This window comes from Takifugu rubripes, chromosome 3 (assembly GCF_901000725.2).
Source record: "Takifugu rubripes chromosome 3, fTakRub1.2, whole genome shotgun sequence".
Lineage (NCBI taxonomy): Eukaryota > Metazoa > Chordata > Actinopteri > Tetraodontiformes > Tetraodontidae > Takifugu > Takifugu rubripes.
The window spans coordinates 3432216-3496718 of NC_042287.1; the positions used below are offsets into that span (position 1 = coordinate 3432216).

Sequence of the window (64503 nt, forward strand, 5' to 3'; positions counted from 1 at the left end):
TGACAGGCCGCGCTGACTCATTTCTCCTCTCAGTTGGCGCTCTTAATTCTGCAGGAAGGCCTCTGAAAGCTGGGGCGTCAGACCCCGTGTCTGTCCTGTTCTCTGTCAGCCTGGAAGTTGCGAGCCGCCCCCTTCGTTGGTGACTGCATGTGCGCGGCGAGGGAGGGACCCTGATACATGAATCTGAGTGAAATGGAGTACTGCGCCTCCCCGGGAGGGCTGTAGATCATAACTGTGATGATAGCGGCGTTTTGATGATCGCGCGGCGAAAACAGGAAGGGCATTGAAAAGGGTCTATAAAGGGTTCATTCAATCGGGCGGGAATCATCCACGGCTCCCCAGATACACCTGCTGCCGCCGAGTGGACTGGTTCCGGACCACAGAGCGCTGGAGAGGGGAGAGAGAACCGAATCCCGATAGCTCGTGTGCGAAGCCAAGCTCCGGCCTGATGTGCGAACAGTAATTCAGGCCGAGCAACCTCTGGAACCTCTGGAACCACTGAATATCTGCACTCACTGGCATGATGAGGGCGATACAGAAACCATGAGCAGGGTCCCTTACGGCCCTGCACAAACCCCACAACACAGGCGCAACACCATCAAACTCCCAGCGACTCCACCTCCGCCACTCAAGTTGCTTTTTTGCGAATCTTTGACGAGGTAAGAGGGAAAACAAAGAATGCGCAAGGAGCAATCTCATTTTCCTTTAGCTGCGGGGCTTCTGTAATAATCTGCACTAGCTGAATGTGAGATTTCGGAACAATCAAAAACAAGCAAATTTCACATTAGATAAGAAAAAAATAGACATCCACAGCAATCATGGAGCGTCAGTTGCTACAATTTACGATCAATGCAGGGTGTTATTTTTGGTTTATCCATTAAAGTACATTGTCTGTTAAATTACAGCTAGCTACACAGCTTCTGAAGGTATAACGTGGAATCTCCTGTTATGGATATGGATTTTAGAGAGGACCCGAGACCAGAACACGGTGGTAAGAGGCTCCAAATGAGTTTTATTACGGGGAGGGGGCAACACAAAGACAAACAGTCCTCCTGGACTGCGGGTAGCACAGGAGTAGGATCCGCACTTCATGGGGTCCAACGGAGAGTCCTCAGACCAGAAGCAGTCCTCCAGGACTGCAGAGAACCCAGGAACCGGGCTCGGCATGGAGACCTTGAGCGTCCCGGGAAACAAACAGGACAGCAACAAAGACAACAAGACACTCTGGCCCCGATGGGCAGGCGCTCCCTCCTTAAGTAGGCCGCCAGGTGGCAATTGCCCACAGGTGTGCCTGCCCACAGTGCCAGCTCTAGGCAACGAAGCTCCCTAACGCCCCCTGGAGGAAAAAAACAGACACCACCCTGGACCCCAACATCTCCAATGCATCCGATTGTCTCATGTGTTCCCAGCTCTCGGGATCATTAAAATTCCGAGTCATTGCGGATAACTGAAAGATTACAAATCGGAGAGCAAGAAAAGCAACGTGAGCTTCAGTCAGAGTTGCCCAGGCGTGCTAAAAGCTGCACACGAGGCTCAGTGTGAGCGATGTAGCCTAGCGGAGTGGGTATTTCTGCTTCTTTGGGGATTTAACTTCTTTGGGAAGTTAAAAAGGTTTATACTAGTAATAGAGTGCAATTAAAATTTGTTGATGATGGTTATAAAAAAAGAGTTGTGTACATATTGAGTGTTTAGCAAATCTTTTTGATGGTCTCTGCAAAAACATGTCTTTCTGAAATGGAGCACGGAACAAAGTCGACTTTATTGCTTTGTAAAATGATGCTAACTTAAGCTAAAAGCATTGTACAGCTAATCTGAACAGGAACGTGTGGTTAAACAGCAAGGAGAGACAGCTTCATATTTAGCGCCAAATTCCCTCTTTTAGAGGGAATTTAATTGGGGATTGTGGCCCAATGAATATTAATAAATACATCCACATACAAAGTAAGGCAAAGTGTCAAATTATATCTGGAGTGATTTTCAGTGACCTTCTTTATTAGTTATAGCCTTATTAGCAAGAAAAATGGTGTGAATGTTAAATAAAAACATCAAGGAGGTCCTTTTATAGGTGCTTTTACAGAGCTATTTAAAGGTATTTGGGGACAGAGGTGTGACACTGTCTTTGGCTTACGGCTGTGCCTATTATGGTTTTTGGCAATAGCCACCCTGAGGATTAGCCGGTGTGTTGTTAGCCCGCGGTTAGCTGTAATAACCCATCATTTTGGGCCCTGCAGCTGAGACTCCTGCTCCCTTCGTCTACTTTCAGATTACATCGTTCTGATATAATGAGCGACAAGACAACAGCAGAGGACAAAGCTGCGTTCAAAGCAAGTGAGGGGCGAGGAGTCAGCAAAAAGCCCCGGGCATTGTTCAGGACCATATAGGACCGGGTCTGCCCATTTATCTATCTGCTGTAGGGTGCAGCATCATGACTGTGCAGAATTAAAGCTACACAGTAGCAGTTTACTAATACAAGTTTAAGGCTGGAAGTATGTTTAAACCTGGTTCCCTAGCCAGCTGTCCCGAACATCCATTATCCATTAATGTTGAAAAAAAAAAGGTTTCTAAATTTAAATTAATCAAGGAACCTGTCCTCCGCACTTTGTCCAGTTCCGTAGCAAACAAATGAGCAACAATCCAAAAAGCTTCTAGCCCAATAATCTTCCTCGCAGCGCAGAGCCACAGTCTGTGACACCCTCGCTTGCGTGCACCGCGGCGGAGGCCACGTCGTTTATTATTACAAAGTAAATATGCACACTCCAACCTTCCGACGCAATTTATTCATTAACACTGGCGACACAAGCGCATCGCTCATAGTTGGTATAAATAAACTGTCTCGGGAGTTTTGTTTGGGAACACTAGAGTAGAAAAATAGAGAACACACACACGCTCGCACGCACGAGACACACAGGACAGGTGCTGAGTCAAGCATGGGAAAAACACAGTTCTACAGCAGCTACATCCACATCATTTAACAAACCATTGACGGGATGCTGAATGTTATTATTCATCTGATGCACTTTTTGTTTGCACCACTTCGGTGTCTTAAAGTTTGGACAGAGGCGTCCTGCGGCCGACAGGAAGGCTCCCATGCATCGGTCTGCAATTGATATTTGTATTATTATTTCATTAAAATGAGAAGCCATGCAGACAGCAGACATCATCCTGGTCTCCGTAGTATAATCAGATACGTCTGAAAGGAGCGGATCTATTTGGCAGTGACTGATAACATTGTCCTGTTCCTCTGACTATATTGGGCTGCGCCGGAGGTGCACCTGCACTTTTTGGCTGCCAAAAGAAGAGAAAAAAGGTCACTGTAACTTTTGCGGCGCTCCCAAGCTAATGTGCGCAGGTGCAGCGAAGAAAATTCCTAGATTTCGCAGGGTTGAGGACACGGCATCAGGGCACAGCCTGAACCTGAGACCAGATCACTCACGGCCTGACGCCAGCCCAACCTGTGGGCTCAGTATAGAGCCGCGGAGTGATGTCATGGAAGGGGTTTGCATCCAGTTTGACCCAAATAATCCACATGATTAATAGTTGGACACCCAGGTTGAGTTTAATCACAGCATACCTGACCTCACTTGGCACCGTGCGCGTGTGTGCGCACGTGTGAGCGTACGTGTGGTTGCCTCGCCTGTATTCACACATGCACAGACACTCTCCCCGTGTCCCTTCTCATCTCTCGAGCCTAAAAGTGAGGTGCTATTCCAGGATTCCAGGAGTGAGGTAGCAATCAACATGGCTGAGATCGTTAGTCCGAGTTTTCCCTGCAGGCCAGAGACAGAAAATAACTTTCCTGTTTTCCCTGGCATCTGCAGATACCGGGGTAAATGAAGACATACAGCCCCCAGGACCGACGGCCCGCTCAAGGTAACCTCTGCTGTCAGCACACATTTACTAATGCAGCCTGTCCAAAAGGGGGGGAATAATACGCCACCGAGGTAATACCCCTGGCTTGATGTTTTAGCGAATAATACTGACGGCCTGGTCCCGTTTTCATTTCCATTTCACAAAGGTGAAATCCGCCTGCAAAGTTTTCCAGAGTTTTTCTGATGACGGAAATCCCAAATCCACGTTTAAGTCACGAATAAATAGGAATGAACACTTGCGCTCAACCTACCTCGCTGGCACGATTTAATCAAAGCCGGAGATCCTCTGATACTCTGATTTTAACGCGATCGTTCACGTTCCCTTGAATATGCAGCAGATGCGACCGACCTTGCGCGGTATGTTTCATGCATTCCGCCTCAGGTAACGTGAATCATCCTTTATTTACATAACAGGTCTATTACTGAGGGAAAGGGACGTAAGGAAGCAATAGCAGCACCGCAGAGAGAAGTGTTGCTTAAATTTGGTTGTTCTCTGCTTGGAGCAGGAAGGAACGTGAAGAGAGGGGAGAAAAGAGCGTGATGAATGACAGTTTCACACCGATCCCTTTTTTATTGGTCTTCGCCCCCATCGCTGATCAGAAGAGTCTGGAACCAGCATAATGAGCTTTGTTATTTACGGACACGCCGAAGAGCGGAAACGTCCTCATTCAACTCGATTTGTCAATATTTGGATGAGGGATTGGGCGCAAGGCGATATACTCGACTCGCAAAATCAAAAAGAAAGCGGCTTTGAATGCTTGAAGACTTCTTATGACACAGGATGGAAAAAAGTCAATAACGTTTGCAAAAGGCACCATTGATCGTCGCGCCTTTTAGAGCCACGTTCAGCAATTAGCTTTTTACAAAGAGCTTTTGAATGGCGTAAAAGTCCTTCGGTGTCTTGCCGATATGATGACGACATTAAAGTGATCAATCCATGCAAACAAATCATTAAGAGTGTATACCTGCATGTAAGAAAAGCGCACTTCTGTGTTAGTTCGATGACATAAAGGCACGTGGACTCTGAGTTTGTTTCAAAACGCCATAGAGAACTACGAATGAAGTCGGACTACCAACCCCAGCTAGCTCAGTTGGGAGTCGATTTATATGGAAGACGTGGCGGCCTATGTAATCTGTACACGCGCTGCATTTTGCTGACTCAGAAACAGGAAGCTCCCGCTGTTGAATTGTTTACAAACAGTTTGATGTGTGTGGAACCTAATGAGCCATAATGGAGTGATTCAGAGACCACCGCCGTGCTGATTCAGACCATGCAATCAGGAGCCAAGCACTGAGCTGTAGACGTGTAGACACCTAGCTGCAGCTGCTACTTGGCTGGCTAACTTCTATGGATTGTTGTGGTGAGATGGCCCAAGCACAACAAAATAAAACACGGCAGTCGCTCGATTGGCGTGCATAATTTATGCGACTGGACTTTCTGTCAACAAAGCAGTTTGCGGTAGCCGTGTTGTAGATGGAGTCACTGGGAGCTAGCGTCCTGTTCGTCGATCCACTCACCTAAAATGCAAAATGCAGCGTTGGATTTATCTAATATCAATAAACGCGAGTTATTGCTCATTGAAGCATTCTGCCGTGGTTATCATCCATTAACTACTATTGTGATGTTTGAATACAACAGATTCAACGTTCCATGCAAAGCTGTGAAAATAGCCACCATCACGGAATCAACTAAATGGCCTTGAGCTCCTCTCTCGGGCACTCCAGGATTTCTCGCTGGTCATTAATTGTCTTGGGACCTTAAGTGCCTGGGATTTTTTTTAAGACCCCCTTAAATCCAAGTTCAAAAACTTGGATCTATTTCTGTTCACAGAGATATGATAAAACTTTAAACATTCTGAGGGTCCATAATTCCTCACTGCAGATGGGCCAAATGTGTCTGACGACAAACTGTGAACATAAGATTACAATTCAGACACAAAATATGAAGAATATTAATAATGTTGGTGACCCTCCATGACCCCATCAGGGAAAAGCGGATGGATGGATGGATGGATGGATGGATGGATGGATAGGTGTGGTGCCTAAACTATTGGCTGTTTTCCTTAAATGTGGTCATTATATTGCTTAATTGATTGATTGATTTTTTTAAAAAGCCTTTATTTTAAAATGATAACCAAGGATGGGAATTGGATGTTTGGATGCATAAGCCAGATCAAATGTTTTAACTTATCTCTGGGTCACGAGCTGTTAAATAACCTTTTGGGTGTTTGTTTTTTTTGTAGTTATTTTTGGAAGACATTTATGCCAAATCCTGTTATTTTTCTGCCCAGTGAAGATGTTTTGGGTTTGCATGCCGGCCTTTATCCACTAGCAGCTAGTGCTGACAGGGATCTATGTAGCGGTGGAGAACATTGGATGGTTCTAGCGATCTGTCTGAGTGTTTTCTTGTTAGGGTCTGTGGCTGTCAGCACGGAGAGAAACGCCATTTAAGATGATGCTCTTTAGTCTGGACTGCGGGGGTTCTCACACTCAGTGTGCGAGCTTGCAGCTCTTTGTGAACCAGGAGGTGAAAAATCAAGCATGCGTGTGAGACCTGATGCATCACTGAAGACTTTGTTGTCCACTGAGAGTATTTGAAACAACAAATTCAAACATTAAAACAATGGCATTGGGATTTATGTTGCTAAGTAGGATAAAGGTAAACTCTCCGTCTCCACTAGTCGAGCTGCACTACTCAAGGTTGGGGTATTTAGCGTTTTTGCACAGAAGCGAGAAGACCCTTTAAAATGCTGGCAGGGCAGGGAAGCTCCAGCCTCTGACCCACGGCAGCATGTTGAGAAGATTGAAAGGATGATGATGGCGTTCAATCAGCACAGCCATGGTGACAGACCGAGACCGAAAAGGAGATCCCGGGCGAGACGCTTCCTCACGCCTCTACCTGATTCCCCTTCAATTTCTTTGTTTTCATAAATGTTCTCTTCCTGTTGCTGTCAACATTCCCTCTTCCTTCCTATCCTCTCACTGTCTCCCATCACGCTCCCTCGCACCCTCCTCTGTCTCCGTCTGACAACAGCGGCGCTCCTCAGGGAGGTAATTAAGAAACGCTCGACAGAGACGCACACAGAGCTGCTGAGAGCGGCTTCCAGTGGTTTCTGCTCTCCCGACCTGCATTACAGCAGGAAACGGCTGCGAGTCAGAGAAGGAGGAGGATGAGAGGATGGGGGTAACAGGAAGAGCTGGGGTATCTTTGGGGGAAGACGTGAGCAGGAAGATGGGGGCTTTAGTGAGAACTTTTCAGCGTGGAAGTAGTTGATACTGTACCTGTCAGAGGCTGGAAGTTCTCTGACTGAGCCTGAAAGGTGACATCGACACCCTGTCTGAGGAATCATGGGTAATAAACCAAACCATGGCACAGTTTTTTTTTACTAAACCTTCCCTAACACATGGCTGTGGAGCAGGACGTCCAGACGTACAATAGATGCCACATACAGAGAACATCAGCAATATCAGAGTTAATCTGTTCATGGAAAAAGGGATCATTGGTAATAGAAAAGAAGTCATGGTGCATCTTCAGATCTCCTGTGGAGCGTGGGCCACTTGACCTTCGGGTCTTGACGGACTATATCTCAAATCAGCCAGACCAGAAGAAAACAGGACAGGCTCTGGCAGTAAAATACGCATATATGTGGCATGAATGTATAGATAATGCGGAGCAAGAGGGAGAGATTTTGGTGCATCATGGGAGAAAGGAGCAGTCTGAGCTTATAGCAGCTCAACTGAGCTCATTCCTGTGTTCACCTTAGTGATAAGCCTCCTCAAAAAGGAATCCGTTAAGGCTGGTTTTAAACACTGACACTGTGTTTGTCTCCAGTTGCAGCCGGTTCAAAAGAACTAAAGGTTGAAGGCTCTGCCCTGGTTCCTCCAGTACTGCGAGGTAGATTTCAAATGTGTTTTATTCCTTTACTTTCAATCATTATGAGTTCTTGCAGGGGTGCAGTGGCTAGTGCCGCGGCCTCACGGCAACTAGGTTCGCATCCCCAGGGGTCCAGAGGCCTATCTGGGTAGAGTTAACATGTTCTCTCTGTGTCTGTGTGGGTTCTGTCTAGGTACCAACATTCCAAAGTCATGTCTTTTGGGGAGAGGTGAATTAGCTAAGTCGGCCTCAGGTGTGAACGGTTGGGACTGTAATTAGTGGTGCTCCTCCAGCCCTCACCAAAAGACACCCCCCACCCACACACCAATAGAAAAAGTAGTAGAAGATGGATGGATGGATGGATGGATGGATGGATGGATGGATGGATGGGTGGATGGATGGATGGATGGATGGACTTGTTGCAGTTAGAACTGTCACCGGTTGTCATTGACCTGGGCTAACTTGCGCTAGCAGTAAATCCATGCCTGCCATTTCCATGGATTTTCCTTCCCCTGTGTGTTTTGTTTGCTTCTGTAAGTTCAGTTGGGCTGTGAGAGCATCAGCGTGGCCATTTAGAATATGGACGCTTTCCAACACGCCACAGATGGATGGATGATCAACCTGAAGTGGAGCGAAACTGGATGGATGGAGCCGATGGGATGGACGACAACATCACATTGATGACGCACCTGTTCCTTCTTTGGGGGAGAATTACTCAATAAATTGGAGAGACACAGGCACATTTCAAAATTTTGTGAATGGAAGTAAATGATGACAAATTAAGCTTAAAGTGGGGCATGTACAAAGGTGTGTTCTAGTGTTGCTCCAAAGACAACACCTGGTGAGAATGAGGCTTCGCTGACATCAGGAGAGGCAAACAGAGGAGAACTGGCCACTCTTACCCTTGATATGCTGCCTAATTGAAACTGATAACACATCCAAAGTGCCAAGACAAAAAAAGAAGGCAGAATTTGAGTCTTCAGCTTCACATGGTGTGGCTGTTTGGCACCATCAGCACTCTGAGGCACTGTTTCCGTCTTTATTAGCACATTAATCACTTCTTGGCATAGCAGTCCAATCAAGGCGTGACTTTAAATATACTTTTAGAAAATTAGCAGCAGCAGCCGACAACGATCAGCTTATGTGACCGTCGGCGTGCGGGGAAAGTGATGTCATCATAGAGAGCAGAGTCACTGAGGGCAGCGTTATTTGGACCCACATTGTCATGGAGATGTGTTTTTTTTAAAAACATATGTTTACAACAATACCACTTCTCACCAACTTATCCCAGCCACTCGAACCATTATTGGTCCTGCTCAAGGCTCCTTCCTGTTGCCATGGTTGAACATTTTTTCACTACTTTTACCACCCAGAAGAAGAAAAAGGCGGAAGACAAAAGAGCTGATGTTTATCATCTTTTCACACCAGAAATACTGGTGTTGATAATGTATTATTGTTGCCTGTCTTTTCCACGGACGACTAATGCGAAGGGTAAAATTAGCTCCGCTAGTTCTTTTTGTCAATTTAAATATGCCAAAGAGAAAAGTGAAAACAACCGTTGTTGGTCATCAACGAACAGAAACCTTGGCATGAAAATGTGCTACTGATTGTCAGAGGAACGCGGGAAAAAAAAAGATGAAAATGGCGGTTGGCCGCATGTTCATTCATTAGGGGCCACATGCGGTCTGCGTGTTTGACATACAGTAGCGTGGTATTAGATTAGAACGTGAATACCGTGCAGTTAATTGAGTGAAATATGAAAGACCTATAGTGTGGTTTGTGTAGGGGATTATGCATTCTGTGTCAGTTCGGAGTAGATCAGAGGGACGTCTGAATGATTCATGGTTCCACGGTCATACATCTGTAATGAGCGACTCCTCGCGCTGATGCAGGCCGGCAGGTTGGCTGCTGGAGAAACGGGACGGCTCTCCAGGATCTCAGTTGGTGAGCAGTAAAAAGGAATCCTCAGTAAAAGGAAAGCTGCCTTCGGCCACCATATGGAGCGAGATGACATCTCTCATGCAGCTGAGACTTACCGCAGCTGCCTCTTAGCTGTCCTGAATAATCCACAACTTTCAGTTTTCCATTTAAGTCCTTAGAAAAGGGGGAACGATCCGTACAGACTGCAAAAACTCCTGGTGTTTTTGGTGAAATGGCACCCTGGAGGAGGACGAGGAGGTGTGAGCTGAGGAAGTGTGATGCAGGTACATTTTAAATGGAGCATTAAAAGCTCGCGGGACACAGTTTTGCTTCCTTCCTTAAAAACTATGTTTAAAAAGAGCAAATCCAAGTCCCCCCTCAGAGACCCTGTTGTTGTTCACAACAGCAGACATTTATGTGGAAAAGAATGCGCCCGGAGCCATTTTACTATAAATAAGCTACTGGAGCGAAAGCCCCAAATCATTAAGTTATTTAATAGTTCATTGACTTTCTACAGTTGGCTGATAATTAAACAACATTCAATCGACGTGACGAGGCAGCGAAGGTGGATGACATTAAGTAGATTAGATGGTCTTAACCCCGGTAAACTGATAGGATCAACTGATTGGCAATTAATGTTCTCGCCAGATGCCACCGCAATAATTGCTAAAATGACTTTGAACGCTCCATCTTCCCAATAAACGCCGATCAACGGTCATTAGCACCTTACCGGTGCGCAAATGAAAAGTCTATGTCGCTGCTCATAGGGCGTCTTTACAGCTTGGGAAACGTCGATCAATCAATCAATACAGAATCCCAGGGCCTGACATCAAAAAAGCAATAGTGGCAAGAAAAAACTCCCCTTTAACAGGAAGAAACCTTGAGCAGGACCAGGCTCATGGTGGAGGACCCTCCTGCTGATGGGAGGGGTGGGTACAGAGGGAGGAGGAGAGGAGAGGAGAGGAGAGGAGAGGAGAGGAGAGGAGAGGAGAGGAGAGGAGAGGAGAGGAGAGGCATAGGAAGCATGTTTACAGCCTGTGCCGCTCCGCTAGAACTTTAAACTCTGGATGAGCATCAAGGAGGATCTGAATTCCAGTGTCAGTTCAAAAAGGCCGCACCAAGAGTCAGTACAGCAGTGAAAAGCAAGTGAAAGAAACAATGCAGTCCTTACAAGGCAGTAACCTCAGCCAGACCCCGGGGGGGTAAAGTTTGGACTGTACCAATAGAACTAACAGAAATGAGGCCCAAAAATATATTCAGTGACGTAACGTGAACACAAACCTAAACTTATGACTTTAAATACTTGTCTGGTTATTTCAAATTTGACTTACTAACAACAAAAAAGAACAACAAAAAGAGAATGCAGCTATATTTGGATGTATTAGATTCAAAAGCAGAGCCAACATATTGATGCCTTCACCGACAATCACGCCCAGTATCGTGAAGACAAACCTTCCCCTCACATTGGGCCCGTCCCCAGAGTGTAGCCGCTGCATTGATCTTGAACGCAACAGTCCCCCGAAACCGGCTGAAAGGTCAAGATGGCGAGACTGTGTCTGAACAATATGAAAATCCAACTTCTCTGTAATCATGATCAGCACACCGCCTGAACCCAGGCAGGAGCTGGAGACACGTTAGCAGACGTTAGCAGTTATGCTAAAGAGACACAACAGGCCATGAAATGGTTTGGGACTTAAAAGTGTTATTTACGTTGTTGTTGTTGTTATTGCCGTTATTCTCTAGAAATGCTAACAATCAAACTAGCTTTGACCTCATTAACCAACTATTCAACCAAGTTGAAGCAGTGGCCAATTTTGTTCTGCATTTTAAAAACAAATCTCTAATTATAGAAATGGTGAAGAGACTTAGGACACCAGACAAAACGTTACGCTATTTAGCTCATGGGGAGATCGGAGGTTTTACAAGTGCACTAATATTTCCTGTGGGCAGCGGAGCAAGTGCTGATAAAAAAATGAAATATGGTGCAGAGCATATTATCAGTCATAATTGCTGAAAATCATTCGAAAATGAAGCTGAATAGACAAAAAAATGTGTTAGCAATCTTGATTTAGTACCGGGAAACTCACAGTTTGTTGCTTCTTTATAGAGAAACTGCATAAAGATAATTAGGACATCTCTTTGCAACGATGTAGCCTATTATTAAATCACGCTGGCTTTATATGCTGTGATTTCTCTCCACCACTTATGACTTTAGCTTAGTCAGTTCTTCTCTTGCCAATGAAATGATGTTATTAATGCTGTTGTTAACGTGACACGTAGATAAACGGTACAACTCTACAAATTGGGCACGATGCAGTTTTCAGCTTGTCCCATTTGACAGTTTGAGCTCCAGAAACTTAATTGCAGCCTTTAAATGATTATTTTCATTCACTGAAGAAGATTCGCTCAAAACCTGCATCGCCCAGGAGTGAAAAGTAATTGCCCACCAAACCTAATAAGTGCTGGTGCCACGTTGGCAGCATAACCTGTAATCAGGTGTTTGCAGTAACTGGCAGTGAGTCTGTCGCACTCTCACATGGCCGCGGAGACTTTTGGCCCGCTCGTCTTTGCAGAATTATCTCATTTAGCCACATTGGAGGGTCTTCAGGCTTGAGCAGCCTGTAGCAAAGTCTCGCCACGGCATCTTCATCAGATTTGACTGTAACAGAAGCACAAGAGGTTCCACATTCATCAACTTTTTTTGCTTTAAATTCAGGAGGACGGTGGTTTTCGTATTGTACCCTAACGCGGGGGACAGTTTTACCCAGAGTTCTTAGGTGTTGGCCCACTCTGAGACGGATCGCTGCTGTTCAAAACTCTCTCTATTTATGGATAATGGCTCTCGCCGTGGTTCACTGGAGTTCTCTGTAACCCTTTCTAGACGAGTAAACGCCTGTGAATTTGTTTCTCACCTGTTCTTGAACTCGTTCTCAGCATGATGTGGGGCTGTCTGACATCTTCATGGCTACAGGTTCTATTAAGGTCGGGGGCCATCCTGCAATCACCAACAATTGCCTGGTCCACTTTATTTTAGGCAAGAGAGAGTTGCTGCTCCCAAAGTACGAGTATCTCTTGTTCTCTCCACCATGTTTGCACAACAGGAACAAGGTCGACACTAAAGTCATGTAAACACGGCATGTCCATGGCATCATGTGCCCCCCCCCCCCCGGTCTGGCAAGAGCTCATCTACAGTCCTGCCTTTTGAGCCAGCTGACAGCATGAAGGGGGCAACAGTGGTTGTGAAACAGTCTGTCAGCTGCGCTAACCCGTCAGCTCGGCTAATAAAAGAGAATCAAGCGCCCAAGACTCAAGCAGAGCCGGTTCATATCTCACCTGCCTTTGTGAGAGCTGAGTCGAAGCACAAAGAAAAAGAGTTTCACTTTCTCTCCCGCCTCTCTGATCCTCTCCCGCTGCGCTGAGGTAGCCGAGTCATCCTCGATGTGGCGGACGGCGAGACGCACGAGGACCTCTCCATTCTATTGTCGGAGCGAGTCCTGACCTGCCGGTGCAGCCATTCAGCGGCAGAGTTCTGAGAGAAGCTAATCTAAGAATCTAAGCTCTGTTCTGGTGAGCGGAAAGAGACTGTAAGAGGCCAGTGGCCCTGAAATGGATGTGGGACAAGGTGGATGTGGGCTGTCCTCAAGACAATATGTGTTCCCTGATATAGAGAGAATGATGGGGGAGGACACGCCGCAACAGAAGAGAATGTTGCTTTAGGGCGTCCTGCTTCCCCTGAACTGTCTTAATAAACATTTAACACACGCAGAGAGAAAAATCAATAGCCAGGAGGCGACTCATCCCCAGGAGATGCCAACATGCTAACTATTAAGAACACATCAGACTTAGCGCCATAGCGACATACCGGGGCAAGATTCAGATTAGCTTCTTCAGATTAGACTAATCTTCATAAAATAGATAAATTGTGAAGCGATCGAAGCTGCGGTGATTTCGCACAGCAATTCGTGTTTTCCGTTTCTTCCTTCAAAAAAATCAACACGTCGTCAACAAAGGACCGAATCGGATTTAAAATCCACGTTGATCTTTCCAGGTTCGCGCGCTCTCTAAAAGTTCCCACCGTGGCAGGATTCCACTGCTCACACGGTGTGATTTTCCAGGGCTCTGGAAGGTTTTCTGTTCAACTGTTGACTTTACAAACAGAGCCAGGGGCATGCTGGGACATCAACAGATGACCACAAAATCTGGTACATTGATGTCCTGCATCAGAAACTCTTGCTTTCTCTGCCATTAAAATGGCTTTTGTATCTGTACAGAAAGGGAAAAACACAAGAAGGGGCAATATTTAAGCAGTTATACTAAATGCATGCTGGCCATAACACACCTGTGACCTCACCTTTGAATATCAGTGCTTTTCCTGACCAGAATTTCTACATACAGACAGAAGTCTATATATAAACTAGTTTAGATAAGGGTATCAGAAATTCACAGCATTAAAAATGAATTACCAAAATCCATCAAGATTTCAACAGGTTAGATATTATAATGACACCTTTGCCTCATGAAGGGTCTCCCGGGGCCAAGGAGGCTGGATTAGGACCTCTGGACTTGTTGGAACCTGTTCTGCCCACCTGGGGTCCGTTGGAGAGAACGTGGTCTTTCGATCAGGGTCTGATCCAAATGTTTGGGACGCTAGTCACGAAGGTGTCTCGAATCAGACTCCAGCGAGACATTGAGGTCTCATGCTATTGTGAGCAGATGATGAGAAGAACAATGAAAAGAAAGAAAGAGCTAAATCTTGGTGTGAAGGTACGGAGGAATCCGTAATATCGGGAATATCGACCTAAAAATATGCAGCCGAATAATCCTGATAAGGCAAACAAGACCTTTTTATGTGATCATTTGATGTCCTTAAACATCAAATGTTCCACAGTTTGCATTATATCATCATATTATTGTGAATGTCAGACTTACGGTCTTGTTTAACACATTCGTGACAAACACTTTCCACGTTTACAGCGCTAAAGAAAAAAAAAAAAGATCACAGCAATCGTATCAAGTGTCCCCCGACAAATGTCTCACTTTCTGCCGTGCGTGCGCTCTTCGGGTGACTCAGGCTGAATGTGACTAGAGCTGGCTGTAGCGGGACAACTGGCACAGTCGGGTCTATGCCAAGGAACGATCAAACAGTCAGAGCAGTTCAGAGTCAGGCTGCAGCGCTTCCACACTACAGGAAATGAATTATTCCAATCGGAATTTTTTTCCCATCTCTGTGCAGCCGTGTTACAGACAGCAGGTGGTCGGTTCTTGCTCGTCCCCTCGTCACTGCTGCAACGTAACAAACTGGTTGTTGCATTCGGATTGTGTTTGATGGTCCACATCTGTGTTTGTTTGACCTACGTTCCTAGATTTAGAATGACATAAACTTCTGTAAAAGCAGCGTCAGAAACTGGGGAAGGGAGCTTCTTTCCACAGCGCATGAAGGTCAGCGACACTCCAATGATGATTGTCATTACCATCATTATGGACTAAAGTGACTGAGATTACTGTTCTCACAGGAACAGGAGGGTGAAGGCTTCGAGACGACATCAAACCGGAGGCGCGCCGCTGTTGGCCAGCGTGATGCTCATCTGTGAGCTGTTCAAATGAAACATGCTGACAGAGAACATTATGAGCAAGTGCGTCTTCAAGCTACTCAATGACGCCTTTTGAGTGTGTTTGCAAGCTGCTCTCCAGCGTGGACAAAGTCTTAGACACTGGCAGTGCCAAGGGGAACACAGACACACACACACACACACACACACACATACATGTACATCCTTGTATTTCTATCTTTGTGGGGCCTTTCATAGAGTAATCCATTACCCAGCTCACTACAGCACTAACCATCTCAGCTAAGCCCCTAACCCTGAACAAAACTCATTTTAACCTCAACTTAAAAACCATAAACAGTCCCTTGATGCTGTGGAGACCAGCCAAACCATACTGACTTACCTAAAATGTCCTCACTTTGCTAGTAAAAAGACAACTTTTGGTGCTCAATAAACACACATGGGCAGTGGTAGCTGAGTCTGAGCTGAGAAGCGAAGGGTTCTTGGTTCAAACCCTGGTGTGGACAATGCGTAGAAGGTGGTCCGGTAGTAGGGGATGGTTCAAGAACACCTTCAGAACACTGCCGATGTATCCTTGAGCAAGGTACTAAACCCACAAATGCTCATACACCCTGTAATGGTGACTAATCCAGGTGGACCCTGCCTTCTCCCATATGTGAAGGGATAAAGCAGTTAAAAAATGAAACACACACACACACACAGCCAGTCCTCTCACCTTCCTTAGACAATATTGAAATCAATATTGCAATATTGAAACGTTATTTACTCGTAACTAATAGTGTAAACACTTAATGGAAACGCAGCGTTGAGATGTTTTGAATTTCCATCCAAGAAATAGATGCTTTCAAACAGGTTGTGTAAAAGGTAGAGATGTTGTGTCCTTGGGCACCTGGTCTTTATCATCGCGGAGTAGTCGGACTGTTCCAGAACAACTCCTGGAATATTTGTGTGAATCCCCAGAATATCCGAGTGCCTCAGAGATCAGAAGAGCATCTCAGCAATCAAGAGAGACAGTTTAGAGATGCTTTTAAGATGGTCAGCAGCCGCCCACGACAAGAGGACAACCAGGAGGGAGGGGAAAGAGCAGACAACATTCCGAAGAAAGAAGGAGCCAGTCTAGACCCTTCAAGGTCCCTTTCACTCCAAAAGTCTAACAAGAGCTCTTAGTTTGAATGGTTATGGAGTTTTATTGTTAATCAAACATATGTGCAGCGTGTGTAAATGCGCCTCCAAACACATGCCGCGGTTTGCAGCACAAGAATGAGCGTAATTTTGGATCATTTCATGGAACACAACTATAAGCAAGGCAGCTCCAGGACCCAGTTGCAGAGAGATGTCAAAGGTCAGACCCACCCAACAGTGAATGTGATCGGTCTACTGGATCCCAGCACAGCTACAGACCAGTACAAAGTGGCAGCGAATCGGACCGGATTCATGGATCCCATCACTGCTCAACACAAAGGACATGTTGATGCCACAGGCGAGACCCTGAAGTTGATTGGCACGAACATCTGCTCAACATGCTAATGAAGATTCAATCACCTTTATTCACTTTTCTATTCCTGTGACTACAACTATCAAGTATTTCCTGATGTTCTAAGTTAAAATGGCGCATTTGGAGCAGAGGAAATTGCCGTTAAACAACAAAAAGCACCGGTCTTAAAGACAGTGAACGCCTCACTGGACCAGCAGGGGGCGGTGTGTGCTGGTTTCTCACGTCGCTGCACTTTAATTTAACCCTGGTAGCATTTCAACACGCTTGAGTCTAATGTAATCAGATTACACAGGCGCTGGCCCTGTGTAGGGCACCTCTGCTGCGTGGAGTCATCAATTGTTGGTACTTCATGGGTGAATTTTCTTCTCCAGTCTTTGAAATTGTCTGTCATCATGTATCAAGCTAAAACAAAATGACTTACGGAGGAAGCGGAGGCAGTGGAACACAATCAGACACACGACCCGATGGGTCAGAAATTGACACCTGTAAAGTGCCGAGCCGTATCCATCTTTTGTGTGTCGCGAACAGCGGCATGACAGAGTAGCACAGCTCAGCAGGATGCAGAAGGTCCTTCCATCGGCATGGCAGGATGCAGTTATTGCATCTGTGATCTCTGCTCCTCCAGCCAGCGCTGGAATTCTCGGAAAAGCCCGCTTGAATCACTCCTTGGGACACGGAATGGCCCGGTCCAATCAGGGATTAAAGAAAATGGCTGCTGTTTCACTCGCCTCGATGTGAATTCCGGCAGCATTTCAGAGGATTTAATATTATTCGTTTTTAAAATCCAAACAACATTTAGAAGGTACAGTCAAAACAGGCATTTACAATATATTCCACTGCTGGATGTGTGGAGGCTGATCTATGTTTAGCCATGCAAATGTGGGGATTAAAACTTCAGGCGAGGCTGCGAGAGCAGAGAGGCGCTCACTGCTAAATTAGTCATTCCAAGAGAGCAGCGTTTCCGGCACATGTGCACACACACACACACACACACACACACATACGTCTTTGAGTAAGAAGTTCTTTTGCTGCTGGTCTCTGACAGAAGATAAAGTGAACAAAATGGTTGATGCAAAGCGTTCCACTCTAATAGGCTACTGTGTTTTCCATGGCTAGCACGATGGCACGATGACTGATGCGCTCAAACACTTCTGGCGACGTGTGCCATCTTTGACGGCATCAAACAGATGGAGGTTTCGAAAATTAGCCCTCCAAAAATGCGCAGTTTGGGTCTTTTTACTGATGTGTTTCGCCTTAGAGGTGAGTCATCTGTTCCACACTCAGACACCCTCTAATTGGATTGTAAATCTTTGGTGACGATTAATCATACGACCTTCTTCAGAGGTGCTAATGAGGAGCTATTTTAGCTGGTTGACATCACCACAAATCACCTCAGGTGACTCCGGCTTCTGGGTTTGAATCAGTTTCAGAGGGTCTTTTCGTCTTGGAGGAGGGATTAAAATGTCACTTTGATGCTTTGCAGGACCAGTCAGTGGTTTCAGGCTGGAGAAACGAACAGCAATCGCCCTGAATCCCAAATTCGGAGAAACCTCTCTCTACCTTTTCCTTGGGCATCTCACTTAGTTCACGGCCAAGAACCGAAAAACTTTTTCAAGGTCATTATTTAAGTCGTTTGGCATGAGTGTGTTTACAGCGATACTGTATGATAATGTAATGTGTCTCTTCAGTTCCCAGGCTATAAAATGTCATTTTGGTCCCACTCGGTGGATTAAGCTCTAATCACTGCGTAAGAAAAAAGACAGAGGATGTCACCTCCAGGTTTTTCACTGCTTGGACACGGATATTAAGCTTGAACTAAAGTGATGTATTATGATTTCAGAGCTAATGGCCCGTTAATGCTGGATGCAACAAAAATGTGCAACAATAATTTATGTTTACTTGCCCCATTCAACATTTGCTCGTTAAATCTCCGCGGAGTCTCGTCCTTCGCCTGATTGTGACACGGGGAACCACACGGGCAGCCACTGAAGAGACGCCATTACAGGAGTTATGTGATCTCTTTTGTCAATACCTGTCAGAACCCTAGCTGCAGCATTTTGGATCCACTGGAGGCTTCTTAAAGAGGAGTTTCGACACCCTGATAATAAAGAATTACAATAGTCCAGCCTGGAAGTAACAAAAGCATGGACTAACTTTTCAGCATCATGCCGCGTCAGTAGCTTCCTGATCTTTGTGATGTTCCTCAGGTGAAAAAAGGCACTTGTAGAGACTAATTTAATGTGTGAGTTGAAGGAGAGATTTTGGTCAAAACTTACTCCTAGATGTTAATGAGATACCATCTAGAGTGATCATGTGATCTAATCTATGCCTGAGAGGTTTAGGACCAAACACCATGACCTCAGTGTTTCCTGAGTTAAAGAGGAGGAAGTTTGAAGACATCCAGGACTTTATGTCTTTAAGACAGGTCTGAAAAGCTGATAGCAGAGGATGGTTTCGATCCATCGACCTCTGGGTTATGGGCCCAGCACGCTTCCGCTGCGCCACTCTGCTGGACAGCAGGGAGATACTGCCCACCTGTTCATCCTGCACAACCCTGATTGGCTGTTGCGGCATTACCAAGTCGATTAGGTTGATTTTTTTTGTCTCTTTAAAGTGAATGAATTCACACCATTTATGCAACTTGACCACATTTTGCTCCTGTGTTGTCACATTGATTCATTCAGGCTGATACCGGTTGTGTCCGTGCTGAATATCTGCACTAACTTTAACAAGAGACTCTCACACTTATCCTGTGACTTCAGCCTCTGTTTTTTCCCCCTCCCCGGTGAGTCTGCCATCACTCTGCCAGTGTTTCCGAGAGGGGCACATCTGTTGTGAAGGGAGCTGGTGCGCAGTGGAGAGACGCTGCAGGGCACTGAGGACATGGAGGACCTGGACAACAACAGCCTCTGTTTAAAATGGAAAGCCAAAGCCAGTACTGTATTTTAATGACTCATCGAGCCACTTTTCCAAGGAGGAAAAGACAGGAAGTGTCCAAATGTGAGCTGCTGGTGACCGCCACCAACCGGCCTTTGTTCGGTGTAAGAAGGCGGCGAAATAAAGTGAAAGAAACAAACGTGTTGCAGACTGTGGAGGACGTCTCTGTGACTTAATGAGCAGCTACTGACTGTAAATTCTGTGGGGAAGAAATCTGACTGAATATAATTCCATTTTTTATTAAGGTGAGGCACATTGAGGAGCATCAGGGGTCCAGTAAAGGGGAAGTGATGGTTTTGAGCTGGTGGCCACAGACCGTCTCCATCTCTTTACTGTTTTACAGGCATAGGTGGAAATCTTGAGGGGATAAGGTGGATGTGTGGAGATGGAGTTGAACAATAAACAGATATTTTACAAATAACAAGACTCGTGACAACACAATCCCTCAAAGTTTTATCATTGTGTCCCCCACCCCTTCAATTCCCTCCCAGTGGTTCGATCCACTGATAAACAGCTGCTGCTTCCTGCATTACTCCCAATTCTAGTGAATAGTTGGATTTCCATCTTTCTCCGGAGCAACGGCTCTCCTGGTTCTGCAAGTAGCACGTAGTATAACTTCGGTTTGGAAGCTTTCTGGATTTTCTCCCCAAAATAGTTAAAGCAGAACCCGTTAAACTGAAATCACCTCATTCGGGTTGAGGTTAGCGCTGTCCCCTCTCAGTTGGAAGGGTTCCGATTCAAGGCCCCAGCGCCGCGGGTCTTTATCCGTGGACGATGCATTTACTTTAACTTTAGTAAAAACAGTTCACCTTTCAATTATTTTAACCAGACAAAAATTGAATTTGTATATTGTGTTTTGCTAAATAGTATAATGGCGACTTTGGTGTCCCGCTCAATATTCCCGGTTGAGGAAATGTTTATTGTCCCCGCCCCGCTTGCCTAGGTGAGCTTTTCTTCAGAGGCACTAACCTGATGTGGTATCTGCAGCCAACAGATCTGCTCAGGTAGGGCAGCTCCTCCAGGATGACACCTCCACACTTCCTTTGTGCAAGCAGGAACAAAATGACCTCCTGCCGCCCTCCTGCGTGCAAGATTTTGCCCAGACTGTCAGAAACAGGGCGGCATGAGGAAAACACACCCTTAAGTGGGGCCCGAGTTCACAGCCTGGTGCTGTACCATGCTGCAGCTTCCCCAGCGACCCCCTCTCTTCATTAGATGTAACATAAGAGGTGTGGGGAGGCTACAAAGAGACTGATGCTCCCTGGAACGCCCTCCAGGGTGGTGGTCAGTGATGGGAGGTATACCTGTAGAGGGCCTCAGAGACCACCTGCTAGGCACAGGTACCCAGACATCTGTTGGGTATCAGCGACTCAACAGCAGACCATATCCTGGCACAGTGAGCTTCATCCTGGTTTCTTCTAGAATTCCCAGCGCCGTGTGGTGAACGGACTGATGCCCTAATCCAGGTCCGGGAGGAGAGCGTCTGTCGTCCCATCGGGAGCATGCCCAGATGTTATAGGGTGTGCAGACAGGCACATGGGGGCCATACACACTGCTGAATATTCCGATTGGTCATTCATAGATGTTGGCTTGGCCACTGATGTAATAGTCATGATTGGGCTGAAGAGTCGGGTTTCTACCAACTGACATCAGAACACGTCACACTAAGTGATCAATAAGTACGTAGTAAATAAGAGATCTGACGTGCGATTTCCTCTTATTTAAACAGATTTTTTTTGGAGACTGCAAATGGAGTGTAATAACTGAAGCAGCGCATTTCCTGATTGTTTTTTATGTTTGAAAGCGCACCTCAGAACGCTGCTCAACTGTTTCCAATGTAGCATAATTGAGGTTAATAATGAGGTTAATTAATGGCTAATTTAAATTATAAGGAGAATAGGCATAACAGCGTATCGCATGCATATTACAATGACACTAAACAACATGTTATGGTGCCAATGATGTTAGACAAAGAACACCACGTGCAGCTACACACACACGTTCTTCATGGTCACAATCAAGTGTTCCGTTAACGTTTTGTTATCTTTCACTAGATTTCGCTTCCTGTCGCGTTTCGAAAGAAGGTGCAGCTCGCCGACACAAGCGTCACCTACAGGTGTGTGGCATGAACATCTCCAATGTTTTTCTTTGAATAATATTTTACTCATGTTCAAACAAAGGCTGGAGATGATCTATACCAGTTTGGCTCTATTTCACCCTGATAACTTTATACTTTGATCGGTCCATTATTAGCAGGATGGATAAAAACTCTTGCTGTTCTCTCTCATCCATCACTTTCCCTCATTGTGCGTTTAAAAGAGGTGGAGAAAGTAACCGGTTTCCATCTCCAAAAGGAATAGAGTCAAGCTATCATGTGTTTGCCTTTGTCCATGCCTTTGAAATGGGCTTCTTTCAACACCACTCATCCATGGTGTTAATCAACTCTGGCTGGACTTACTGGGCTCGATGGGGCAGAATCAGGTGGGTGCAGTGGGAATTAATCACAGCACGCTGAAGCGTCTCTCCGGCAGCTGTCCGCCTGTGCCGTCCAGCTCATTGACCAGGCCTGTCTATGCAAACGGGGCTGCATAATTCTACTTAATCTGTGAGGAGCAAGAGGGGCTCAAGGCCCGTCACAGTCAGTGCATTCCAGTACAGCTGGCGTAATGCTAATGCGGCCTGCCAGGGCTCCCCGAGGACAGAGTCTGGCTTTAGGGAGCAAAGAGGAGGACTCATTCTGCCCGTGCCAATCCGTCAATGAGGAGAGGAGAACTGTATCTCCAGGTGCTCCCAAAAAGGGCCAGAGAGAAGGAGAGAAGAGAGACGCGAGCAGTGGTTTGCATGTCTGTAGAAGCTAGAGACATCCCACACGTGGACGCCAGGATTAAAATAACGACAAGAATATTTCAAGGTCAGAGCGAGTGACTCATGGAAGCCATATCATTTATATATTTACAAAATACAGCAAGAGAGCTGTTAACAGGAGAATGCTGAATTGAACTGAAAGATTAAAGCTTTCTTTTTAAATTGAGTTGGATTTTGCTGTCTGGATTCTGACTTCTCGGTCCACCGTGTCCGTTGATGCGTTCACATAGGAATAAATGTCAGAACTGTTGTTGGAAAGTTGGACAAAATGTTTGCTGCTGAGACTAGCTTCACACGTCCAGATGTGTGAGCAGAATCATAGCTAATCAGGGCCAAAACCAAGCTTAAATTCCTGTGTTTCCCTCGTCCAACACTTGAATCCACAGATGAAGTTTTGCTAAACTTTGGGACTCTTCATCCAGCAGGAAAACAAGGTAGCGACTTTTGCCACTTTCTTAATCACTTTCTTGTAAACTCAGATGAAAACATTTGCTGTGGAACTGCTACCATCCGCTGATCTGTAAGAAATTCCTCAGCTTTTTTAAACTACCATTTTTGAGTCAGCTGTGTTTGTCCTCTGGGGACCACGGATGTGTCCGTGCGTGTCTGTTTGTGGGTTGCAACATTGAACATCGGCCGTGCTCAGAAAGGTTTAATCAATGCTCCTATTATTGGCTGACTGCTACAGATAAGAAGAAAAGCCGAGCAGAGTTTTCACACCATAATGAAGGGGGGAAAATAGCTTTCGCACCACTTATGGCTCCGGCTGCACGTCTGTCATCGCAGCTTTTAATGCAGGAAGACTTCAGCGCTAGTTATTTTCACCACAAGCAAGTGCTCTAAAAGGCAATATCTGCAAGATAATAACAAGAATAAAAGGCCCCTCTGAAGAGTCCACCGATGCGTAAATGCTAAATAATAGTCCTGAAATCAGCAACGGAGGCACAAAATGATAATTTCAGCCAAGACACAGGTGTTTCATGGACTTTAAACAGACTTTCCATGTTGTATTTGAGATATAGGCTCTACTTTTAATGAGAAATGACTGGAATATTAGTTAAAACATGCACACACACATTTGTGTGGGTGAGTTTTCTTTTCAATTGTGACTGTATTATTTTTTTACATTTGGGGAGGTTTCCAACCCGGAACCCCAAATTTCTGCGGGTGGTTAAATTGATCTTCACTCCGGGTCGTGGAGTTGGGTCGGATACTTATTCCTGTGTTTGCAGCTGTATCGTCTGGGAACATGTAGCTTGTTCTGTGTGAATTTTTATGAAGGAGTCATCTCTGATAACACATGCAGGCGAACAGTTTTGTAGGAGAAATCGATAAATTAAGAACTTAAAAATCTCTCGCCTGTGATATCGGTTATATCTCATTAATCTTTATATCAACTTAAATGATCCCTGCTTCACTTCCTGGCCAATATAAGTCGGATTTAAATGTAAATATTGGTTTGGTCTCACCTGGAAGAAAAAAGTGGCCTAAATCAGATTTTTTTTTTTGAGACTGAACCTCACAGGCGTCTTGAAATCTGACTTTGAATCAGAACCAAATCAGATACGGGCCAGATGTTTTGTCGGAAGTCACGTCACATTTCATCCGTCCGCCTCACAACCGGCAGTGATAGAGGAGGGAGTCATTGGAAGGACAGAGAACTGGAGGACTGTTTGGACGTGTGCTCAAGCTGTGATGAGAGCTTTCTGCCCCGACTGATCTCTATTCTAGATGATGCCGCCACACCTCTGAGGAACTGCGGCCGTTGCAAGAGTCAGACATTAAAAGTGGTGTAGAGCCGCACAAAAAATAAAAGGAAAACGCATCCGAACTGAAAGAGCTGCCGTGTTACGGGAGCCATTAGTAGCAGATTAATACATTCGGAACAGTTTGTTCATTCATTCAGTCTGTCTGTTCTATTAGATCAATAATTCACACGCACCTTCACTGTTGTTTCATTAATTTAGCGGTCAAATGCAAACATTAAAGTATGAATGTAATAATACTTGAAATGGCATCAATCATTGACGTGTTAACCAAGCATTGCTCATTCCATATGCCGCATTATTTAAGCAGACAGCAGCTCCATCCCTTTCAAACAAACCCCTTATAACACAGGCCCAGGTTGTTTTACATTTTATTAATAGCAACATCAGAGTACTAAATGTACAGAGGACGAGTCCAATGAGAATCGCATTTACAGTGCTTGCAAATACAGAGCTTAGTAGTACAAGAGTAACCGAATCAAAGTCACCTGGCGATCGAAACATTTACCAATAACTACAAAAAGAAGAGGTGTGATCCATTAGACACAAAATCAAAAGTTGTACAACATTTAGCCGTCACAGAGACAGACTGGAGTCCCTTCTGTGGAGGTGTGTCGTGTGTGCGTGTGTGTGTGTTTGAGTGTGTGTGTCTTTGTCTATACCATAGTCTCATACAAAATCGAACAGAGGTACTCATCGATATATTAAACACAAATATAAAAGTTTCAGAGTCACAAAGTACAAACTTCAGTTTTATGGCGGTAACACAACTGGAGTCACGCCCCCTTGTGGTGGGTGTGAACGGTGGGCGTTGTCGGCACGCATGAGAAAACAACTGTGTTCCTTCCCCGAAAAAAAAAAAAAGAGGTTTACAAAACAAAGCTATACAGTTTCCAGCCACCTTAAACGCGGTTTTGAACTCTCCGAGCAGCTGGATAACGAGCAGACCCGAGTTCAAGTTGGCTTTAAGTCACCTACAGCTCGACCAGAGCAAGAACATGGCGGCTAGTCTCCAGCTCAGCGAGGATTATGGGAGAATGGTGATGCTGCAAAGCAACACTTGTATTTCTTGTTCGTATTTTTAACTTCCCAACCCTTTCCTGTACCGATAAGCGCTGACGGCTGTGGAGATCCGTCCCCGTTCCAGGAGGAAATGGAACGATGAGCCGAGGAGCGCGAGCCTTCTGTGTTAGATTAGTGGTTTCTGAGAAACAATGACAGGCTACAGTCTAAGAATGGCTTAAAAGCAGATTAAGATACATATCAGCTATAACATCGTCGCCTCTTTGAGTTTTATCGTCCACATGTGTAGTTCCTTTCCTTTCCCTGCTGAGTGTCACCTGACTCTTTTCCCACGCTGCCACCAAAGCTATATGAGGGAGGGGTTTGCTATGCTAAGACGCCAGACGTCTGCGATTAAAACTGTGTCAATACATGGATACGGGACATTGGTTCCTCCCCTTTCATGCCGGCTCCCAGTGATATTTGGAGGGGAAACGAACCTTGGCTTTAGGGATATTCAGTCAGCTCCAAACAACATCTGTCAATCACTTCTCCTCGGTATCTCTGACGTGCAAACAGGAGTCACGATCCCTGAAAATGAGCGAGCGAGTCATCTCTCATCCCGACACGCACCGCGCTGCTGATTGATAGCTTGCTTGAGCGGAAGGTTCGGAGGGATGTACGAGATTCATTTCCTGTGAGAAAAGGCATGTCGAGTCTTTGGTGTCTGGCTCAGACTTCCCCCAACCTCTCTGATGTCTCTGAAGCCCCTTTTCCTGCCAGTCCTGCTCTCATATTCCGTTCCCCCCCACCATAAAGCCGAATTTAGCGGGAACACATTACGCACCAGCTGTTCGGAAATACAAACCGAAAAGGCGAAAAAGTCGGAAACGCATTTCCATACAGATCAGTTTGATTTCATGTGTGGATGGAAATGAAAGAGGGGGAGGTGTGCACGTGTCAGATGGTCCGGCCGTGCTCGCTTAATATGTATCGGCCGACCTTTTTTCACAGACGAATCAGGATCTGCGTTTCCCTGGAAGTGCAGCAGAACAAGAAAGCAGAGCAACAAGAAATTCCAGTGTTGACAAATCTGTCACCTGTGATTTGGACATCCATCCATGGACATTGGAGGATTTGTCGATGCACCGTGTCTAAAGATCCAACAAGGACTCCGCATTGTTTATTACTAAGCTGTTAGCAGATCCTTGGCTTGGGAAAATTCAAGTGGACGTTTCTGGACAGTTTTTTCGAAGACTTTTCAACCCTTCGACCTGGACGACTGAGAATGATCATCGACAGTTAGCGAGCGTGAGTGGCAAAAGGGGCTCCCCCGTCGTTTGTGGTTGGATGTAATGGGGAACCATACTGGGTCGCACCTCTTGTCTAGCCGCCAATATTCGGAATACACACAGCTGACGGTGGAAACATGAGCAAACCGTGCTGTTCCACACTGACCTGAACTGTACTGCTCGCTTGAAATGCAGCTTAATCACAACTCGGGCTTTGCGTGTCATGTGGAGAAGAACCCAGGGAACATTTTCGTCTATCTACATTTAAAGGATCGTTTGGAATTCATGCAACTTTAGTCTCCTCTTTCCATCTTTTGTTGAAAACTTTGTATCCAAAAACATTTGATGTTAAGATCCTGGAATTCAGAGACGCCAGACTATTGAACGGAAGAGTTCTGACAAAATAAAGGTGGTGGAATTTTAAAAAGTATACAAAACCAAGCTGTTGGAGTTACTGGCCAACAACCAGTAAGGCCTAGGTTGAACACTTTTGAGAACATACTGCCCATTTGCCCGCTGATCTCAATGCCATCAGAACTGATCTAGTCAGAACTGATCTGACTCGGAATAGAAAGACATTGCTAGTTCACTTACTTTGAGGCAGATGCTAACTTGAACATGCTAACATGTTTTACAATGTTGTGTAACTCTTTGATGTTCAGCAACAACAGCTGAGTTCCGTACTTTGCCCCTTAATATCGCTTCAGGTTCTTTTCAGCCTGTGTTACATCCAAGTGTTGGACACAATCAACAGCTAACATCACTAAAAAGACTTAAATAACACCGCACGGATCCTACAAAACATCGATTGTGATTGTTTAGTGGAATCAGGTTACAGGTAATGTCAAAAGAGAAGCAAGCACATCTTTTCATTCATCCAATCGTCATTCCCTGATTGCTTCATGTGACCGTAAATGCTAGTCTGAGTGTTTGGGATCATTCATTCCTGGTATGATTGTGGAAACATATATACAAATACAAAAGGAGAAGTTAATACAGAGTGAGGATGCAAACCAATCGCAGTTTAGTTGGTTTTCTTGGCAGCTACTGTTGGACTTGAATGAATTGAATTTCTGGGATGCAACCTTAAGCTGAAGTCGAAGAACTGAAACAACAGGAAGTCACTGATGTTCTGGCCGACCGTGAACACAACAGAACCAAAGACACTGTGGGATTCCAAGCCGATCAGCGCTCTTTCACACGTTCTGCTTGGAAAGGGTTCTCCAGTCTCTGAACTACTGCAGCGTCTACTGAAGTATTATAGTGGTTAGCTAAAGTTATAATACAAGTACTGCCCGAGAAGTGCAGATAGGAAGCTTGGCACAAGGTTAGTTCTGTCTGAAAAGAAATACTGCCGTTACACATGTAAACAAAGACACTATCCCCATCCTAGATTAAACCTTCCCAAAAACTGGAGAGGCCTTGAAAAATATAACACACCTGTACACAAATAGAAGCAAATATATAGAAAATACATTTACACATGTATAATATACAGCAAGTTTTGCAACCCTCTTTCTATTAATACTCTTCGTTCCAAAAAATAGAGGTTACGTCGGATACTCCCCAGTTTAGCACGCACAGGTGAGGCTGAAGTGAGGCGTGGGTCGTTTTTTTGTTTCTTTTGTTTGTTTGTTTTTTGTCTCGTGGATGGGCAACAGCGGAACATTTGCACCACAGTGTTCTTCCCAGACTGTCTCAGCACGGAATGATTCACATTTACTGATGCTGATCTCATTGGGACAAACCTGCTGACTCAAAGAAAACCACCAAAGGGGGATTAAACCCTTCCTGTACATATTGCTGTCTGCAGCCAAACATGTTTACAATTGCAGAATTGTACTTTGTGCTTTGTTCAGGCCCGCAGCACAACAGAAGGTAGATAAATAGCCGTCTTTTTAGCACGCGTGGTGATTTGTTCTTAGAACTTTGTGGTTTATAGCAAATGCACCGGTGCTAAAAGGCTCTCAGGAGAGCAGAACTGTCCCTCCTATCCAGTTTTCCCTCACACTGACTTGACAGAGACAGATAATTTTGTAGAATTGTTCTGTTTTTCACCACATTCCTTCCATCATATATCTCTAAGCTAGTGGTCTGGGAACGTCCCACTTTAGCAGGCTTTAGCAGCTCCTTTAAAAACATGCTGGTCCATACTTGTGTTTCTATTCCAGCTACCTGGTAAATATTTTGGGCAGTACTCACTGACGACCTGTGGAAGCCACTGTCAGTGTTGCAGCTCAGGTCTAAATGGTCATAATTTAGCACGGGAAGCTGCTGGAAACAACGAAAAAAGTGCGCAAGCAGCAGAGCTAGTCGGACCTGAGGCAGTTATGATATCTGATAAATCCACTGCTATAGATTAGCCAAAATATGCATTTATCGTAAGACTTTTTTTTTTTTACACGAGGAGCAGACTTGGGATAAATAGCAACGAGTGCTATAGGTTAGCTTTCCTAATTTAGGGTGTTTTTTTATGATCAGATGGGAGTATTTGATTAACTTAGAAGAATCCCAAGTGTTTCGGACCTCCACCGTTAAGTGTAAAAAAATAGATAAAACTACTATGTATTTTTCTTAAAATGGGACAACAGTTTGAGAAGCATATGTTTTCTTTTCTCCATCATCTCTCTTTTCCCACTGAATACAATACAGTTTCATGTAAATAGTTTTGACTCATTTTTGTAACACAATTCTTAAAACTAGTTCAAAACATATACAAATACATTTGTGTAACATTTTTATCGTTCACATTTCTTTAAAAAAGGAAAACAAAAGTGTAGTTGGAGTGGATATAGGGTTAATATAGCACTCTTTGTTCTGTCCATCGGTTGATCTTTAAGCCTCCTTCTACCCAGGTTTTGGCACATAGTGGCATTATTGGCACATTGTTCAGAATAACAGTTCTTCCTCCACCCACGGCAGCTTCAAGGGTTCCATTTTCCCCCCCAAAAAGTCAAGTGTTTTACTTCCTCCATGTTTTTTTTTCTTTTTCTTTTTCGTAGACGATGTCCAGAGTCATTCCCTCACACATCTGGTAAATACACCGAGCAGTACTCCATCTAAACGACTACGCATGTGTTTCTGGAGATACGGGGAGAGGGCAGCGGTGCGGCTGCTCTGCTTGTCATCTCTAGAAAAATAAAAATATCTTCGCATGTTGTCCAAAGAGAGATCACGCTAATTTACAAAAAAGAGATGTTTTTTGTGTGTGTGTGTCTCCTTTGTCCAGCTGGGTCCTGTGGAGATGCAGAGAAGAAGGTTATCTGAGCGATGAAGGGTCATGTGATTCGGAAACTACAATATATGAACGTCTCAGAAGGATCATATGGGATCTTATTGCAAGAGGCGAGTACAAAGCAGAGCTGCCTGAGACTAATGCGTGTCCAGACAACAGCGAGGCGCTGTCCTCTAACTACCTGCGGGCAATCTTTTTCTTTTAAAATCTGGGTCAATAGCTGACGTTGCGCCTCCCCCCGGGCTTCCAGCGACACCGTGGGGCTGAAGCATGTGTTTAACTTTCACACTTTGAATATCGAATGCGGGCCGTGCTGGCATACATTAACGGTGAGCAGAGAAAACGTGTCGCCAGTCAATTCAAAGTGCTTCTTTACCCCCCACCATTTCAAAACTGTACGCTGTTAATGTAAAGCGTAGATATAGGCACAAATGTGAGTATAGTGGTTAATAGTGAGATATACAGAGTTGCTAACTGCTGATCTAAAGCTGCAGCAAACTGCTGCTATCAGGCCCAGTTTGATAGGTACAATCTGGACTGTAGCACCATAATTCACCAAAAAGGCAAACATATGGCGAGTTCCCCTCTATTCCCAAAGTGGGGCAGCATCACCGCGGGGAACCAGGCGACGGAGGCCCGGACGCTGATTTGCAAGGGGACAAAGTAGTCCGACACCTACCGGAGCGTTAATCCAAGAAGTCCTTTCCGCCCGCAGGAAGCGAACAAGGCCTTTGACTCGTCAGCACGAGATCTCGAACCACTTCTCCGAAACAAAGGCCACGGGGATCAGCTGTCTCTCGGTGGGGGAGGGTCTGAAGGGGAAGACAGAGAAAGGAGTGGACTCACAATGATAAAACATGATTCAGCTGAGCCACGCTAATAAACTTTAAATGCTATTCCGTGGCCTGCGGTGCTAATCTGGGCCGTTATCTCCGCGCTGCTGTCAACGCTGTACCTGCGCCACAGATAATGGTCAAAGATTCATCGGGAACGTCCTAATCTTTCGGTCATCGCTAACATTTAAATCCATGCTCCGGGTCCACCAGATGACTGGTGGCATCCTCATTGTGAATGTCTCCCAGGGTTTGGACACGCAGCGTGTGACCCTGTCCTCACCGGCCCTGCTGCTTTGACCACTGTTATCTCCTCAGACACCGGGCGCCGTCAAAGCTCCGCCGAGCTCATTGGCGCTTCACGTACAGCACAAATGACAGTTTGAGGTATTAAACGCACTTGCGAGTGTAAGTGAGAGAGACACCTCCTCTCTAAGACTCTCACAGACGCTGCGTCTCCCAGCCCCAGACGCAGCGTATATTAGCATGTCGGTAAACATGGACGCGCTGTGCGCATCTCCAGACTGCTAAATATGGCAGCACTATCAGATGTGGGAGGTGGCTTCTTTAACACCAGTGAAAGCTGCAGCTGTGTGGAGCTGATGGAGGACAATGGCGTGACAAGGGGACCCACTTTAGGTGCCGGTTTCCTGCTTTCTTCTATAGGAATGGTCGGAGTGATCCAAGCGTTTTACAATGAAAAATGGCTGAATTTAGTTGAACCTGATATATTTGTATGTATATATACATATACTGTATATAGGTTGATCTAATGTGATTTCATACGATTCTGTTGTCTTGTGTTGAGCATTGTGTTGAAGACACTTGGTCTAAACTTGCACCTCACTTTGCTGATTATAATGTACTTCTGCATGTATTATATGTATGTATGTATTATATGTATGTATGTATGTATGTATGTATTGCATGATCTATGCCTCCCCTCTCCCTCTCCTCTCCTCTCCTCCCCTCCCCACCTCACCTCTCCTCTCCTCTCCTCTCCTCTCCTCTCCTCTCCTCCCCTCCCCACCTCACCTCACCTCTCCTCTCCTCTCCTCTCCTCTCCTCTCCTCTCCTCTCCTCTCCTCTCCTCTCCTCTCCTCTCCTCTCCCTCTCCTCTCCTCTTTCTCCTCTCCTCTCCTCTCCTCTCCTCTCCTCTCCTCTCATCTCCTCTCCCCTCTCTCCTCTCCTCTCCTCTCCCCTCTCCTCTCCTCTCCTCTCCTCTCCTCTCCTCTCCTCTCCTCTCCTCTCCTCTCATCTCCTCTCCTCTCCTCTCCTCTCCTCTCCCTCTCCTCTCCTCTCCTCTCCTCTCCTCCCCTCTCCCTCTCCTCTCCTCTCCTCTCCTCTCCTCCCCTCCCCACCTCACCTCTCCTCTCCTCTCCTCTCCTCCCCACCTCACCTCTCCTCTCCTCTCCTCTCCTCTCCTCTCCTCTCCTCTCCTCTCCTCTCCTCTCCTCCCCTCCCCACCTCACCTCACCTCACCTCACCTCTCCTATCCTCTCCTCTCCTCTCCTCTCCTCTTATCTCCTCTCCCCTCTCTCCTCTCCTCTCCTCTCCTCTCCTCTCCTCTCCTCTCCTCTCCTCTCCTCTCCCCTCCCCTCCCCTCCCCTCTCCTCTCCTCTCCTCTCCTCTCCTCTCCTCTCCTCTCCTCTCCTCTCCTCTCCTCTCCTCTCCTCTCCTCTCTCTTTACCCCCCCATCAGCAGGAGGGTCCCCCTACATGAGCCTGGTCCTGCTCAAGGTTTCTTCCTGTTAAAGGGGAGTTTTTCCTTGCCACTGTTGCTTGTTTGGGGATCAGGCCCTGGGATTCTGGAAAGGGTCTAGAAACAATTTTGATTGTAAAAGACGCTATATAAATAAAAAATGATTGATTGATTGATTGGTTGATTGATTGATTGATTGATTGAATGATTGATTGATTGATTACCAGACAGGTATTGGTTGGGAACTGCAGGAGGACACGGAGCTCATAAAGGAGCTCATAAAGGAGCTCCGGGCTGTCATACCTGTTTCCATTGTAAGCAGACTTGTAGACGGGCGTCTGCTGGATCATCTCGTCGGTGTAGATGGGCACGGCGGTGCGAACGCACTCGTGCGAGCACTGCAGGCTGTCGTTGTAGGCAGTGAATATGTCCACCTTGCTGGGCACCCTGGCTGGGGTGAAGTCGGTCAGGTTCTGGCAGCTCTCCTCCTGCTGGTGGATCTTCCGCTGGTGGCTATTGTGGCGGCCGTTCCCAGACTGCGCACAGCTACAAAAACACGCACCAAAGACAAGAAACAAACATAAAATCATACCGTGCAACCTGGGCCGCCGCCGGGCCAGATCGCCTGCAGCCGTTCTGCTGCGGACGCCGACCTCAGAGTAGAGCAAAGGAAACTTTCCTACCAGTTTTTAAGGACCAGCGTTGTGATCAAGGCTGCGATAACCATGATGAGAGACACAGTGATTGTGATTATCTGGTGGACAGCCAAACCTGCGAGAAGACAGACCCACAGAAGGGAGCGTTTCATCAATCACAAGAGGGAAACGGTTGAGATCTACTGGTCTCTTCAGTTGTTCTGTGCTTAACACACACACACACACACACACACGCACGCACTCTGCAGCGGAATGAAAGGAGCACTCTGGAAAACACAGAATGATTTGCTCTTCAGTAAGTATTGATGACACTGTCTCTCATCCCCCACCGCTCATAATGTAAGAGAAATCTGAATTATTTAATGGCGGCATGGCTGACTGTACTTTCTGAGCAAAAGTAACTCCGAAGAGTTCGTCTCAGGGGTTTTTAATCGGAGCATTAAAGGAGATCAAAGTGCTTGATCTCATCTATAGAAAAACAATAAATATTTGATTCAGTTGTAAACCAGAGACAGTTTAATGGGATCTACACAAGTGAGCGGTAGCAATTAGACATGTTAGACCTCCGATAAGGCAACGAGTCCTCAACACGTGCACAGGAGAGCGAGCACGTCTGATAACCAGATGAGTTTGTGCAGCGTCAAACTGGGCCAAATGAATATTAACAGGGCCTCTGTGTGCATATCAATGACTCCTCGTTGCTCTGTGCGAACCGCAGGAAATGCAGAATTATTTTTTTCCTTGTGTTACACATGCGCGTCAACAGCTAAATTAGAAAAAGGTTTTCAAATATATATCATTTTGCGGCAAAGTGGGTAAAAAAAAGCCTCATAGCTGGAATGTTGTGCATTTGTTTTTAGTCCCTGTGCCTGCGTGGGCTTTCTCGCTACTCTAGTTTCCTCCCACAGGCTAAAACATCCACGTTTGGGTTGTCAGATTTCCTATAGGTGTGAGTGTGTGACTGAATGTGTGACATGATGCACTGCTGACCTGTTCAGGAGCTGCCTCTCCTCTTGCTTGATGACTACTGGGAATTTGTGGTCATGATCTCCACAGTATTTGAGATCCTCTAGCGATGAACTTGTCTCTCTTATGGAAAATCCCTGTCCGATTCAACCTCCAGTGCTACTCAAGGGCTGTGAACATTCACATGGTCGCTCTGTGCAACGCAACCCCCCCCAACGCCGATGTTTCGATTCAAGTATTTTGATCCCTCTGGCCTCGGTATTATCACAGCTGCACAATAATACCAGAAAATGATGATTGCACACAGCTTCCAGGGACATCTCCCAGGTATCCACCTTGGTATTTTTTAAATGTGAGAGACAGGCAAAAGCCATTAAATTCAATTCTTGGAATTAATGCCGCCTGCTCATATGCTCCTATTTTACTAGATATGGACGTGCACCGAAGGACTCTTTGTTCTGTACGGCTAAAGCACAAAAGCATTGTTCTTCTTTACACTCCTAAGACCCCTGTGTTAGCTGATCTGTCACTTTTGACAGTAATCCACTAAGAAAACACATGTGAGGATTAGTGTGTCTATTCAATTGCACTTATGGAAACTGTAATTTGTGTGTGTGTGTATGTGTGCAAGGGTACGTGATACAGCATGAGAGGAGGATATGACACCCCTGGGGGAGGTGATGCGTGCTGTAGGACCACAATAAGAGAGACAGAAAGGGGCCTTTTTGATAACATAAAAAATGCTCACGTGGGCTTTATTCATCTCGCCCCTCCATCAGGTCACTGTCTGGCCGCTGATTTAAGCCAATTTGTCTTCGGGGGGGCTCAAAAGGAAGTGCTGCTCAGTCATTTTGGACAGGCGCGCGACCTCTCCTCTACCTGAACAAAGTTCTTGAAGATAAAGGGACCTTCGAAGCGAACCAGGTCAGCCTCAGACTGATGATTTTTCACTTTGGTTGGGATGACGGCTCACCCACTAACCTAGCATCAACCTCCGAATTTTCAGGAAGAGTTTGCAGTTATCAATCCATAAAATAACAGCTTTGCAAGTCCAGACATACAGAGGTTGCCCTTGACCCTTGATCGATATGCCGGGCCTCCTCTGAGAGTTGTGTCACGCCATAATCAAGATATACACTGATGGTAATGACGGGATTCTATTCTGTAGACCCGAAAAACACTTAAGGAGTAAATCACTTTAATTACCCCAATAAAGATACAAACATGAAATCCAGGACAGAGAGAACCACGTTAATTCTGTAATGACCTCATTTTCGGGGTTTAAAGGTGGAGTGGTAATGGAGCTGATAATGACGTGGATGACAAACCTGAGCGTAGAGGCCAGTTCTATTTTCGTCCAGAACCGTGCATTTGGCCCGGCTATCTACGCCTCATCATGTCCCGCGCTCGAGTTTGGCCTTTAACGGTCACCTTGCTGTAGCGACTCGTGGTTTGGGGTTTTTGTTGGGTCACTACCAAGCAAAGGCAGCTATGAGGGAGCCAGATAAAAAGAGAGAAGAAGAGAAGGGGGGCACGCAGAGGTGGAGCAGCTAGCGTGCGACCGCCGCGGCAGCAGGATCTGAGCCCTCATCAAATGCTCCCAGGGTAAAAAAAAAGAAAAAGAAATGAGATTCGTGGCCTTCTCGCCACGACAGTTTGATGAAAATGTCAAAGAAATCTCTTCTTGCAACCTTCTTTTAATAAGTCAGTGTGTAACAGCTTCAGGAGGACACAAGGCGCCATCAATGAACGTGCACGGTGGGAACTCCTGGAATTTCACAGCGCCAGCTCCCTGGCCCCCATCTTTGAAGGCGAATGTTTCACCATGTCTTACCCCCCCGAACTTAAATGAAACTTTTCAGGCCTCTGCAGGACCACGAGGCTTCTGACATGGTGGCCCCTGTCCCGTCTCGCTGGCACAGAACCCTGCCCCCCAGAGCTGAGCGTCACGGCAAAGGGTCCAATTTTAGATTTTAGTTCTTTTTATTTTTGAATTTGGAAAAAAAACCTGTTCATTCTCCTTCACTGTCATTCTGGACTACTGAGTATGGATTGAGAATAGAATATTTCCCTGAAAATGCTCCAACGTCGGCCAGTTTTGCCTCTTTCAAACGATCGCCTCTCCTTCACAGCGGCACACAGAAGCCACGGGCTGGTTCTCCATTTTCACTGCAGCTACATAGACCAGAGCCTCATTAAATGCCAAGACTGTAGAGAAAGTCAGAGTGATACTCACACACTGAAAAACCTATCATTTATAGATCTGTATTGCCTTCAAATGTGCGTCTTCTTTTTTTTTTTTATTCAAGTGCAGGTTATTTTTACTAGTCTAACTGCACATGCGAGCCATGGGCTTTGTACTACGGTTCAAACGGGCTTTCATGCGGCTCGCAGAGATATAAGTCAATTATATAGCGCCGGTTAGACAGGATGGATGTCTGAACGCGGAACATTTGTGTGGGTAGAACACGAAGGCACGGCGGAACAAATGACTTCCTGAAGGGTGGAATGGTCAGAATAACGTAACTCAGATCTACTACTAACAAATTGTTTTTATTCTAATTTTAGTCATGTATGTTTGACTTTCCCAGGTTTTTCCACCAACGAAAGGCTGCAAAATGGCGCAAAGAGGCAGGAGTCGCAACACTCAACCATGAGTTCACCAAGGTCATACGCTCTGGAGCGGAGTTTACATTTCTGGCAAGAGATATTCATAAACCGCAGCAGGAAATGAACAAAAGAGGTTTTGCATTCTCAACATATTGCCAAAACCCCGAATCCATTCGCTCATTTCCCTTCAGTAATGACTTCATAGCATTTGCAGCTAAAGTCATTTTCATGAACAAGTTCATGATTGAGCCTTGAAATGACGGAGTACGCATTGTTAGATTACATATGGGTCAATTTCTATTAAGTTTCTATTAACATTCCAAGTATACAGTATGAGACAGAACGTGCTCCGTCATTTGATGGAAAAGGCTAAAACAGAATGAAGGTGAACGAACCGTGGATGTGCGGCGAGAGCCCATTTACCCCGGCATTAGTGGGAGATCTATCGCTTGTGTGTAAAGTGGGCCACCTGTATGCAGCATTAGGACCTGCCAGTCTCTGCGGCAGGAGTCATTTAGGGCTGATGGCACCTTCATCGACGCAATCATGCTTAAAAGCTCTTGAAAAATGCGGGAACGGCCCTTCATTTGCACGCCAGAGTGGCCCGGCTCCCACGAGTCCCAGAGTGGCTGAAAACAGTCAGTGCGGTTCAGGAAGGCTGGAAAACAAGTAAAAGGAGCAGGAGACCACCTCCCAACGGGGGACCATCCCAGTTTCAGCGGCCGTGGAAAAGGCTGCCTTCCCGGGGCCTCTCCGCTCAGTCATCCGGAAAATTTGAGCTGTCAGTTTGGATTTCTTATTTCAACCCAAAAGATCGCGTGAATTATTTACCCGGCAAACTGTTTGTCTGCGTTTCCTTCGCACAACAAGATTCCCTCACTTCTCTCTTCCTTTTCCTCTCTGCACGCTCCCTTTTCAAAATCCTGCTCTAATCCTGACAGACGGATCCTGTATCCAAAATAGTGCTTGAGTCAACATCTGCACTTCTCTCTTTTTCGGGCAGACATGTCGAGCTGTTGGGGGGGGGACGAGCGAGGGTCTAACAGGAAGGGAAACGGCATCTGCTCGGTCTGGCCCCTCGTCTCCTCTTGGCTTCAACATTGAGGAAGAGGAGCAGGGTTTGATGCTGCACGCCTGTCGCCGGGCATCAGCGTTTATATCCAGATTTAAAACCCGGGAACGGAGATTCATTTTAACCCACTTTATTGAGTCAATACAGAGCGAAATGGAAAGTTTATTGGATTGCTATGGTAACCGTTGGGGAAAAGCGGTTTCTCTCTGTCTCTGTGCGCGTCTTTCTCTGGTGAAGAGGCAGCGTGGTACGCCTCTACAGGTCTAACGCGGGTCACAACGGAGCAGCACGATGTTCACGAGTTCGCGCCTTTAAAAATAAATTCCTGAGGCACTTAACATACATTTTGCATGCGCTCGCTTTGCTCCACAGACCGACTTATTCGCTCCGTTCATTTAACTCGCTGCTCCCTTCAAACTTGACAATGCGAGCGGAAGCCGTATGGATCCATCCCCTCTCCTGCACCGGAACCTCCCCCTTCACTTCTGAAGAGAACGGCGTCTTCTGCTGAGCCGTCGCCAACCGGAGGCATTTAACCTCGCGCCTCTCGGCCCGTCGTGCAAGATGTAAGTTATCAGTAGTGGCTTCACCGGATGCAGGTTTAATCATCTCGTGGCCATAATGGAAGTGACAGCTCCATCTGCGTCGAGTGGAGCACAATCAGTGGGAACAATCAGAGAGCATCTGGACCAACCCCCCCCCACCCCAACCCACTCCCACCTCCAGCGTGGAGGCCAGAGCGCCCGAGAGCGGCTTCAACAGGAGCAGCGGTCGGACAAACAGTGCTTTGATTGTGACTGCTCGAGAGAGAAATGCCAACGACAAATTTATTTCGTCTCCACCGGCATCAAGAGCTGCCCCCTTTCCTGCATTGGGGGCTGGGGGGCGCGTCGACGGCATCCCCGCATTGCAGAAGTGCGACAAAGAGGAGCGGCGGCGAGCTTTCATGCACTTTCTGAGTCATTAAACTGAACCGTCTTGGCCAAATGTCACACGAAAGAAGCCTAATAAAGAAGTCATCTGGGCATGCAGATCCGAGGCGCCTGGCTCATTTCACACGGGGAACGAGAGCCGAACACGTTGTTAGCGGGAATTATAATTGACAGTTTCGGTGCTGGGTGGATCCGTGTCGTGTCACTTTCGCAACGCAATGTTCATTACCAGCGGGAACCAGAGGGACACAAACATCCCCCAAAAACATGCACGGAGTTCTCATTTCTGTGCTCAGAAACTCTAGGAGAACTGGTATCTGGCAGCTGGGGTCATTTTTTTCTTGTAATGGTGGAAAAGGCTGTTTAATGAGCGTCCTCGTTTGTCTGATAATTAGTCTCAAGCAGGGATCAGAAAACTTGCCGTGATTGGCACACAGCAGCACAACCAGTTGGACCCTGTCAACAGGAGGTATTCTTTCCACGCCAAACCACGGTTCCATGCGTGGCGCGGCCCGTCTCGCATAGATTGACAGTTCCTCCTCCCGCCCACTTTAAAATGAGTGGCTGTGTACTGCTAGTGTCAGCAGTTATCTCAAAGGCTATTGCTACCTTTAGCATCTCGTACTTCCGATGCCTGAGATTGAGTCCGCCCCGCAGAACCCTGGAAGAACGCACACACACGCGTGACAAGATGTCTCAGCTCGCAGCACAATACAGGCAGAAGGCAAAGAGCCAGACTGAAAAGAGCTGGCTTCATCTGACTGATCTGGTACAGCAGACAGGTGCTGCAGAGCCTGGGTAGCTCAGTCGGTAGAGCATCAGACTTTTAATCTGAGGGTCCAGGGTTCAAGTCCCTGTTCAGGCGAGCATCTTTCCAAGCTGGGGAAGTGCTAAGGTGTCCTTGAGAGCCTATTTTCACCTATATGCTTTTGAGGTTTGTGGAAGGGCCTGAGGTCTGGAGCCTGTCCCAACCTGCAGCTATTGCTATTGAACGTGCACCTAACCGTGCACACCCATGAGGTGACTCTGCTAACCTCTGCACCTGCTTTTCAGTTCATTACGGCATCGTGTCAGGATCTCCTCCATGGTCTGTGACCAGCCCAGCTACATGTTAAACTTCACTCAGATGATGCTATTCATGGAACAACAGTAATAATCTTTCATTTGTGCTGGTTGCCTACTGCTCATGAGCCACAATGGCTCAGCTTAGAGCAGCGTGAGCGCGCATCCGAGCTTCCGAGGACACTGACTGTCAACGGTTTGCACCAGCCTCATCTGCACACCACCATCATCATCATCAATGCTAATGCTAACAAATAGGCAAAAAAAGAAGGCCAATTCAATGGCATATTTCCACGTCTCGGATTCACTCCTCTCACGTGCTCATAGTCGTCTGCTGGCTTTGATTGTTGCCCTCAGTTGGGACGGTCTGCCCAGCTGACGTTATCTACCTGCCAACAACAACACAAACCTTCTGAGTTGTCTTTCGAATTTTCTATCTATCTAATTGTCCCTCTCACCTCTGCCAAGACTTCACGCTTGAATCATCACCGTCGTCATCCTCAGTACCATCAGCTCACTGGACTCGTTAACGAGCCATCCTTCTTAGCACAGTTGTCAGCTCCCACCAATGTCTGGATGCAGAAGGATTTATTTTTACTAAAAGCTGCTTCTGTTTTTAACGCACTGATGCTCCGATTACTCAGGGTAATCGAGCTGCACCGGTCTCACACCACCACGAAGGAACAGGTGGTGTTCTCCTTTTATTGGCTAGCAGAGGTTCAAAGCTGCAATATTCTAAGAATCATAATGGAATGTGTCTGCGTTGCTATGAAAATACGCCTGAGATGGTTGTCACGGTAACGACATGAGCCCGGTGAAGGAAAAGATTGGGGGGGGGGGGGACATCACATGCGAGTAGAGAGAGGTTATATCTCAATGTTCCGTAGAACCGGGACTAAACGGGTGCATAATGAATGTAGCCTTTGAGTCGGTTGTGCATTTTTCAGTAGAATACATCTCAATTATCATGAATCTGTGTGCATGTGCAACAGACTCATGCTCGCACAAAAAAAAGAGAGCTGTAAACGGGAGCTGACACTGTGTAAAGCTGCTTGAGCGTGGACCAAAAAACTTCCCTCAGTGGTGCACCCACCGCTGACGCCTGCTGACCGAGGCAGCGGCGGCGTCTCATGTGACAGATACGCTGTTGAATTTGGACGACTATGCCGACTCCTTTTCCCTTTTAAAGCCTCCCGATGGTTCATTTGTGCTGAAGCGCTGATGGGATCCATTTCAGGGCGCATGCTAACACCGTATTTCACTTTTATTAAGATAATCAATTAAATGCTTTCCTATTTAATGCCGCATTACCGAAGAGCGAAATATCCAGATCTTCAAAGATGATATAAAAGAGAAACAGCTCAGAGACAAAGCAAGCGTATCTCCTCAGCTAATAGTTTAATTTCATCAGCAACCCAGTGTGGTGCCGTCGCCACACTAATTACACTTTGCCTTGGGGCTAATATGAAGCACACACAGGTTAATGTGTTGTGAAGGCTGAAAGAAAAGTTTTCCACGGCAACTAAACACCTGGGCTTCGCCTTGAAATGTGATTCTATTCATCCTCTCTACCGAGACCCAGCCTGCGTGCTGATACAATGAGAAAGAAAAGAGGAAAAAAAGGCACGGGACACCTTTTGGTTTTTGAAACCACTTTCAGGTGGTCTCACCCAGCCAGGTGGAAGCAAAGCTGACAGCATAATTACGCCCTGTCATTTAATTCCAACCCGTATTACTTCCGACTCCCTTCAGTAACCATAGAGCTGCATATATTTATAGCGAAAACGCTGACTTTATTGCCATCCGAGCTCGAAAAACAACTTTTACTTAACATGATATTAAAAGTAGCGAGAGAGGTAAATGATGCTTTTCCACAAATTTGACAAACTGTTGACATTCTGAACCACCGATTTTGCTAAAACTCGACAAAAGGAAACGGCCGGAGGTTAAAACTGCGCACAGAGCGACCCACCGCATTTAGCTAATTACTGAAACTAAGCTAAATGAATAACGTTTGTTCATTAACAGGGTTTTCTTTGATATCAGCATTCCTTCAACGGACCCTAACTGCCGCTTCCTCGTTGTAATGAAGTGGGAGGTGGCCAAGGACTCTGGAAAACTCTTCCAGCCTAATTTTATGACATTAATATTAATGGACCAAATGGGAAAGCTTCAATTAGCGCAGTGCTTGCTCATAAGCTGTTAAACATGACTTATGTTTTAGCACTACCTGTATGGTCCATTTAAGCCGCTGCGTTCCTCATAGACTTAATGAAATGGTAAATCTTATATGCGTAGCTCCGGGGTTTGCATATCAGCAGCTCGCTGGGACCATCCATTAAAACCCACATAGGCCCGTGTACGATATTTCACACTTAAGTGCCACTGTGCGGTCAAGGTCGTTACACCGGGAAGCAGGTGCAGCACCCCCAGCTGCAATCTCCCATCATTAGCCGGGCTCTTTGGTCACATGATGCTGCTACGTCTGTGCAAACCAGCGGCGAAAACGCACCAGATAAAATGTTCTATTACAGATGGCTTTCGTTATTGTTTTCCTGATTCTTCTCAGCAACACGCCTGAATTTGAAACCAAATTTGGAGTTTTTTTAAGCGTCCGATGTGCCTCCACACTGAATATTATTCTAGTGAGCATGACTTAAATGAGTGTGTTTGTTAGTCTATCATAAAAGAGACGCTATCGTTGATTATCGTCTGGAACTCTCACCTGATGTCTCCACATATGGCTTTGGTGGTTTGACAGTCCCCTCGTTGACAGTGGCCTTGGTGGTGCTGAGCCTTTTGGGCTCCGGTGTGGTCACCACAGTGAACGTCCTTTGGAAGACCCTGGCTGTGGTGCTCGTGGTTGTGGCCACAGTGGTGGTCGGGACTCTGGTGGACAGCGTCATGTTGAGCTCCGGTTTGCTATCGTCGTCTATACTGTCTGTCCCTGTCGGGCCCCAGTCGATAAATCCGGCCACCGTGGTAGTCCGGTCCCCCTGAGGCTTGTCGTAGCTGTCCCACTTCAGCTGCCTCCTGGTTCTACGTAACAACCGGACACTTCCTCCACGTCTTCCGCGAGACGAAGCCGCTGGAGCTTCAGATATTACCGCCTGTGGGTCTTCTGTCTCCATTTCGGAGTGTTTCAACCGGCAGTCTTTACATGCTGCTTGGTCAATACGCATTAGCTTTAAACGCTTTAGGCCTTTAACTTTAGGCCCGATCCCGGCCCTACTGTCTTGGACCGCAGGGTTAAAGAGACGGCGGACCAAAGGGCTCATTGTTCTCCAGTGAAGCTTGTTGGTAGTGTCCCAAAGGGGCTGCCAGCTAGGACGTGAGTGAGGCACTGACTTAGTTGTGAGCCTAATCCCCATACTCTGGCTGAGGGGGCTGCACGCAGAGAAGTCCAGGGTGAGGTGGGTCATGGCCAGTAGGATCCACACCCGATGGCCCATACAGCTGCCTGGACTCAACGCAGACGGACTGTGGAGAAAGGAGGATATAAAAGATTAAGACGGGGTTCATCGCCAAACAAATCACGCCCACATCCTCGCCACCAATCGAGATTTACATCCGCACTCGCCCTCCGCAGCACGCCTGACAAACCGCTTCTTAGCTAAGCTGCGGCGATAATCAGCTCGACAAAGAGCCCGCTGACAAAGGTCACACACAATGTAAATGGTGTCGAACGCCAATGATTTGGGATTCGGGAGCAGCGGGGACTCATCCTTGATGTTTCAGATTTCTATCAATCCGGGGATGATTGCAGTGCCGCACAAGGTCGGACCTTGCTCCGCTGATCACCATATTCTGCATTAGCTCCCCCAGACGCAAAGTCATCCGAATCCCAAAGGGCAATTTGAGTCTGCCGGGCAATAATCGGATGAAACAAAGCCGCGTTAGCTTACCCAGAACCAAAGAAACGCAGATTTTGCATCGGTTTATTGAACATCCCAGCGTCTCAAAAAGGTGATTTATTTCTGCGTACACGTGTCAGCATGATTGCAAGGTGAAACGCAGGCCGAGACCCTGCAGTGGAGTGATTTTTACAGGCAAACTTTACTGCCCCCGGGGACAAAGCTTCGCATTGATTCCTCGGGGAAAAGCATCATTACGGGCTATCTTTCATCTCGGCTGTCCTTGGCCAATTTAAGCCCACACAGAGGACTCTTTCTGGAAGCATCACAGAGACGATGATGGATGGAAAAGCATGAATGGTTCATTGACTATCAGAGCCGACGCAAAAATGTCGGTCAAACCCGTAATTACGTTTCTCTTAGCGTCTGAGGCGGAAACATTCGCCGCAGCAAAGTTTGGGCTCGTTAACCAGACTTCAGGGCTGTGTTTATCAATCAGCCCACTGATTTATGCAAATTCAAACTATCCCTGTAAACAACGTCACTTCTTTTACAGAGGCGGGGCGGACACGACCCGTGTGGCACCAATGGAAGTTCTTTAACTGTGGCTGTGTCCCAAAGACACCTGGACGGTGTTCAATGTTTAAATATGCTGTAAATCCAGGCGCCGTTGGCCACAAAGCTGTGAGATCCCACAGGATCGAACGTACCTACGGAATTATGCGTTAAAGCTGGATAGAATTCCGTCTTTGTGAATTCCCAGCGCCGTGAATTGCTGTTGCATTACGTCATTTATTTTCCTCAGAAAAGTCTTATCTTTGATTTTTAACCTCACATTTATGAACTGCGGGAATAATATCCGGGGCTTTATTTTTTTTTCTCTCTTTCTCCGCCACCGTTTATGAGCTCGGCGGGGCTGAAATCTCGGATGTCATTTTAATTGAGTCATAAACGGTGACTGATACGGGCCTGAAAGTCCGGTGACAAGGTCAGTGCGTTGCTGGCAGTTTAAAATTATGGATAATAATTTCCCCTGTTAGCGGTTTGGCCCTGAACTGGCTGCGGCCCTCAAAACCCCGAGGCCAAACAAATTCTCTCCACCCAGGCCAAATGAAATTAATACCTGATAAAGAACCCACACGCTCCTCAACAATGGTCAAAGGTGTGTTGGCTGTCCACTCTGAGGAGGTGGAAGCAGGACTAGAGGTGCTCGTCCAGCTGAGCAAGGACCACACTGGCAGGGAGACCACAGGGCCCCTGTTCCCACTCTGCAGAAGCAAACTGAGCTGAACATCGGGACATTTCGCTTTCCATTGAGGACAGATCAACAAGAAGTGGGGGGCAACACATTTATTTAGCAGTGCACACAAAATGCTGTGTTAAAGTGTCCACTGGGGATGTGATCTGACCCAGGTAGGGGTTAGAGAAGGTGCATGACACATGCTGCTGGACCCCAGCCAAGGTGAGATATGAAAAAAGATAATATATGATGTTTCAGCCAGGACCAATAACACTAAAGAACCACTAACACAGTCATTGGCACTGCTAGTTCACAGCACTAGAGTTGATGGATACGACCGTTATGAGGCAAACGCGATGACATTATTTTCTTATTAAGTTATTTGTTCAGTAGAAATAAAGGTTCCGGCTCCTCCGTGCCGTGTTAAAAACCCATCCTGAATTCAAACTGATGTGAAAAAGGATTTAAAAATAACAAACCAAAACATTCTATCCTTCCAGTTAATAAAATTGCATTAAAATGTGTTGCAGAGACGTTAAAAAGGGCAGTACTCACAGCATCCGTGCACCAGATGCTTCCGTTGTCCTATTTTCTAAAGCGGCGTTGCTAACGACTTAAACCTTGAACAATATGGCTGGAAATCCCTTAGTGGATGATGTGGCCTCCCTGATATTAGATGATCATTAATAAACTGCCTTTTGATGGAGATGCTGTTGCCAGGTGGGATGGAATCAGATTTAGAGAGGGGAGGAGCCCCTTCTGGTGTTTTTAGTGGACCGAGGGAGGTCATTCCGCATCATCCGGGCATTTTTCCACAGCCTCCGTCTCAGTATTCCATGTCCATTCTCTAGCCGGACACATAAGGAATAAAACGCTGCGATGGAGTTGAGGATTAGGCCATTAATTAGTGCGCTGGCTGGCCTGTTTGAAGGTCATGATAATTCCAACCAGGATCTGACAGCAAACACAAGCGTGCAGCCTGGGATTCTGCACACACGTGCGACTTTAAAAGAAAAGCAACAAGGCTACATGATACGTGCAGACAGAGGCACGAGTGATGTAACGCTGGAAGATGCGATATTTCACAGCAATATATTTGGATTAGAGCTCCCAGGCTGAAGCCGCAGGGGAAAAAAAGCCAGTGGAGAAGCGTTTAGCGAGCTTGACTTGACTCTATCCTCGCTCACACTTTAAGCTGTACTATATTCAGTAAATCTACTCCCAACTTATTCTGCAGCATTCCTCAAATGCCACTGTCAGGCAGGGGGGGTTATGGGATTAAACTTTGACGGGCAGTCCAAATTAAACACATGGTATTCGCACTTATGCAGCGCAGCAGGCAGATAATAAAGGGTTCCCCATTTAAATATCACTGATTGAGGACGCAACCTCGGACTTTTACTGATAAATTGGGATGTATTATGAGTCATGGACGAGACTCTCCTGCTCTGTGTTTGTGGCGTGACCAGAAAGCATATTCACAAAAACCCAAAAAGTCCAAATAGCGGTTTTTCAAAGCAGGTCTGAGGAGTTTGCCAGCACATTTACATCACACTGTCTGTTAAAACTGAAGCCAACGCGGACATTTTTATGAGTTTCTGTCAGGTTCCTCTCCAAACCCCCCAGTCTGCAGTGCTGAGCAAACCGAGGGGGATGGGGGGGAGCTTTGCTTGAGTTATCCATCACACACACTGTATAATACTGTTTACCTGTCCTTGAAACTGAAAACCTCACATAACTAATGAAATGCCAACAATGGAGTGAAATAAACTGCTGGTTAAGCCCATGTCATGGACTCTCAACAGGATCTTGAATGAAAATCTCCAACGGAGGGCCAGAAAGGTTAATAAGACAGGCAGTTCTATCATTATCACTTAACAGAGGGGAAGAGTAAAGGTTAAAAACCTGAAATAACATAGAGGGAAGATAGATTTGTGTGGTAGGTGTAGAGAACGGAAAATGCGTAGTTGAGTATTTTAGCTAGCATTAGCTTTTTTTGAGTTGTGAGGCCTTGGCGTACAGCTGAAAAAGCTATTTTGTCAATAAGATTCACATAAAAATCAATTAAAATCCAGGTTTTACTTCTAAAGCAGCCAGCGACGGACCGCACCGGTAGTCTTGGATGTTGCTCAAATGTAACCAAGATGCTTGAAATTACCAGCTGCAAGGAAAAGGTGCATCGAGTTTTAGTTTTAGAGGAGACGATTCTTAAAGAGGCTGCCTTAAACAGATACATAACATTCGTGGACAAAGAGGACATCAAGAGGACGATGTCAAACCAAAACCATGACGACTCCTTCTGGGGGAACAAACCAAGTCGGGGCCTGGCGTCGTACGTGTGTATGTGTCACGTAACAAACTGATGATTTGGATGAGCAACACTGCCTTAGTGCAGCAGTGCCGCCACTTGAGATGAAGAAATTAATTACTCTTTCTCCATCGGCTGCGTGGGTATTGTGGTTTGAGATTTGGACCACTCTGTTCCTTTTGTGCAGATGATTTGTTAGCATGTCTTGATAATGAACTCAGGCTGGGACGAGACTCGTGGCACATTAGCGCTGATAAGCCCATGTTGCCATCAGCCCTGTTTATGGAGGTTATTGTCTGTAGTCAATCGGGCCTCCCGTGACTCCACTGCAATGATTCACATCATGTATGGAGACAAAGCTCGTGTGAGTCACACATGTAAACTAATTGATTTGAATTATGGAGACCAGAATAGCTGCACGTGATTATTCAGTGACATGGAAGAGGCGTCTGTCATCAGAGGGATGTTGAAATCATTTAAATGATCTGATTCTTAAAATAAAAACTAGACAGGAAATCAATTGGTAAAGAACTGCATGAGCTCTCTGTGGAACAGATCCCCTTCTGGTTCTGAGAAGGCAGGAGGGGGTTGTGGAAATGAGAGGGAAAAGAGATGGTTGGGGGTGTATACACAGCAAGTGGATCAGATCTGATTGATCTGAGGTCTTGCTCCTCAACTTCATCTCATTAGCATCAATACAGTTCAGGGATTTGAGTTGCATTCGCAATGTGGGGAGGGAAAAAATAGCAGCATTAGCTTAATCAAGAGCTGCCAGACCTCTGGTATGAGAGGGTGCAGCTCATCGATACCTTTAACGATAAAGAGGAAGGTGTGTGTTTTAAAGGCCTGACGGAGCCTGGACTTCTTCTTCTTAACGTAATCTGAGGAAATGACCGAACCGAGAGCGAGAGAGCACAAGCTGAAGACTTTAGCTAATCTGACCAGTTACTGACCAGCTGTTTATCTCCTGGAGGAAATTCATCAAACACAAGAGGCTTGAGACATGTCAAGGATTTGAGGGCTGGAAAAAGCAGGCGTTAGCTCACGCCTGACGAATCTGCTCTTCTCTTGGCAAAGATCAAAAGGGTCGAGTGCTTTGTGGGCCCTGACGCGGAGCAATTGTGCCTAGCGTGTGCTAGCGTGGCAAAGATAAGACAGGAAACAAAGGGCAGGATGTAGCCCGTGTGAACGAGGCCACGTTTAAAGGTTCTACAGATGCTTCTTTAAAGCGCTGCAGAGGGTTGTTGTTCCAATGATAACGTAGTGATGGGAATAATGCTAACAATGCATCAAAGTAAGCGTCTAGGCATAGGATCGGTTCAGATGTCTTTTTCATGGTGTATATGAGTCGTTGTGAAAGTACAGGGAGCAAATGGAGGATTATCTGACTCATCCGTCAGACCTAGTAAAAAAAAAACTATTATCTCTGCAGCGGATCGCAGGTTGCGACTAATTATTTTCTCCTGGAACAAGTCTCTGGCCCACTTCTCCTGTCATCTTTGCAGTGTGATCACTTGTGCCAAGTAGGTCTTAATTAGGACTTCTTGGTGGTTTGTGGAATTTGGGCCTCAGCAGCGATGTGTTGCACCTGTGGGAGGTGAAAAAGTCACGGCTGCCTCCGTCACTTTGCCCTGCAACAGCACCGGGAGCCCTGCCAGAGAGAACAATACCTCGGCTCAACTGAAAGGAGCCTCGTCGGAGGCGCGCTCTGACGAAAAATGATGAAAAATAGCCGGACCCGTCCGCCACCGCTGACGTTATTCAGGCACTAACAACGCCAAGGCACAAAATAGTGACCGCTGCTTCTGTTGCGGCCCGGCAGGTGAAAGAGCCTCCACACCGCGAACCGCGGTATCCGTTTTCTCTCCCACGCGCTTCCAAAAATGGCACTGGGAAAAATAACGCCAGTGGAGAGCAGGTCGAAAAGCCACGGCTGCTAAAGTTTGCAGCTACAGTGGGTGGTTTTCTCCGGTGGGCCCAAACAGACACGGCGAGAGGTTGAGAGGAGACGGTGTGAGCGCAGGCAGCACCGACAGATAAACCCCTTTTGCCAGAATCGATAAATTTGAAGTCGAATTTCCAAACACAATTCATTTATATTGAGTTGAATTCTGAGATTTCCACCTCGGCACAGCATCCAATTAATGACAGCGATAGTCAGTTTGATAGATCATCTGAAACAGCAAAGTGGGCCTTGTGTAACTGTTGCCAAGTTACTGCTCCAATGTCATAATTGAAGCTCAGAGGCAGCCTACAGGTCAGTTTGATGAGTGATCCCAGCACCAGGTTCAGGCTCAAACCAACAGATCTCCAAGGAATGACTGACAGCGTCAATCTAGGATATGTCAGCCGGAGGCTTGCGTTAACCATGACATCGTGGGTACGGCTCGATGTTGAAAGAAATAGTCGAGTCGTGAATAGAAAAGTGTTCTGATTAGCGCCAATCCTGAAAAATGCTTCACTTCCTTTTTCACACAGACCGATGCAGATGAGTCAAAATGTTAAATATCAGCGGCAGAGTCAGTTCAACAAACTGCTGGATGCGTTATTTTAATGGAAAATAAGACAGCAGCATGACTTAATTCCAAAGGCATCGTTAACAGTGGCTCGGTCGAGATTTCTCTTTGCGTGCTAACTGTAGCCGCGCTAACGAGTACTAGCCAGTGGTCTCACTGAGGTTTTGAGAGAATGGGAGGTTTTCTCGATATTTTTAGAGCCTCAAGGGCAAACTGTAAAAGAATTCCTCCATTTGAGATTCACTGCTTTTGTGTTGGTGAAGCCTTCAGGCTTAACCAAACACTTGAACTGAGCCCAACATGTTCTGCTGCCGGCCTCAGCACAATAAGGATTAAACGCTCGGCGGCCAAACACACAGGCTGTAAGGACAGTGGTGCTTAGCCGCCTGAGATGGACTCCTCTAAGGTTCTTGAAGGTCTGTAAGGGAATAAAATTGAACCACTTGGTTTTTGCTTCTGTTTTGAATGGAAACGCAGGCTGCGCCATGAAGGGTCCACGAGACTTTTTGATACGAACGTGTCTACGCAATCGCAAGTGATTCAAGTTGGAAAAAGATTCATTGTGGCGTAGGACGCCAGTGTAGATCATTGCTTTAGAAGTTATTTATAGCCTAAAACTCACTGACACTGGCCTGACTTTTCTTTAAAAGCCTCTGGGGATGGAGGGTTTGTTCACGTCTTCTTTTTAAATAAAGCTTACAGCAGCCATGCTAGCGGATTGAGCAACTTTAAAAGAGCACGGATTAAGAACGCGCTGAAGACAACGCCGTGCCGGTCCGGCGCTCACAGAAATGCATTTCCATTCACCCAGCCTTCCCTGATTCAACCCCCCCCCAAGCACAGCCCATTCACACTGGGGAGAAAACTCTTAAAATAGAGACGGGGGGATATGGAGAGTGTATCTGCATTGCCCTGAAAGAGTGACAGAGACAGAGAAAGAAAAAGAACAGCAAAGGAGCCGCGGTGGCAGCCTTGGTCCTCTGGGGGAGGGGGGGGGGGGACTGATAACATCCAGGCCGTAGAACAAGGACACTTCTCCTTTCAGACGAGTCAGAGCGAGGCAACACAGATTGGACCCCACCGGCAAAGCGAGCTGCCGCTGACTGCTTTATCAAATTCCAGCGATTGGGTGTGAGAGGCAGCGGGAGCGTTCTCCTGCCCAGAGCTGCCGGACTGACGCGCATCGTTTTAAACCACTTATGAATATGGATCACTGGAGGTCCGCAGGGACACCGGCAGTAAACACGCATCGAAATCCGAACTGTCGAGAAGACGCTGCTGCTCGGTTATTCCCGTCTCTCAGGCCGCATCCCGGATGAGGTCATCGGAAACAGGTGGCGTCGGCGTCGGCGTCAGCGGCGAGCCCGACACCATGATGCTGCTGAGGCAAGGAAAATTAACCGCCAAATGTCTACGGTTAGCAGCACCATCCGGGAGAGCCGGGAGAGCCCCCTCCCCCTTCCGCTGCTGCCGCCGCCGGACCAAGATGGATGAAAGCGCGGCGCACAAATGTCATCGTGCGCTGTGGCAGCTGACCTGAGCTTTCAACAACAGGGCAGGGTTCAAGCAGCGCCAGCGTCGCAGCAAAATGGCTGCGGAGCGAATCCCTCAAAACACGACTGAAACCCCAAAGACCCCAAAGAAGCAGCAGCCAGTGAAGTGGGGCCCGACAAAGAGGAGCATCGCTCTCACTGCTGGTAATTGCTATGATTTCTCCAGGCAAACATGGATTCAGATCTTATGGTAATGACTCTGACCCCCCGGGGAAAAGGCCTTTTTCCTTTTCTTCTTCCTGTCCTGCAGCATATTAAGAAAACGAGGACATGCTAACAGTCCTTCTCTGTCCTTCACAAGCTCTTTAGCTCAGGATAAACAGCAGCTAACGGTCTCTTCATTACAACCAAGCATCGTCGTCCTTATGGTCTAAGATGGGCGGAAAGCTAATGATGCTTTTATACGGATGATCAACTCATCAAGATGACTTTTAGGTATCTTTCTAATCGTCTGGTCCTTCTGGAATCGTCTGGAACAGCTTGAGCCAGTGTTTGCATTCAGTGGTTCTATCAGATGATCCCACCAGCAGCGTCACAGCGAGCGTTGGCTGCAGAGCTGCCTGCACAGGACACACACACGCGGCTCGTGTGTGTTTGCTGGGAGCCATTATGTAAGCACAACAGTCAGGTCAAAATAAAGGGAAAGGCTCCAAATTATCGCATAAAGGCTTTGCTCCTCGGAGGCTTCGGAGGCAACACAATGAGCCGCCACATATAAATCATTCTGACTCGAACACTGTTGATTCCCCTCCCCAGCTGGGATTCATTCAAGGCCGGCCTCGCCTTTCTGAGGCTGCCGCTGGAAGAAACAACAGATCCACCGGCAGGAATTTGATCATTACTGTCAGGATACGTGTGAGACGAAACACAACGCCCCTCGTTCGCCGGGTGCCGTCAGCTCAGAACTTCAGCCGTTAACCACGTTTGTAGAGAATAAAGAAGCCGGTGGACCGAAACAAGATAAGGTCAACTGGCGGAGAGCAGCACGGGCTGCGGTTTCAAACCCACGGCCGCAGTGTTTTCTCTCAGATGTGAGGAACATCAAGAGGAGAGCGGACATCTGAGGAGGGTGAGAAGAGTGAAGGTCGGCCAGCAACAGGTTGGTAATGGAAGATAAACACCTGGCACACAGGGAACCAGCATCGGGTGAAGGGGGACAAGATCCTCTCATCTGAATCTGTGCGACGTCTCTCTCCGACGGAACCCCAGAGTGACTCTAGTCTCTCACCTTTGACCTGGAGCTTCCTCTCCTAATGTTATACACCCAGACTTCCTATTTCCCGAATCCTTTTTTCTGGAATGTGAATAATTGTTCGACGAGATCGGGGCGAAAATAACCATTTGAAACAGACAAATTTACAGGATCTTTCAGTCAACTGTATCTCGGGAACATTAGAACCTGTATCCTGATGTCAACTTAAAGCCATGTGTTATCCCAAATGTTCACTGGACAGATCAGAGGACACACAAAGGGTGTCCTTCCAATGGACCTGATGGTTTTAGACTGTGGGAGAAAACCCACACATGAATCATGGCAACTCCAGCGGGAATCGAACCCAGAACCTTTTTTGCCTTGAGGAGAAATCCACTGTATTAAAGTTCTCTGGTGGGAAAAAAAAGGCTACTAGAAAGGTTAAAGGAACTCCTTAGAAACACGCTGGTGTTTAGAACACAGCGTGAATCACCGTGGGTATTTACTGATGCTACGCTAGCGCGAGTCATCGGGGGTCTCACCTCATTACCCTTCCGCTCTCTCAGGCATCGATCCCTGATACCTTACAGAGAGATCAGAGTGGGTGTAATCCAAGTGTCTCCCAGGAGGTGACGCCCAAATTGAGTGAAATCATCTCCTCTCTGCGGGCAGGAGAGCGCAGTCGTGTATGCAGGTCTGGAGGAAGCACAGCAGTGTCTTCTGGGAAACGACGCACTTGGCCCGCGCTCCGATCTCCTCGCAGAAGTGCGTTGTTCGTATGTAAAGCATGGCGCCGCTGCCTTTCCAGTCCAACACACTCAATAAACTCTTAATGATAAAGCAAATTGAAACTGCCAGAAATAATTCTCTGCCTTCTTGATGAATGGCGCCTCACATCAGAAATTCATGAGTTATGAGGCGACGAGGCTCGTTCCATTATTGCATTTAAAACTCATTTTATGTCCCACAGTTTGGGAAAACAACAGCCTGTGATGCAGCGATGGAAAACTTCAGCGCGCGGTTAAAACTGCCTCTTCTGGTGGAAGGCAAAAATCACCCTTGACGCAGCCTAATTGATTAAAAGTGTCTGCGTTCTCCACCCAGGGAAGGGAAAAAGAATGATGGTCAGCGTCCTGACGCTTTCAGTGGCACCGTTCCGACAGCACGAGGGGGCTTATGGCTCCTCCGGGGAGATCAGCACGTTTCTTATCCACCGTAATTCTCACACAGACGGAATCGCATTGTGACAGCAGCTCAAACCGAACCATTAGCAAAACGGCCTATTGTTATTTTAATCCGCATCTGCACAGTTTTTTTTCCCCTTTGCTTGGCACTTTTTCCCCTACTCCCCCTCACTGTGCAGAGGGATGAAGGCTGCGGGTTTGCCATGTTTTTTGGGAAAGAAATAGTGATCATCCTCAACCATCTTGATTTATATTCAACTCAATGGTGGTGCAGCGGTGGGGACTGTTGTATTCTGTGTGGGTAATCCAGCTATGATGCGTTTGGGGGCGCGGTGAATTGGTCACTCTAAACTGACCTTAGGTGTGGATCTGAGTGTGAATGGTTGTCTGTTTCTGTCCGTCAGACCTTAGATGAGCTGAGGACTCATCCAGGGAGTACCCAGCCTCCCGCCTATACTGGGATGGCCTTAAGGGAAAAGTGGTAGGTTGGTGGATTGATGGATGGATAAATGTCGTAATGATATGGGAGCTCCCCACCCTTCCATCTACCCACATGCAAGTCTCCAAGGCAGGAAGTGAACCTGCAAACAACATTCCCGGCGGACCATAATGGGATTAGATAATCGTAATAGGGAGGAGCTGAGGTGGATGGTGAGGCAGCAGCACATGAAGCAAGAAGAGCTGGAAAAGAGGCCTCATTGGATGCTGACAGATCCGCTGATTTAGCTTTGATTCAGTGACTCTTCAGAAGTCCCACAATTCTCAAAAAGGTGAGCCTTAGTAGTCAAGAGACCCTAGATTCTCATCAAATATAATAAAGTGGCTGCGCGCTGTTTGGATTTCTCCTCCGAGCACAAAAAGAAGGGTTGTGCCACTTTATTAGCAACACGATGAACATTTTAGCATGCATTTGCTCAAGCTCCGAGACTAATTGCCAGGACAACGTGAATACACACACATACGTGATCGCATGCATTAATCAGCGATGGTGAGCTAAAGCACACAGGAAACTCACCCCGCTAAGTTGTATGCCTAATTTGCTAATTAAATCCTCCTTCTAAAAAGCAGCACACTGCTGATACCACAAAGAGTGGGTGTGAGAGTGTAAGAGTGGCCAGGTGTTCACAGTCCCCAGTCAACACCCACCGATCAACAAATAAGCATGAGAAGAAAAAGAAATTCCTTGTTGACAGTATGTGTTCTACATTCACTTCATAAGCACCGAGAGATATCACGAAATGTAGTAGTCGACGCCGATAACAAAAAACACTCTAATTACACGACGTTTGATGCCACATTTCATAATTGTTATAGTACGTTTATTTAAACAATGTTTTGAAATCAATTGCGAAAACACACTTTATGGCAAAAAATAAATTTGTGGCATTATAAAAAGCCTAGCAGCAGCACATGTGCTGCCCCCTAATGGCACAGTAGTCAAACTGCACCTAGAGTGACCATCGGGAAGCATACGCGAACGTATTACCGCAGTTACCCTGTGGAAGGGCAGCAGCGTACCACAAGTTACCTCCAAAGGTGCCGAGTGTTGCTGTAGTCGCTCAGCTGTAACAGCAGAGTTAATGACTGACTTATCACTCGGCCTTTTTACTAAATGAGGAATTAGCTGAACACACGATTGGATTGACCTTTCAGTTTACCAGGAGTTTTACTCGTAGTGTGCTGGGTCTCGCTCCGAGACTTCTGGAAAAGCTACAACATTGGCCGTGAAAGCAAACCCGGGGAACCAAGGAGCATCGCATTTTTAGAATGATGCTTCTGGCGAAGCTGCGATGAGCCATCTACTGATATATGATATTTAGTATAAAGTACGACAGCTGAGGATAAACACAAGGGAAACCTGAAACTGAAAAAGGAAGCAGGTCAAAAACACTTGGGGAAGGGGATCTCGGAGCAAATCAACAAGAAACAAATCCTGTGTTGTGACCTATATCTTTTTTCATTGTTAATTATACGTATATTTAATCAAAAATTGGTCTAATTGTTTGTGACGCAAGAGCTAAACTCAGTAGATGTCCTTTAGCAGAGATAAATACCACAGCTGGCTCTAAGAAGGTGAAGAGATTTATGCATTTTCTCTTTGCACAGGGGAATCGGGTAGCATACATTCTATGATATGCCCTACATGTGAGCGGGGCACGCTCGTGCACGCTCACGCACGCACAGACCCGCACCCAGAGCGCATGTGGCTTTCTCTGCGCCTGTGAGCCGAGACACATCGTTGGGCCCGCAGCATATTTCATTGACAAAAAATGGCTAAATGGTAGCTAAAGGACGACGGCGTGCACGTGTGAGGTCCACGATGCAAGAGTACGGGGCGTTGCATCATCCCATTAATTACTCCCCGAGCACAACACCCTCCACTGCAGTCGACATGATCCACATGCTCGGGAAGATAAGCAGGGCGGCAGAGAGCATGGGAACAGAACAGAGGAGAGGAAAATAACAATCGGACCCTCGCGGTCAGAGTTTCTGTCCAAGCCCCCGTCCACCACGAGGGTATCTGGGAAATTATGGCAGGAGCAGCCTTCATTTAGGAAGATTACAGGGAGTAAGTAGGCATCCGAGAGATGCCCCCCCCCCCCCACCCCCACCCCCTTCCCCCTTGCCTGGAGATAGCCAGTTAGCGGAAAGGGCCATGAAGGATAAATCTGATCCTTTATAGAAGCTGCATTGATCCAGCAAAAGCTCACTACATGAGTCAAGTATGAGCCCCACGCTCCGATACCTCGGTGTGCCTCGGTGCCACGGCAACGCACCCTTTCTCACGTAACCCAGCCCAGACACGCCGGTTGTCAATCGTGCTGAGGGCTGTCACGAGATTCAAATCAAACTGAAGTTACTCAAAAAGGCCAGAAAATGAGCGCCAAAAAAAATGCATCTTGGGTTTTCTCTGGGATGCTCCAAGTGGCCGGATTCCAGATCGGTTTGAACTTTTAGAGGGACAACCTGTCCTGGTCCTTCTGGATGGAACAGACTGCAGAGCACAGGGTGTTTACCAAATGCACCCACACGCTCACACTCGACTCTCCAGAGGAGCGGATCTCGGAGAAGCAACACAGCCTATTTCACTGCAAATTAGGTTAATCACGCTCCAGAGAGGCCCAGTTAATAACCCTCACAGAGGCTGTTAAGATGGCACCTAAATCGCAGGAATATCGGCATATCAGATTGTTCTTCACACGGCAATGTTGCACTTAGCCTTGGAGCTGGTGGTGGAGCTGGAGAAGAGAGGCGGTCTCCTCGTAGGGGACAAATCGAGAGCTTTGCTTCATGAAAACAGCGCTCTTTAATGGGAATGAACCGAACTAGGAACGTCTCATTTATCTGAAGCTCGACAGCTCATGCCACCCACGGGAACCCTCTCTTATGGGTGTCCTGAGTGGGGAACCTGGACCTGTGGGACATCCAAAGAAGGTGGACTCCTGGTGTCCTACCTCAGAGATGCTCTGTCTCCATCATAATACGTAATTATTATGAGAGGAGAACTCTCCCTAGATCTATCATTCTAGATAGATCTCAACAGCTAGATTTGCAACAATTAGCATTCATTAGCAACTTTACTCTAAGGGCTGTTAGCGGTTCATGCAGACGATTCCTTGGCGTTGACACGCCGCCAGCCAACAATCTGAAATTACACCGTACAGCGAAAAGGATGAGCTATTTTAATTATAAGGGGTATTATCCCGCCCCACCGTATCGTTTGGCTTCAGAACTTTACTTGTGCTGTCATTGTAAAAGCCGGCCTCTTGACAGATGCACTTCTAAAGATGCGTTCACCCCATCAACAATCTTTGCTGTTCCGGTAACTCCGAACAGCCGCTGCCGCTCAGCTCTCCGCCAGTTAGTGACAGGGAATCTCCTGAAGACGGGAGCTGTTCCTCTGACGGCTCCATCCTCGCATCTCCTCCCTCTCCTCCGGTACAAGCGCACAAACGGCGGCCGCCCTGCGAGGTCAGGCCCCAGCGATGCGATGTGGGGGCGTTTGTGTGTGCCATGCATAATAAATAAGCCACTCCGAGTGGGGAGGAATTAGAGATACCAGTGCGAATGAGATCCAGCAGGTGGCAAGACAATCGCACCGCTGGCTGGTTCGGTCTCATTTCGCACGGTCGCATCACCTCGAAACCGATTTGAACGGCCAATGAATGAGCTCAGTTTGCGTGCAAACTTAGAAAGTCCAGAAGCTTCTCCGTGCGTTTCTGTCATAAGAAGATTATCTATCAGGCTAGAGGATATTATTTTGGGAATCCTCCAGCCTGTTCACCGTGAGTTTTGCCTGGGCTTTTTAAGAAAACATCACAAACTACAAATCAGCGTAAACCTCAGTGGAATTCATTTCTGCGCTTTCCCTCCCAGCACCACTTCAACAACTGTATCTTTGTGTTGGTTGTCACAGCTGCGTGGGATCCGTCAGACCTAACCTTGAAGTCGTGCGTGCGCGCGTTCGAGGGGACGCGCGTCGCGGAGTGTGTGTGCGCGACGCGCTCTGCGCCGCGCTGTTGGCGACCCCCAGCGTGAAGGATGCGAACGTCCCACCCCATCCTTCATCTGAACATCACCCAACCCCGAAACAAAAACCACCCCAAACCAACCCACGCGGAGCCTCGGTACGTGCGTTTTAAGGACTTGGGTGTCATTCGGGACGTCTGAATGTGTTTTAGTTTCGGACTCTCCGAACTTGCAGCGTCGCACGTTTCCGCAAGCGCAGCCGTAAGATGCGGAATGAAGTCTCACCGTCTCCGTCCTCGCCCGCGTGTGTGCGTTTTAGCGCCACTGGAATGAGTCGCTTACCTGCGCGCAACGCTCCGTTTAATCCACATTGTTCTCGGCGGCCGAATCCGTCTCAGTCCTCCAGGTATCCTGCCATGAGGATGGCTGTCCACCAAAGTCGTCAGGCGGCTGATGAAAACACTCAAGTGACGGACCTTACTCCAGCTGTCAGTAACGCGACCATTCTTTAAGCCATATCCTTCAGCGTTGCGCACATAGAATTCCTCCAGCGGCGGTGCCAAAATCCCAGTAAAAGAAATGCCCACACAGCCGGGGCTCTTTTTCAAACTGCTCGTCAGGGTTTCTTCTGATCTTCTTCGTCGTCAGGTTCAAAAAAAAAAAAAAAAAGAAGAAAAAAGAAAGAAAAAACCCAGTGGGGGGGTGCGCGCGCGCGAGAGAGGACAGGTGAGAGGTGTCCTCAAACTTTGCCTTTACGCAAATCTGTCATTCCGCCCCCGTGAGGGGAAAAAGGGACAAAGATGTGAAGGAGAGCGCACGGAGCTCCGCGTTGCTCGCATCCCCGTCGCTGAAATGACAGCGCACCTTCTCGCACATTGTTGCAAGGCAGATGAACGCCCCCCCCCCCCCCCACCCCCACCCCACCCACCCCCCCAAACACACACCCCAAAAAGAGAAAAGGAAATAATTAAAAATTAAAAGAGAAAAACTGTCGGGTGGGAAATGAGGATGTTCGGTTTTCTGGAGCGCGGAGGAGACGGGTCACAGCTGCCGGGGGGGCGCGCATCACCTATTCACGTTTCTGGAGGCGCCGAGGGCGCGGCGGGGTTAGAGAAAGTGAAAACAAATGCGTCTTAAAAGAAAATAGGTGCAACTGAAAAATAAAGAAGAGGGAGAATGGGGGGAGGCGACGGAGGAGAATCCGGAGAGTTGTTTCAGAGGAGTTGCAGAGAGAGAGAGAGAGAGACGGGATTAGAGCTTGGCATCAGAGAGGAGAGGAGGCTGCTCCGTCTCCTGCTGCTCCTCTTCTCTCACACTGACGGGCGACCTGCCTGCTGAGCCCCCGCGCGGCCGTGACGTCATTTTAAAGCCCAATATGTCATGTGACGGAGCCGGCGCGAGGCAGACTCATCAGTGTCAGAGGGAGAGTGACGGGGTTGTCAGCACCGCTGCCCGGGACAGCAGAGGCCGGGAGCCTGCGCGCTGCGCGCACACGCATCTTATACTGTTGGGGGAATAAGATGGAGAAATCCCGCAGATGGGCAGTGGTTTGATCCGGTGGGGGGAGGCGAAAACCCCATGATGAAAATAGTAATGATCTAATAACTGCTGTATGCAGTTATCTTTATTATCAAAGGTTTCAGGTGAGTAGCTGATGTGTTTCAAACAGCAGCGTTTTGAACCTCTGTGAATACACATTAGTACAGGGCCAGGGGGTTCTTGACCCACGGGTACCTGTGTGTCCATAATGGAAGATAGTACCTTTTTATGTCAGAACTGTGACTGTGAAGGGTGAAAACATATTGGAAAACAAACAGATTGGTTTGTGGAACTACTGTGAATCTCCTGTGAAGCACAGAACTAATGTGTCAGTGTCCAGTAGGTGGCAGTAATGCGGCCGAGTGCTACTTTGTCAACCAAACGAAGGCTGCAGAGGGAACCACGAGAGGGTCAACGACTGCAGCTGACGGTCAAACCTGTGGGGAGGGGTGATTACAATGAATCAAGTGGATTCAGAAACACATTCCAAAACCATTACAACTATGGAGAAGCAGGGTTTCAACCCTTCCCATTATTCTGATGTAAATACGGTTTAAAGAAAAGACCTGAGGTGCTATATAGCCTTCACCCTTCTCCTCCTCCTCCTCCTCTGCCTCCTCTCACTCCTCTCCTCTCCTCTCCTCTCCTCTCCTCCTCCTCTCCTCTCCTCTCCTCTCCTCTCCTCTCCTCTTCTCTCTCCCCTCCTCTCCTCCCCTCTCCTCTCCTCTTCTCCTCTCTCCTCTCCTCTCCTCCTCCTTCCTCTCCTCTACCTCTCCTCTTCCTCTGCCTCTGCCTCTCCTCTACCTCCCTCTCCTCTCTTCCTCTCCTCTCCTCCCCTACCTCTCCTCTCCTCTCCTCCCCTCCTCGCCTCCCTCCTCCTCCTTCCTCCTCTTCTCACCCCTCCTCTCCCTCTCCTCCCCTCTCCTCCTCTCCCTCTCCTCCCTCGTTCCCCTCCCCTCCCCTCTCCCCTCCTCTCCTCCTCCCCTCTCCCCTCCCATACTCTCCTCTGCTCCCTCCTCCTCTGCTTCCTCCCTCTCCTCTCCCCCTTCGCCTCTCCTCCCATGAATTTCAGCTGTGGCACTGACCTCTGACCCCATTGACACTTCAGCTTTATTTCTGCTATCTTCTGAGATCTGATACATCTAAGGGTTTGTCCTGTTCTATTTTTGTATCCCTCCTTGTTATTCACCATCAAGAGCTACTTTTCAGTGGTTGCACACAAACAACTGATGTTAAAATCAGGGATTTAATACCAGTTGAAATTTATTTAATACTGTACTCCATGACTGACACACCTGAATTTGGGAGCATATTGGTGCAACAAGAGGATGGAACTGGAAATCTACAATTAAATTGAAACATGTCTATAAAAAAGAAACAATTGCACATTAGCCTTGGTGGCTCAATAACACTGTTTCATTTAGTGATTTGATGTATTCCACATTAAAAACCTACAACAATTAAACCTCACGTACCTACAAATATGATAAAGGTAGCATTAAAAGGAACTCAAACTGCCTGCTGGGGTTGCCCGTGCAAATTTATGCTGGAGGATTTATCCACTCGAAGAGAAAAGAGAGCCGAGAGATAAATACTTCATGGCACCTTCTTTATTCTACTGTCGGACCTGTAGTGAGGCTGGAGTTCAGAAGTCGTCCATGTCAACATCCATTATATCACTTGATCAGAGGCGAGAACTCCCAGCGCTGTGGTTAAATGCTTTTTCCTAATATTTCCTGGGGATGCTGAGAGCTTCCCGTGTGACACGAATGCAGCATTAAACTGTCATCCTGGAGGCTTTTTGCACACCTGTATTACAAGATGTCAGCAGCGGGTAAAATCCCATTACATTAGAATCAACGCGCTATTGTGACCGCACGGCGAGATCGCGGAAAACACCGGCCGCGACCAGACCAGCCCTTGGATATACACAGGATATATCGGCTTTTCTAGCAAACCTCGGGATTGAGGCGTCATCCTGGCGAGAACATGGCACCTGCTTTAGCCTTTGAGTGCTGGAGCCTTTCCTGGAAAAGCAGAAAATGGGACTGAACGGTTTGTGCTCTCTGGGTTTGGAATGTGGGCAAATTCTGTATAACGAAACTGCACAAATTAGCTTCCCTTTGCAGTTTTCCAGGTCACAGTCAGGGTCAAGTACGCCGCCTCCGTCCTCCCCAGTCTGATGAGTGGAAGCTGTTTAAAGTTTCGCTGCTCCAAAACTGAGGGGAACTTCTTCCAAACAGCCTCATTGCTGCATTAGTCTGTGAACATCCATACTGATCTAAGTGATCCCACTGTGATAAGACGCTCCTCGGCAGATGGGAGCTTGCATCCCCTCAGCCACTTCCTCCAACATTTTCCTCCATTGCCAGTCATTATTCTGCGTTTCCGTCTTCCCGCGCTCTCCCTGCACGTACGTCCGCGTGTGTGCTCGTCTGTGCAGGCGGCATATGTGGGTTTCTTTCGCCTCAGACAGCCACCAGGTTGTCATGCATGTCTGAGAGCGTGGGCGGATCACACGGAGCCAAACGTGGCAAACATCTGTTGTGTCAGCCATTAACGGGCCGCCACCAGGCTGCAAATTAAAAGGAAGAGGGATTTACTGTATATCTGCTAAACTGGATCGAGTCGTTCTGCATGGCCCAGCACCGAGGCGCAAGACAGGCGGGATGTTTTTGAAAGTCAAGTTTAATTAGAGGACAAAATCACAGACATTTTTTTGCCCCGGAGGGCCGTTGTGACACGCTCCGATCAGGGCAGGAAATAGTTAAAATGCCAATTTAGGAGAAAAGAAGAAGCCGGAAAAGAAGGATGATGGATCCCCCTCGATGGGACAGACAGACAGACGTGCGCTGGACGCCATTTAAGGTGCAGAGTTTTGTATTTTTGCATCATAGAGACGACCGGCTGACCTTGTCTGCGGCTCTTTTCCAGTTTCCCTCAGCGGCTTTGGTACCTCTTGGATTCATCCTCCACATTCAGAATGGTTAGTGCATTTCTCAAAACAACACCGTGGATTACCTGGAAAAGTCAGGCTCTTGCTCATTATCCTTCATTCAGCTCCCAAAGTAAATATCTGTGTCAACCAACATGTCAGTGCCGTCAATATGACAAGTCTTTTATTCATAGTGTACCGATAAGACCATCAAATTGCTTCGTCGTTTTGTCAATATAACAGTCCACCCTGGAGGGATGTTCCGATATAAAGTCCAGCTTATTTGGAGGACAATTTCTGTAAATTAATAATTAAACCTTGGTAAATGTGGGAGATTGTTTGCAACAGACTGGACAAGATTCACACTTACGCTCTGCCCGTATCGTAATTTGTCGACAGACCCTGTCATTGTGATAAATAAAGCAAAATATCTGCACATCACACTAAAAAACACAAAACACAAGTCCCCAAGGGCCAGAGCCAAGCCAGGTTTTCCATCCTACAGGTAGACCCCGCTTTCACCTGGGGTTCCATCTCCTTCAGTGAAAGCAGTTCCTGCCTGGTAGGACACAAAGCGGGCCCCCCTTATCTGGATTTGCTCCTCCCTGGTAGGTTTTAATGTTTCGTTCTGTCGACGAACAGCCTGAATGATTCAGGCCAGTTGTTCTCCCAACACTTGGCTGCACCCTTGGACCAGCCCCGGCCACTCTGAACCCATAATTAAGAACCTGGTCTACAAGCGTGGCTCTTATCTCAACAGGCACACATATACATCCTCGGCCTCTTCTGCTCTCGTCTCTCCCAGCTCCTCCGCCACACAGCCTCACTCCTCTCCTTCTTCCTTTATCACTGGTTGTTGAACCGGCCCAATTCCTTGTCCTGCCATTGTCGGACATTCGAACTGTGTTGTGCTCTGGCTGTAAACACATGCCAGCCTATGGTTTATGTTGCACCTTTGAGCTATTAACATTTCCCTTTGTTAGAAAAAGTCAAGACTTAGTCTTGACTAAGAAAAGTCTAATGGAAATGTTTGATATACTATGACAACATGTTCAGCCATTTTGCATGTTAAGACACATACAATGAGCTACTGCCTGACTATTCAGTAGAGACCTGTTCTAATGCATTTTGATCAATATGGTTTAAGCTACTGATACTGTAGGAGACAGCAGAGAACAGTATATAATCCTTGGCATGGATGGATGGGCCAAAGCATTTGTAAGTCGTTCAAAGAAATGAGAAACTGCTTTTTTGATGTGCACGAGTGACACAACGATGTAACAGAACAAGTCATTTTGCGAACCATCTCAACAGGACTGAGAAATGGAGACTCGTTCCAGCATAAAATATATTATTTCCAGGTCTGTAGAGCATAGTTTCTGTATTTCAGATTTTTTTTGGGGTTTGTTGTTATGCTAAGCGTCTCTTGTCCTCTGATCACAGCTCGGGAACTGTTGCAATGACAGGATGCTCCCAGCGATTGATCAATAAGTCTCATCTCCTCTGGAACCACCCTCCACTAACAGGACACACATTTATTTTAGCTTCCTGCAAAGACGATTTTTGTGATTTTATTTTGGAGTTTATTTTGCCTATTTAATCATCAGCAAATGTCCTTTCTAGGGGTTTGTTGTCACACACACACACACACACACACACACACGCACGCACATATCTATCTTGCATTAAAACAATGAACTTATGTTCAAATCAGCTATATTCAATTTGCTTCATAATTATTAGAAGCATAATTAGAAACACAGAAAGTGTTCAGTTTTACAATCTACTCAGCCGCTTTGGGATCCTGATTATTATGGTATAAAGTTATACAGACTCAAATTGAGTGCATTTGTATCAACAGTCTATTTCTTTATTTATATTTTGAAGGCAGAACTGAAGAATGTGACAAGACTGGTTAAATAAGAGAAGACTTTGGAATTCTTACCACCATATATGGCACGAGCCCCAAAAACCCAGAGACCTTTACAAATGTCAAGCTAAATGTTTGCAGTCTGTTACATATTTGGATTATAACTGTAATGGTTCTGCCTATATGCT

At 46.8% G+C, this 64503-nt stretch overlaps 1 protein-coding gene and 2 non-coding genes across 3 annotated transcripts; 1 reads left to right on the plus strand and 2 right to left on the minus strand.

Annotated features, from left to right (window-relative positions):
- Positions 1–19164: 19164 nt before the first annotated feature.
- On the minus strand, positions 19165–19236 carry trnam-cau (transfer RNA methionine (anticodon CAU)). Its single transcript has one exon. It is a non-coding gene; the product is annotated as a tRNA-Met (tRNA).
- Positions 19237–24651: 5415 nt separating this feature from the next.
- On the minus strand, positions 24652–58854 carry LOC115249227 (adherens junction-associated protein 1-like). The gene is made up of 6 exons (XM_029834191.1): positions 58314–58854; positions 42380–43134; positions 33040–33127; positions 32660–32902; positions 30502–30634; positions 24652–29823 (listed from the first exon to the last, which is right to left on the minus strand). The coding sequence occupies exons 1-5, from the start codon at positions 58340–58342 to the stop codon at positions 30562–30564; spliced, it is 1188 nt and encodes a 395-aa protein (XP_029690051.1). The 5' UTR covers positions 58343–58854; the 3' UTR covers positions 24652–29823; positions 30502–30561.
- trnak-uuu (transfer RNA lysine (anticodon UUU)) lies at positions 39385–39457 on the plus strand. Its single transcript has one exon. It is a non-coding gene; the product is annotated as a tRNA-Lys (tRNA).
- Positions 58855–64503: the final 5649 nt, after the last annotated feature.

Excerpts from the sequence above, each read along its gene's own strand:
- LOC115249227 (XM_029834191.1), bottom strand. The coding sequence starts at position 58,342 with ATGTGGATTAAACGGAGCGTTGCGCGCAG. Across the intron at positions 32,903-33,039 it reads ACGCTGGTCCTTAAAAACTG|CTGTGCGCAGTCTGGGAACG; the intron begins GTAGGAAAGTTT and ends GTGTTTTTGTAG. Across the intron at positions 30,635-32,659 it reads TCTGCTTACAATGGAAACAG|ACCCTCCCCCACCGAGAGAC; the intron begins GTATGACAGCCC and ends CTTCCCCTTCAG.